Source organism: Rhyacophila brunnea, unplaced genomic scaffold (assembly GCF_057557595.1).
Source record: "Rhyacophila brunnea isolate RB1 unplaced genomic scaffold, BYU_Rbru_1.0 scaffold_13, whole genome shotgun sequence".
Classification (NCBI taxonomy): Eukaryota; Metazoa; Arthropoda; class Insecta; order Trichoptera; family Rhyacophilidae; genus Rhyacophila; species Rhyacophila brunnea.
This window is the reverse complement of record NW_028232785.1, coordinates 38254078-38326166: the sequence shown is the minus strand read 5'-3', so window position 1 is coordinate 38326166 and position 72089 is coordinate 38254078. Positions and strand designations below refer to the sequence as shown.

Below are 72089 nucleotides of genomic sequence, written 5' to 3'. Positions count from 1 at the left end.
CACTAACAGCGTATACTGTTACACCCGTGACTATTTGGCCTCTCTTGATAGTCTAAATTGCGTCTAATTATTAGGTGTAAACATGTCACCTGACTTCTAGTCAACAATGGGCGTACGTACGTCCAAAATTACTTGATTAACTGTAAACATGTTCAACATGTAGGTACCTACTTAGCACGTAAGAATTGTATCTAATTATAATAATAGTATGTCTGGGAAGAATGTGATTGTGCCGAATAAAAGAGACGAAGACAAAGAAATTCGGGAGTATGTAAAAAGAAAAGATGGCATCGCTGCTCAATATAAAAAGAATGGAAAAAAATACATACCTAGTCACGGGAGGACTTGGTATTGAGTTCGCGAATTCCTGCGCTAACAACTTATTCATGTATTATAAAACGAATTCAGATAATAATAAATAATTAAAATATAAGCGATATAATTAACATTATTAACGTAATAATATAATATTAATTTGGATAGGTACTGTTAAACATAAGTTTCTTTTGTAAAAATAACCCTTGAAAATATTATAAAGCCACGTTTTCAACAAATAAAGACTTTTCATTTATTATTTAATTTTTGTGAAACCCGGGTCCTACCAACATCCCGAGCTAGCCACAGGACCCGAGATATCTCAATATGTACCTACACTGTGATTTTTAACCTATATATTAAATCAATTAGGTACCTAATACAACAAAGTAGAGACACTTCATTGCCTACCCATCCAATCAAGGATCAAGTAAGTAGGTATAACAAACTAGACATTGTCAACGGGCCATGTCTTTTGACTTTGCCCTGTCTATCCGTGCTTGGTGCAAATCACACCCAATGTCCGTGTGCCTGGCTCAAAATATGGGTGGCATTTGGTTTGTATTACACTGACAGATATGTTCATATGTCATTATGAATGCCGAGATGGGCTAATCTCGTTATGATTGAGGAAATGCAGACGATCATTTTCATGCCATTGTTTTGTTTAGACAAGAAAACACTTGTGGCAACACTTTTCTAACATTAGGTACCCTGAATGTATCCTGTCTGTCACGTTGTTCCTGCCATATTTACACTTAACATGGATGTAAAGCAAGAATGTGATGGAGAACACTCCGATACAGAAGGCAAGTCTTTGTTTGACATGCTGCCTAGCCGTCCAAACAACCCGGACCCTCGCTTTCATGTAACGCAAGAGAATGCGGACGTTTCAAGTTGCAATTTCGAGGTTAGTTTTTGGAAACTAAATTCCTTTACAATCACTTTAGATTGAGAATAACAATGATTGTTTTAATTAATATTATAAACTGTGGCCTCTTTACCAACTATGTAGGAACATAAGGTGATATTAAACGTTGTTTCAAAAAATTACCTGTTTATACAATTTGACAGCTATAATACATACATGTCATCTAGGTTAGGTTATCTACCAATTCATGTTAAATATAATTATTATACATCGTTGTATGGACGTTACAAGAACTGAAATTGGTTTTACAGTGTTTAGAAAATATAATAATGCTTTTTTCAGTACCTTATGGCGGACCTCTCTGATAAAACATCTGATAATCAACCAGCTGTCGTCAAGCGCGAGATCATTGAAGATATATCACACTCATTATATTATGATGATGAATGCACTCAACCAGGTTGTTCGAATTCAGATTACAGGCCAATACAACAGGTACGTTCAATTCTACGCAGGTACATGTGCCGTTTTCTTCTCTTGGTGCCGTCTTACATTGATGTTTTAAATTTGTAATGCATCTTTGAAACTTCATAAGAAACTATTATATTATAATTCGGTCAAACTTGTTTCATTTATTGATTGCTTAGTAGATTCGAGTTATCGGCGATAGCTAAAACAGATATTTTGAGACAGTATTGAGTAGGTACCTATATAAATCTTTTGTTAAATCAAGTACCTAAGTATATTTATATAGGTACTTACCTATGGTGATTTATACATCACAATCATTCGAATGTTAAGCAATAATTAATGCGATTATCTAAAAAAATTTGGTGAATAAAATTAGTCGCCCGTGAGTCCTTGTTATGTAGGTAATACAAGGTAAACCTATTGTCTATAAGAAAGCTACTTGCAGCCATAAAATACCTACCATTAACGGAAGCAATATCTACGTGAAATGGGGTGAGAATAGACCAATAATTCTATTTTCAAAACTTTTTGTAACAATTTTGTAAGCCTCAAATTTTACTAAATTATCAAACATGCTGCATGACAACATAAATTTAGGCGTTCCAGTTAACGGTTTGACAGGTCAAAACTGGCGCATTGCGATTGCGATTGCATACCAGTAAACTTCAAATCATTTTCTGACCGTCACAAGTGGTTTGGTCTGAAACGTCAAACCTTTTCTCACGATCTGTCAAAGTAATAACTGTCCAGGCAGGACCTAACCTAAAAATGATAGTCGTTTATTATATTCCATACCTATGTCATTTTCTCAACACAATATCGCGTTACCGATGAACATTATAATATTTTTAGGATTAAGGAAAATTGAGATTCTTCTGCATTTATATATCGTGAGATGTTCATATTAATCTTTAGACATGTACACAGTAGGAGTTCAGTAGAATTAGGTAGGTATATTTTAGGGTAGTAACCGTTACCTATTATTAATTAGTAACCATATGCCAACAATAAACCGATTTCGGTCGTATTGTTCCATGATTCCACCCAAATTTTCTATGCATAGAGTTCGATTCGATATCATCACCTGTTTGGTTTTTAGTGAGGTGGTGGGGGTCGCTACTCGACCGAGAAATTACACTGACTCGAGTAAATGATTTTACTAACGTACTCGACTCAATTTGTCTGTTCGTACACGTTTAGTTACTAAATTATTCGCCACTCGACTAAACTACTCGCCTCATCCGAACCGGGCTTAAAGGGAGTGGGACGACTGGACTCCGGAAAATTGGACGCCGCACTGTAGTAGACACGTCTACAGAACGTAGACGTGGTATTCTTATCAGTTTCTATCTACTACTTAGTTAAAATAAAAAACTCTTTTTTCGTTGCAACTTAAGCATATGCACAATTAAATCATTATTTAAGTCTGCATATTTACATTCTCACCAACTTTTAAATCATAATAATATAATCATTTAAATACAAATAATAATATTATATATTTTTAAGTACCTAACGTCTATTTATTTTCGAATTCCGTGGCGTCCAGTTGTCCCGGCGCCAAATCGTCCTAGATCCGGCTTAAGGGTGTCTCCATGAGCGCAGCGACAAAATCAAACCTCATTGAAGTGCCTATTCAATCTTGAATACGCAACACCTGACGGGAAATTTTTGAACGAAGCGGTACGCAAACAAGAAGCAAAACGCAACAGTATCTTCAAAGGAGGCATAGTGCTTCGAACGGTGTCCAATAATGCAACAAAAATACTGAATGGACATTTATGGTCGCGTAAGGTTTTGCATTATATTTTTGTTTATGCTCACATGCCAGCTAGTTGGGGTTGACATTAGATTTTCCAACCTGGAAATGAATATATCTGCAATTTGATGGTTTCGATAACCGGAATCGTTTCACAAGCGCCTTGTCTGTCATTTTGAATGGATCCGTCCGGTTACAAATCTTAACAACAAAATTTCAGCGTGAATCACTTCCATTTTGGGTACCTACATGTAAAATAACCTAAAATGTGGTAATGTCATTATCATATTATTTAATCAGTACTTATTAGTTATCGCTGAATTCTTAAAACGATTGATTGTTGTACGTAGATAATTAATTCTTAAAGAAGCTACTTACTTCAATATTTACCTCATAATAGTGTAATTACAATATTCAGTAGGTACCTACGAGAATTTGAACGGAAATTCCGATGTATTTTACAAACCTAATATTAATAAAATATGTATGTTTCTGTATAACAACACACGATAAATACTTAATTGAGAATTTAAATACAAAACAACACTTCCAACGGTAATATGTAAAACACAAAAAACAATAAATAAAGAGCCGTTCAACGTTACCTACGTTTAATCTGTCAAAATTAGCGCCTCAACCGTCGAAGCTTATAACGCTCAAAAGCCTCCGCCACTTTCAGACGCGTTTGTCAAAATCTAATTAGAAATTAAATTTCTTATACATTCTAATCACTTTCTCATACAATGACTTCGATACAGCTTTGTCCAAAAATTGCCTTTCTAGGTGGTCATAGTCCAGAAACTTTGCAATCTTTATGTTGGTTGGTTTTCTATATTGTTAGTATAAATGTTTTGATTGATTTATGTTTGTATTTTATTTCTTGACAGATTCCGCTCGTAAACCGCGACATGGATTGTATGATTGCACCTAATATCTTTGAGAGACAATCTGCACAGTCGTTTGGTGAAATTGAAGTGCAAGAAATGGTCATCAAAAAGGAAATAGCAATTGCTTCTGCGAAAGAAGTCCGTCTGAGGTTGAACAGATCTTCATTTTTCGTTAGAAATTTTGTTTGCAACGTGTGTTGTAATTTTTTTTCATCAGCGCACATTTTAAAGTGCCATAAACGTATGCACGATGCGTCGCTGACTTTCGATGAAGTGGCTTTTCCATGCGACCAAAGCAGTCACTTGTATGAAAAGTTTGATGCGTCGACGTTTGCAAGTGATTCACAGGTAACTCATATGATATACATGCTCATTTGATTATTGTTGTTCGGTATATAATGTATTATATATGCTTATATGCAACATAATAGTACACACAAAACTTTGTCAGTCATACATATTTGTTTTCATTAGATTAAGGTTACCATAATTTACTGATGTGTTGGTTAGTTTTTAAAATTCAACAAAACCCCGCGAAGCCAAGCCATAACAAATAATAGTCCAAAATTTTTCGTCTATCTAGATAATATCTTAAATCATGTTATTAAATCATACAGATCTTTGGATATTTTATAGATCGAAGAATATTTTTTATTAGTTATGGTTTGGTATAAGCAAGGCTTAATGAATTTTAAAGCCATCTGTGAAATGTACTCCTAATTCAACTAAAACAAATAAGTATAATCGAAAGAGTGTGCACTATTTTGTCGAATTGCCCATAACATTGGAATGTCGTTCGGTGATTATACATTCACCTGCCAAATTAAGTCAAATATTGGCGACCAATTATTGAATAAAGAGCTCTAGGAGACCTTCACTGGCTTATCGTAATGATGATACTGTTACTTAATATTTATAATGTTATTTTCAGAAGCGCGAAAACGGTCTGAATAATATTAAGTATGAGAATAATGATGAGGCAGCCATCATCAAAGAAGAATTAGTTGAGAATACAATTCAGCAAATCAATGATAAATTAACTGAACCTGGCTGCTCTAATCTTCAATACAAGCCATTAGACCAGGTATGTTTAAAAACAAATGCGGCTTTGTCCGATAGGCTGACGTCAAATTCAGGGCGCCCAGTTTGGACTACTTTTGTTAAAGCACTGCTGGTCTTATTGTACGGGAAATGTTAGGTTCTTAGGCATTAAATGCTGCTGACTTCACGAATCCATTTCTCAAAATCAATTTATATGCAAATCTTGATTCAAATAAAGCGATAGTAGCAGTAGCTATATGGCACTTCCTGTTGAAATCACTGTTCTTTCGAATGATTCCATATTTAAAACAAAATAATAATCATGGCTCGACAAGGATATCCATTAACCTACGTGAGCTTTGGCCCCACTTTTGAAGAATTGTGCGGCGATGCCACCAGCATGTTACCCGCACCAAATGATGCATTTTTGTGGATGTAATGAATTATAGGAAGTCTTCTGGATTGGTATTTTTCCGTGTAGGAAATTTTCCTTATTAACACACCCGTTAAGCAAAAATGAGCGTCATCGCTAAATGCAAATTTTTATTAATAATCATGTCCTTTCTTTTTCGTACAAGGTTGTTGTTATTGCATGCTTGCATGCAGCGTATATTTTTAGTGTGGATAAGTGATTGTACCCCTTACCCTAATCTCTTGCAGACTAGACAAATAAAAGGTAATGGAAATTTGTGTTAAAATAACTCTTTATCGTTAAACATCCAATAATTTTAGACAAAAGCAAAGTGTGCCGCAAAAGTGGTCAAGCCAAACGTTATTAATTTATTTGCACATTAATAATAGTGATAATATTTTAAATAATCATGTTCCAAATTTACGATATATTGAAACCAACAGTAAAGGTTTCTACTGGGAATTATTGGCCACATTTTCTCCCATACGGAATAGTACCTGTCGTTAATAATCTATTTAGTCTGATTTATGTAATATTAAAATACTGTCAATGATCGAGGTTGCTTGATGAAATTTGAATATAATTTTCTAGCTTTGCCTTTCATCATGGCAGGCACTGTGCACACTCTCCAACGACACTAAAATAAACAAGATATAATTATTGTTATCGAAGATGATGTATACATACATATAAGTGCATTGTTTTGACCCACTAATGGATCTTTCCATAACAATATTTCTCTCTCACTTCGCTCTTTAATAATGTCTGAAAGTGCTGAAAAACAAAAGCGTCAAAAAAACAAATTGAACATTATAACTCATAATGATAATATTGATATCGATTATTACGATTTTTCTAGGTTTCTACGAAGGGATTTTTCACGAGGCATCACGATACAGATGAGAGTCAACAATCCTTAGACGATAGCATCCAGGATACAACGATACAGTATTCAGAAGTGACGATAGATGAGAATAGCATTAAACGAGAAATCTTAGAACAAGCTGCTCCGAAGGAAATTCGACTTATTCTTAGAAGAGTAAACCATTTTTCACGTAATTTAATTTGCTGCATTTGTAACGCAGTTTTCGGATGCGAAAATGCTCTAAAAACTCACAAAATGGTGCACATGGACGTGATTCCTGATCAAAATCAGAGCGTATTAGTCTCGCAGCATAGTAATGTCAAAGTACATTCAAAGACAATTACTGGTGAAAAACCTCATAAATGCAATGTATGCTCATATAGATGCTCGACATCTTGTCATCTTAAAAGACATAAAATGACACATACAGGTGAAAAACCTTATAAATGCAAACTATGTTTATATAGATCCTCGACATCTTCTCATCTTAAAAAACATAAAGTGACCCATACTGGTGAAAAACCTTATAAATGCAATGAATGTTCATATAGATCCACAACATCTGGTAGTCTTAAAAGACATAAAATGAAACATACCGGTGAAAAACCTTATAAATGCAATATATGTTCATATAGATCCTCAGCATCTGCTCATCTTAAAAAACATAAAATGACACATACCGGTGAAAAACCTTATAAATGCAATGTATGTTCGTATAGTTGCTCGACATCTAGTTATCTTAAAACACATAAAATGACACATACTAATGAAAAACCTTATAAATGCAAACTATGTTCATTTATATGTACGACATCTAGTATTCTTAAAAACCATATAATGACCCATACGGGTGAAAAACCTTATAAATGCAATGAATGTCCATATAGATCCTCAACATCTGGTAGTCTTAAAAGACATATAATGACCCATACTGGTGAAAACCTTATAAATGCAATGAATGTCCATATAGATCCTCGACATCTGGTCATCTTAAAATTCATAAAATGGCACATACCGGTGAAAAACCTTATAAATGCAATGTATGTCCATATAGATCCTCAAGATCTCATGCTCTTAAAACACATAAAATGACACATACTGGTTAATAACCTTATAAATGCAATGTATGTTCATATAGATGCTTGCAACTTTGTAATCTTACAATAGATGAAATGTGACATGTTGGTGAATAACCTTCTTAAAACAATATTATTCATCTCCTGAATAGTATCTTCAAGTGAACTTCCTCAAATTGTGTCTGCGTTAAGTGTTCAACACATGCGTGCTACCAACGCTCACGTAAGTGTCTGAAACATGAACTCTTAATGTAAGATAAAATTTAAAAAATGGATAGCTTGCGCAACTTGACATGAAAAGGTGCTTCTTGGGCACAACGGTAAAGATTGCAAAAAAAACTAATGGACAAGGAAGCTTACAAAAAAACGCGATGTGATCGAGCTCGCTAAACAGATGAAATGGAAATAGACTAGAGATGTCTTGTCAGTGAGTGGACAACCGCTGGACAAATGGCGTCCTACAGTGGTACCCAAAGAGCGGAGCACTAAATGCCCACAGGTACACCCTTAAGCCCGCTCGATTCATAGTGTTTGGAGAATGCACGTGGCAGCAAAAAAACTGGGTAACGAGAAGGCTGGAGGTAGCTTTACTTGGTTTCGAGAAAAAACTTCAACCTTCCTTCCTTTCTGCTTCCAGCAAAATAGATTCTGGCTTCCTGGAAGGTAGTTAAATACCATCTATCTATAAAGTGCACACTGGAGACCTACGACATGTTGTTATGGCTCGGAATTATTATGCTAAGAGATTTCAAAGCGACATGTATTCTTGAAGGCGCAGTGTCGTGTCTAGCTGACAAGGGAAAACAATTTAAAAATAATGAATTATGTCAATTACATATTGGAATTTCTTTTAATGTGTTAACTGTCAATAATTGGTGGAACTGCATTGTATTATTGATTTAATAAATCTGAAAATTATAAGTACTTATTTTACTTTTACTTTTTAATAAATCTGGACCGGTTTCGTCTGCTTCAGAAAGACATTATCAACTTTAGAATTGTCTCTCTGAGGCGGAAGTTTTATTAAATTAACCAATAATATATATCATCATCATCAGCCGGGGTCAATTCACTGCTGGATGAAGGCCTCCCTAAGCTTTCTCCAACTTTCTCGGTTCTGTGTCGTTCGCTGCCACGTATTTCCGCCGAACTTTACCAGTTCGTCAATCCAGCGGCTTTTAGGGCGATCCTGTGGCCGTTTCGTGCCCCTTGGGTACCACTGGATGACGGCATTTGTCCAGCGGCCGTCCTTTCGGCGATAATAAGTAATAAAATAAGAAAATAAATAAAATAAGTGACAAAATAAAAGTAGATGGAAGCACACAGAGTGAACTTTGATAGACCCTATCTTAAAAACTTATAAAACAACGTCCACCTAAATTCACCCTCACGTAAGTGGAATATATCAATATCCGAAGCTATTTCATTAAACATGGTTACTGCCCTCCCAATTGGCATTACTAATGGCAGGTTAGTTCTGCACCGTGGTAGAACAAACAACGTATGCCATCGATTCCTAAGGTAATTATCAAAGACACACAAGCCAACACCACCAAGAATGGCAGAGTTCACATTTACGCCGCGTATAAGTCTGAAAAAATAATATAAAAATATCAAATAAAAATAAAAGATCCCTTCTAAATTTTAAGCTACAGTATGTAAGCATCCCAAAGAGAAAATCAGTCGGATAGAGCCAGGGATAATATCCATACAGCCGAAAGTAAAGAAGTCTTAAAAGTTTCTTTAGGATTCCCTCCACCATAGTAATTCGACTGATGCGGGGCCCAAATTCACAACCCTGACCAAAGTTTATCAATAAAAAGCGAATGAAAACGAAGGTAAATCAGAACCACAACTTCGCCTATTACAAAATACCTACACATCTTGCTATATTGAACCGTATAAACACAATAATGAATTGGTTTCTATTGTTTTGACAATGATATTAAATATTGTTTTATCGGTTTTTGTCTATTATTTAGTGGAAGCCAGCGGCAAATAAATTGAAAATAGCCGAGACGATTACTGGATTATTTGTTGGATTATCTTAGGATAGGTTTAGGTTTTCATTCTTGAATAATAATACAGCATTTTGAAGTAGGTACTAATACCGGGAAGAATGGAGGGACTCACATGAATGCTGGCAGCATTCTTCAAAGGCATCACTTAATTTGAGGGTGGTGTGACATCACGAGGTTTAATTTATATAAAACACATCTTTGATTCGACGGTTCCACGTGGAACTAAATTTATTAACGCTAGGGCATAGGTAAACATTGATAATATTACATCATTTACATCTAAGGAGGTCTTAAATTAGTCACCGCACTGTCTTTATATTAGGGGTCGGTTTATCATTATTATCCCGCGCACTAAGCACTGATTCACTTCTTCTCTCACTAGGGAATTGATTAACTTTCATTGGATTTTTGCGCGAGTCACCGATTGGTATTACAGCGATTCCGGGTTATAAACGATTGATTTAAAAATGGGCCGGGGCGCCATCGATACACTTTATCGGATACTTGTTATTTACCGCAATATTTATTAATAATTAAAAGTTCATTTAGTAATTGGCTAGAAGCGCGGTTGATTTTTGCGATTTACGTGGGCGACGCCACCCGCCGGCGTAACACTTATTTTTGTTATCACTCCATTGTAGGGTAGATCTGGACTGACTTTATTTTTCGAAAGCATCTTTTAATTTTGTAGGGTCTATCCTACGGAGGGGAAGAGAAAGGGGAAGGTCACTGACTAACGGGAAAACCATTTCGGGACGGGCCGCTTCTGTCCTTGGGCCAGGTAATCAAATGCATCTTTTCTGAATGACCGTTTACGAAATGTTATTTGTAATATTTTCGTATAAGTCAGAGGTTCTAAACATTCTACAGGGGAGCTGGATATTTTTGTTGTTAAATTGTTGATCTGGAATTTGAAACTGTCGGGCATCAGGGCCTTTTTTATGTCTGGTGACAGTACTCAGTAATGTAAATTGCTGGTGTTCCCGCCTGGCTTCCAGTAAACTGATGTACGCTTTTTCTGTTATAGGTACACGTCAAGATGAAGTTATGTTAAGTTTACTAAACGTCGCTCCGGTTTCAGACGGGACACCGGTGTCGCGCTCGTATATTATAAGGAGGCTTTTGTATACGAATAAAGGGGATTTTGTATTATGTTTATAAACGCCCAGAGGCCGGAACCATTTCCGAGCTGATTCATAGTAATGGTCGATAACGAGAAAGAAATTATCCGGCAACGTCGTTTGTCAGAACGCAAAAAAAGCAACGCTGCATTTGTGTCCACCGCTTTTGTGATAGGAGTTCGCTTGTAGCGCTAAAGCGCTTCTCGGTGATAGCGAGATCGAAAGCGAAAAAATTTAGGCTTCCAGAGATTGCAATAAAATTGTACATACTTAAACATAATATACATCTCGTGTTCCGAAAAATTGATAATAATGTAATAGTAAAAATAAAAATCGCCGTTCTAGACCATTCCGAGGTACCTATTTATTTGTTCACTCCCAAGTCTTAAATAACAGACGTTAACCAGCATACCGAGTGAAGAAAGAGAATGCATCTTCGATCTGACGGGAGATGGCAATAACTATATGGGTTTCAATGATGAACCTCATATTAATGTAGTTTCTTTGTGCGAGCCGGTGCTACTTATTATGAATGGGATAGTGTGAATAAAAGCGATTAAAATCAAATAAGTTTCCCGTTTCTTTATTTATATATAAAATATAATACTTAATGTTACTAAATACAGTTATTAACCAAGCTATCGTCATACTCAGCAGGTTGGTATCTTCCACTTGTCAAACGGCTAAAAATGTTGGGTTCATTATTTATTCAAAACAAAAACTTCCGTCGGCAGACATTTTACTTAGACAGAACCAAGTCCAATCTTTTTGGACATAACTATTATTACCATAACAAGGAAAACTCTTCATAATTAAGAGAAGCATGCATAGAACATTAAATAACACCAATAATTTACAGCCATAAACGAAAATACGATGACAGTTGTACATTTTTTTGTACACACACACATCTATTCTATACACAAGACTACTATCGGCCGCTATCGATAACTATCGAGGGTAGTTTTTCATTTTTTTTTGTATCGAGGTATTAGCACTTATTGTAACAATTACAAGAAATTGGTTGTAATTGTTACAATGCGTGCTTTGTTTTAACATCACCTCTCTTTTTTTTTTAAATTTTATAGCGGAATAGCCAGTATTGACTGTTTATACGGCTAACTTATTGTAATTGTTACAAAACGTTCTAATACTTCGATATAAAAATGAAAAACTACCCCCGATAGCAATCTTGTGTACAGAATATATGTGTAAAGGCACCTAACGCAAAAATACGAATCTTGCACACATTTAAATTGTTATAAAAATCGATGTTTTTTATCAAATAAATATAAAAAGAATTAAAACTATGCATTTGCCAAAAAGTGACACATAGAAAACTTAATAAACTAAATTTTAATAATACCTAAATTTTACCAACCTAATAATAAGATGGGGTCCTTTGACAAATTTACATTTTTGTACAATTGTAAGTTTACTTTAGACTTAAAATATTTATTTTTCAATGTTTTCAGATACATATTTATTAAGTAATACAGTTAAAATATTGTAAATTATAGAAAAAATGTATATCGCCTTAAACCCTGCGAATCCAAACCAAAACAGAATATACTTTGTCAAACAATACTCATATAATATAAATTTTCTAAAATTATGCCATATTCATACGTAAAATAAGATATTTTATAGATAGAATAATATTTGTTACTATTATAGTTTTGTTTGAGCAGAGCATAACAATTTAAAAAAAAATAACAAACAACGTGACACGAGTGGTATGTATTTATAATTCAACTAAAATAAATAAATATGAATGAAAGAGTGTCCAACATATTGCCGGATCGCCCAAACAAAGCTATGAACTAGCTAACACCCACGATGGACGCGCAGCTTAAGCGTCGGCAGTCCCAAGTTCAAATCCTTAGTCTGGCATGTACACATATTATTTTTCAATTTTTGTAGGGTCAGAGTATGGACTTAATAGGTTGAGCAAGTGGCTGACACCCATTTCTCGTAAAAACAAAATCTGTTGGAGGCCCATGTCTTAACAAAAAAAAAAACTAGCTTACGGTAGTGGATTTGGGTACACTTCAATTTAACGTCCACTTACACAAACCCAAAATACACCAAACAACCAACGAGATTTCTTAGAGCAAGTGGGTTTGAAGTCTATAGAATAGAATAATTAATATTGTATGGTTTAAAATATTATTACATACGGTTACATAATAATATTATGTCGCTATAGAATGGGCTACAAAAATATTAATTGTTTACGTTATCGGTTGATGATAAAAATGACGTACGCACGTTCGGTCCCTTCTCGACTGACCATTATTTCAAAGTCTTTACTACAGATACTTTATCCTAGCTAAGTAGTGAACGGGTAGCCAATGCCTTTATTGGTATAATATATTATATTGAAATAATGTATAAATAAATACGTTGTTGTGAAATATGCTACCAGAAGTTATGCATGAGTAATTATATCATACTCAAATGGCCTTGTCTGAATACGCCAATTAGGATGGCCCTAATACAACGGATAAATTTCTACCCACCTGACAATTTGACCCTTGCCTGGCGCAACAAATAACGGTCAGTCATTCATCAACTGTGCGCATATAAACACTTACCTAAACTAAAACGTCAAGTTCACGCACCGGATGACCCAATGAACAATACCGAACGAGACTGATATTACGACCTGGATTGACAACCAGGCCATGGAGCAAACCTCAATAGCATAAAAGGTCAGTGCCTGGCATCCTAGACATATCCTCCCCTCCCTACATTCAAATCATTCCTTCACAGTATACAGTTCACTGAAAAGCAAAGCCAGTGTCTTTAATTTTAGAGTTTTTACAGACAATTTGCATGCGTATAAGAATTTACACGAATTGGCTTTTTACGGGAATGGGTCCATCATTTAATTTCATCTTATTAAAATATATGCATGGGTAATTGCATTTATCATAAAAATTATGTGAATGACTTTTCACTAGAATTAGTTCTTTTATGCAATTTCATGCTACCAAACGTTGTGGATGCGTAACAACACTCATCTCATTAAAATGACCTTTCAACAGAATGAGTCAATTTGTGCGGTATTATGACACTGGACGTTGTGCATCAGTAATTACATAAATTTAAGATTTAAATGGCTTCTCACCAAAATGTGTCCTTTTATGCCATTTCATGCTACCAGATCTAATGCATGAGTAAATATTAGATAAATCACATTTAAATAGCTTATCACCAAAATGAGTCTTTGTGTGTATTTTAATGCTACTGGACGTTATGCACGAGTAATAACATTTATCACTTTGACTTTTCACCAGTATGAGTAAGTTTGTGTCTTTTCATGTTACCAGATGTCGTGCATGAGTAAGTGCATGTGTCACATTTAAATGGCTTTTCACCAGAATGAGTCATTTCGTGTTTTCTCATATTACCTGACTCTATGCATGAGTAATTGCACTTATCACAGTTAAATGGCTTTTCACCAGAATGAGTCATTTTGTGTGTTTTCAAGCCAATAGACTGTCTGCATGAGTATTTACACTTATCACATTTAACGGGCTTTTCACCAGAATGTGTCATTTTGTGTGTTTTCAAGTTACATGCTTGTTTGCATGAGTAATTGCATTTATCACAGTTAAATGGCTTTTCAACAGAATGAGTCATTTTATGTCTTTTCATGCTACCAGAAGTGGTGCACGAGTAATTGCATGTATCACAGTTAAATGGCTTTTCACCAGAATGAGTCATTTTGTGTCTTTTCATGTCAACTAATCGTTTGCATGAATAATTACATATATAACAGTTAAATGGCTTTTCACCAGAATGAGTCATTTTATGTGTTTTCATCCTACTAGACTGTCTGCATGAGTAATTGCATAGATCGCACTTAAATGGCTTTTCACCAGAATGAGTCATTTTGTGTCTTGTCATGTTACTTGGATATCTGGATGAGAATTTGCACTTATCACATTTAAATGGTTTTTCACCAGAATGGGACATTTTATGTGTTTTCATGTTAACTGATTGTTTGCATGAGTACTTGCATATACTACATTTAAATTGATTTTCACCAGAATGAGTCATTTGGTGTGTTTTCATGCTACCAGACTGTCTGCATGAGTAATTGCATAGATCGCACATAAATGGCTTTTCACCAGAATGAGTCATTTTGTGTGTTTTCATGTTACTTGAATTTCTGCATGAGTAATTGCATAAACTACATTTAAATGGCTTTTCACCAGAATGAGTCATTTTATGTGTTTTCATGCTACCATAAGTCGTGCACGAGTAATTGCATTTATCACATTTAAATGTTTTTTCACCAGAATAAGTCATTTTGAGTGACTTCATGACGTGACCAGGACGAAATCTTGAAAAATGACCATCGTCACATTTAACCAGCCTTGCAACGGATTCGGACGTTTTCGCAATTGTGGTTTTGTGTATCGCTTTGTGAAGCAACATTAGGTCGAACGATGAAAAAAAATCATAACAGATACTGCATACAAAATTTTCTTTGTGAAACTTTTTTTTTCCAGTTGTATAACAGCCACTAATAATTCTGTGTTTACCATATTCGATTGACAAATATCACGTTTAGTATTGCGACAGGCGACATCTTTGAACCTTTCTATATATTTCTTCAGTTCTAGCTTAATGTCTTGTTCCTCAATGTGTAGGTCTTCGCTAGACGCTTGTGCTTCAGTCACATCCCAGGTGGATATGAGGCTCGCATCATTGGCCGGTACAGTGCTTCTAGCGATAATCTAAAAAATACATTTAAAAGTATTAATAAATTATGAGATTTTTAAATAACAGTTCATTATAAGGAAGAGATCGAGGTAGAAATATTATAACTAGACACGGTGTTGGTGAACCTTTTTACATAGGCACGCGTGCCAAAATTTTCCAAATATAATCTTTCGACTGTCTGACGTGCCGAGCAGTTTCTTTATACGGAAAAAATGAAAAGGTAGTTTTTAAGAAATCTATAAAAAAAAGTTTAAATATTACAATGATAGATTCTATCTTTACCGTGTTTCTAGACGAATGCATATCTTTTATTCTTTGAATATTATGTTATTTTTGCTTGTTTCAAATTTTTCAAAAAGGTCGTGGGAGCATTTTAACTACGCTTTTTTTTATAGAATTCACATATCGGAACGGTTTTCCATTTTCACTGTTTGTCAGAATTACTACTACTAGCTCCACCAAGCTTTTGTGGAGTTGAGGTGAGTAAGACACGATTGTCATTTATTTTCTTTCGCGAACCGATTATAAACGATTGCTTTAGTTGATTTTGAATAATAGACCTGACAATTATTGGCCTCCTCCAAGGTGGTGCGATTTGATATATCTGGATTATTTCAACTTCAAACAACTGCGGTGACCATATAAAGCTTAATGCCAAAAAATGTTTAAAAGTTGTGTTATTAGTGAACCTATTAATGGACGTACCTGGTCTACTGGGCTGTGTTGTCGATCGGAGGAGCCGGGTTGAGGATTCTCATTATTGTTTTGGCGAATTGCATCGACAACAAATTCTTGTTTGATGATGACATCCTCATTATCATTCTCTGACTTTATATTGATCAGGCTGTCTTTACACTCCTGAAAATAACAACATGATTAATAATATTATGTAACAGTCAATCCATTCCAGGATAAGACCTGCCACAGCTGCATCCTCTGTTTTCAGTGGCCACCAATGTAAGACTGCATTCGGCAAGTGAATGAATACTCACCGAAAGACATTCCAGCTAACTGCAGCACATTGCGTACTTTAATCTGCCTTTTTTTAAACATATCGCACATTGATATCTATAGGGTCGTAACTGCAATCATTATGATCTTGAGTCATTTGAGTTTGAATGTAAAATAATTAACTACAATTTAATTAATTGCAGTGGACTGCAGAACATTGTACCATGTTAGAATAATTTTGGGTACTCTATCCTACTGTAGTTTGTAAATATATAAATATATTTTTTTAAATTATATTGTGGATTTTTGCAATCGCGGCCATATAGTTTGAGAATTGACGAACAAACTCTCAGATGCGGCTTCATAGTTTTAATGGAAAAAAAACAATATGCACCCTTTTCATATAAAATTTTATTAAAATTAGTGTTTTATATAAAAATTCTTTTAACCCTTAGAATGCTACGCAACGATATATCGTTGTTTTTGATAATGGCCAGAAATGCTAACAACGATCGTCGTTTTGTCTTTGATGCCTGAAATGTTAAGTTAATTTAGGAACATACTACTGCACCAGTGGTACGAAACATTGTTTTATCTATTTAGTTTTATTGTTGTATAATATAACCCGATTCATATATGTTTTGTGACTGGGTAGGCTTAAAACTTATAACTATTGTATTTTTTTTCATGGCATCACCCTTTTTACAATAAAAACAATTCCAAACACAAATTTCAGTTTACCATATAAAAAATTGTTTACAGTCAAATTCTTGGTAGAAGGACAATGTTTTATTGTATTTTATGCATTTGAAATAATGGGAAAGACTTTTACTTAACTCAGTGTTTGAAGTAGAGTGGATTTGTGCTAAATAAAAGCCGTTTCATTTATAAAAAAATAATGAAATAAAATCATTTGCAATACATATTTTAAATGTTTTAATAAACAAACACCATGAAGACCTTTTTCACAAATCACGCATATTGTACGCGATCTTTTAACGGGGCCACCATGCAAATTTTTTTTTTCAGCCGGGTAGTTTCCTAATTCCACTACTTTGTATTATCCCTAATGTGGAATAACCGAATGTTTCCAATAACTGAAAAAAATCAAAACTCTGTGCGCGGATCGTGCATTTCGCTCGCTCTCGCGATCGCCCGTATGATAGAGCGAGAAAGAGATATGTCAATTACTTGCCTCGTTATCTATTAAAAACGATAAATTAATTACGAAACGTGTTTTCATAATATTCCGATTTCGCAGAATCAATTAGAGTGGTAAGGTATCAAAGGTGTAAAATAATACAATACTTTAAATTATCGACAACTATTGGTAGAAATAATCGGCCGGATTTTGCACAACATCGTAGCAGCCAAAGGGTTAATATAGAAATAAAAAAATATATATAAAACATAGAGAAATAAAAGAGAACAATAAAAATAACTTAATCATCAGAAGGATCCGAAATATAATTCATTTCAATGTCTGAAAATTAAAAAAAAATTGGTGTGTGTACTTATGTACACACGTTAGAAGTTATACTTCTTTGGCGTAACAAAATAAAAAGATAACTTGTGATAACCTAGATTCTTCGACTAGCACTTATTTTTTCTTTTAAATTACACACGTAAGAAAACGGGCCGCTTATTGAAGCGCCGTTGGTTTATTTCTATAAATGTTAACTTGCATTACTAAATTATATATCGTTGTTTTATTTTCAAAGTACCAACTGTCACTGTGACGTTTAATAGTTTGTTTATGTAAGGAATTGCTAATGGCCGACAATAATAGATTCGCTGCCTAGGCAACGGAACATTTCTAAACCATAATATTATACTGTATAATCGATCACGATTGCAGTATCGTACTGTGGAGTGAAGGTAGTACTTTCGGCTGATAACCGAACAATCGGTGGTTCGAATCCAATCGAGTGCGTCTTTTTTCGTGTGAACAAATAAATTATGTGGTACATATCACACGCCAAAAATACACTCTGATCTGATTTTTTATACGCGATAAAAGATGTATAACTTTAAAAATATATGTGCGAATGTACTTACTCGATCAATGCAAATCATCTGCAAATACGGCTATATAGTACAATAAATATTGTACCAAAGATTAAATATTTTTAGGCAAAGGGACGCCATGTAAGATAATGCCATATAGCTCAGAATGTATTTTTTTATATAAAATAACCATATGGACACAATGGTGTAGGAGGCCACTGCTTCCAAGTAGCAGTAAATGCCATATAGCATTAAAAATAGATTTTAATTTAATTAAAATAAAAGAAAATCTTTTTCGAAAAAAAGTAAGAATCGAACCTGCGTGTCTTGGGTTCGCGCACTGTGCATTACCTCTACCCTATGACTGCCATGCTTAATTACGACAAATTTTAACTATTGGCCTTTTTAATACCTGTTTATAAGAGCTCTCCAAACAGAAAAAATCCATAAACACAAAATTGTATCAGCTGATATGTTTGTTGAGATACGTTTTAGATTATGTCTTTACTCATAATACGGAGATACGCTTTTGTGTTACAGATAGAACCGATTATAGTGTTCTAATTGAATAAACATCAATTATTTAGACATGACGCCCACGGTGGCCGCGCGGCTTAAGCGTTGGTTAAGAATCAAAACTGCGTCTTGGGTATCGCGCACTGTGCATTACCACTATCCTACGACTGCCATGCTTAATTACGACAAATTTTAACTATTGGCCTTTGTAATACTTGCTCATAAGCGTTATCCAAAGCTGAAAAAATTCTTAAACACAAAAATGTCGATCTTCAGCCATGAGTGTACGACCAAGAAGCAGAGCAAAGCATAGTCTTTGCCGCGTTAAACCGGCTCTCACGTCAAAATTCGTCCGCCTGCAATGTGTCGAATACGTCATTGTTATTCACAAAACACACGTTGCTAAATGGAGCTCCGCATATTGGTAGAATGCGACTTTTTAATTTGAAAAAAAATCTATTGTTGCAACGAATTGGTCAGTCCTTTGCAAACGAGCAGGCCACATACGGCTGTCTATGTGAGAAGCATAGATTTTCTGAATTCGGTATAGGAACGCATACGAATAGAAGAAGATAGAATAGAAGAAGAGGAAGATGGTTGTACTTATTCAGAAACTTTCGCGGGTGTGCGCACAACAACAGACAAAAGTTTCATCGCTATCGGATGAATGGTATAGGAACGCATACGAATATAAGAAGAAAAAGAAGCATGTTCGTACTAATTCAGAAACCTTCGCGGCTGTGCGCACAAAAAATCACCAAAGTTTCATCGCAATCGGACAAATGGTATAGGAAAGCATACGGGACAGACAGACAAATAAACAAACATTCATTTTTATATATTATATATAGATATTACATTCTAATAAAGCCAGTTTAAATGTAAAAGGTGTTTATATAAAGTTGATCCCGACGTTCTATAACAGTACCTACACAATACATAATAACAACGTGAACTCTATTTGCATTGTAATAAGGGTGAAATTTATATCTCTGTCAAATAGTAAACGCCATTACGGTTTTATCTGCCCTGCGCTTCTGCCGATAGGCACAAAAATCTGCCACAGGACCGCGCTCCTGCGAAAGAAGAAAACTGAGCTGATCTAGCACACTCTCGCGCTCGTTCCTCTTCGGGTTTATTCGGGATATTGTAGAGCAATATAGTAAGGCCTTCCTCTCACGTGGATACTCAAAAAAGAAGAGACTGAAACTCCAGTATCCAGCTAATGTATTTCAATGGCGGCAACACTGGAATCTCTCAGTTTCAAAATCTCCGCAATTCAAACCGAGGAGATGCGACATGTAGTCTCCCAGTAGCCAGTCACCATTGCCGACATTCAAAAGATGGCGGTGCAGTTACCCATAAATCAGTGGTACCAACATCAGTAGATTCTATGAAAAATCATATTTTCTTACCAAAATTGGTACCTCTGAACTGAAATACACAAGCATTAACAAGTCAAAATGTAAAGACGAGATTTAGGAGAAAGAGTTTAGAGATGGGCTAACCGATTTTTAATTTAAAATATGTGGCAGATGTTGAGAAATACTCCTGCCTGTATAATTGCAAGCTGCCAGAATATTCCCGTAAAGATATTACGGAAAAAGCTTAGGATGGAGTAGGGAAGACAATGAATGGGTTTGACAGTTTGGCATTTTGTGCGAAGCATGTCACTGGGCAGTTTATGAATTCCATCAGCAACTAGTTTGTCGGATTTTTGTTTTTGCGTGAGAGGATTGCCTTAGTCTAGCGTGAACAATTATTACCAAAATAAAATAATACTTGCTATCGAATTGAATGTAGGAGGGTAATTGACTAAACAAAGTTTGAAAACCTTTCTAAATAATTTGTAAAATATAGAAACATATTACTATACTCCATACTGGTGTTTTGCAGTAGTATTTGACAGATTCTTAAAAAAACTAACCTCAAACTTGTAAACTGAATCATCAGCATTCTCTTGCTTTATGGTGGAGGCGTCCGGGACGTTTGGATTCGTAATTATTGGTACTTTAAACCAAGGCTGCACTTCCTCATCAGGATCGCGCTTGATAATAGTATCCATGCTTCAATATTTGGGCTTCTGTCTGCGTATATTAATCTATGGCCAGGCTCAGTACCGGGAAAGAAAATGAAAAATGAAGCGTCCTCGTTGGTGTTGCCATAATCGAGAAAATAATATTTTGTGAAACGAAGTAGGTATACATGAGTTACCTAAAATTAGATAATTTTAAAGAGTTAGGTAGGTACAATCATTGATATACATAAAAAAATCAATTTAACTGTTGTTCAAATCAATTGAATGATTCATCATATTAAATAATTCAAAAATAAGTACCTACTTACCTACATAGTCTAAAGCTGGTAATTAATGGTAGGTACTTACCTAATTCTATTATCATAAAATAGAGGTTAACACAGTCAGGCAAACACTATTAACAATATTAATAATTATTGAGTGGATTAACCTGGAACGCAAAGTTCGAGCCCCCGTCCCCCTATCGACCCATCCTTAAATAATAATAAAAATTATTCTAGGTATATTATTATATTGGTTTTATTCACGACTCTGACCAAAGTTTATCAATAAAAATCGAATGAAAACGAAGGTAAATCAGAACCACAACTTCGCCTATTACAAAATACCTACACATCTTGCTATATTCAACCGTATAAACACAATAATGACTTTGGTTTCTATTGAACATATATAATTTAGAAAAATACTTTCTGAGAAAGTATATAGGTATTATAAGCAATAGAAAAAAATCTTTTTTGAAAAAAGTAAGCCACCCCGGCCGGGAATCGAACCCTGCACCTCCCGGGTATACGCCCCTCCGTCGCATTCAACCAATATGCTACGGCGTGACATACTAATTGCGTCAATTTTAATACCTACTCATCAGCGCTCTTCCAAATCAAGCTACTTTGGCAATCGATTTTTGTTTCTTAAATCAAAGTAGGTAACTATTTACTATTACTTCGATTACTAACCGACGTCGTGGAATTTGTTTCTATTATTTTGAACACAATGATAATATTGACTTTAACGGTTTTTGTCAATTATTTAGTGGAAGCCAGCGGCGAATAAATTGAAAATAGCCGAGCCGATTACTGGATTATTTGTTGGATTATCTTAGGATAGCTTTAGGTTATCATTCTTGAATAATTATACAGCATTTTGAAGTAGGTACTCAGTAATGTAAATTGCCGGTGTTCCCGCCTGCCTTCCAGTAAACTGACATGTACGTTTTTTTCTGTTATAGGTACACGTCAAGGTACCTAAGTTATGTTAAGTTCACCAAACGTCGCTTACCCCGGTTTCAGACGGGACACCGGTGTCGCGCTCGTATATAATAATGAGGTCTTTGTATTCGAATAAAGGGGACATTGTATTATGTTTATGAACGCCCAGAGCTAATGAGTCAACGCATAATTTCGCGATATAAATTAAAACATTAAACTGGCTGCGATCATAAAAACATGTGTATCGGCGGTTTGAGAATGAAGCGGCCGACGGAAAAGTGTACCGTACACGCTTTGACTCATTAACTCGGGGCGTAATAACATAATACAAATACCCTTTTATTCGAATACAATGACCTCCTTATTATACGCGAGCGCGACATCGGTGTCCCGTCTGAAACAGGGATTAGTGTCTTTGAATGATCAAAAATTAATAAGTAATTTCTTTGCTATAGTATTATACCTACCTATATAATGTGTAATTTTTTACGTCACTCGTATGAAATTAATAACGCAATGATTCATTGAATAATTAGCTACTAAATGCAAAAACGAGCTAATTTTTATAATATTACGCAGAAGCATAATATAAAACCTAGGTCAGGGATGGCGAACCTTTTTACGTACGCGTGCCAAAATTTCCCACATAATATTTTTCGACCGTCTGACGTGCCAAGCATTTTTTTGGTGATTTTTTTTTTAGTTTTCTAAAGAAATAGTATTTAAGAGTTCTATTAAAAAGGTTTCAAAATTACAATTGAGCTATAAATATTTTGTCTTTCAGCGTATCTCTAGCCGAAGGCATATTTTTGATGCTTTGTATATTTTTTCCCTTGTTTAAAATTACTCAAAGAGATCGGTGGAAGCATTTAAACCACTCTTCTTTCATATTATATTCTCTATCATTGAGTGGTTTTCCATTTTTAGAGATTATGTTGGAAGTAAAAATAACAAGCAGTTATTATATTATTTGAGTGACTGCCGATAATTAATTTCATAAGGTTTGTTGATTGTATAGTTTTATTTTTAATTCCCTGATCCTAACGACCAACTACACAATCGTATATTTACATTAAAAGTAATGTATATCCTTTTAAATGATTTGCCTGCAATTTTTTATACAATGCGATTTGTCATTATTTATGGATGAAATGCGTCGTTTCCGTTTCCTCATGGGTACCTAAACATAATATGAAAAACCGAAGAAAATACGCATGGCTATATCGTTATTATTTTGTAGTAAGTTTTATATTATATAAGTAAGTACTTAAGTATAATTATATTTATTTGTAAAACTTTTTTATAAAAAAAACATTTTTAAATATATAAAATAGTAATATTTCGTTTCTCTCCAAAGTGAAACATTCGCGTGCCATAGGTTTGCCATCCCTGATCTAGGCGAATTTCAGGATCACGATCAGCAAATCCAGACGTTTGATTTTTGTGGGACTTCCCGAAAAGCAAAAATTGATTGTCCCGTGCGGAATAGCTAAATTATTCACGATTATTCAACAAAAATACAAATAATACGTTTAGGTTAAGACATAGGTTCCTATTCAATTTATTCCCGGAAAAAGACACTAAAAATATTTTCAAGCAAATTTTATTTATTTTAAGCACAAGTAGGTACCAACCATAGATTAAATAATAAGAATAGCTTGATATCAAAGTGGGACAAGCACCACGTCCCACTAAATTAATGTTTTGATTGATTATGGTAGTTCAAGTGGTGCTCTTTTCAAAAAATCCCCCAAAAGTATCAAAAACGCTAGTTTTCATTATAGATTGAGTTTAATGTTTGTAGTTTATATGAAAAACGGACACTTTATGCCCATGTTTGTGAGTCTCCTGTATTTTTTTGTAAATGGCTTATGTGCCACTAAATTCGTGTTTTGATTGATTATGTTAGTGCAAGTGGTGCTCTTTTAAAAAAATCCATCAAAAATATCAAAAAGGGAAGTTTTCATTATAGATTATTGAGTTTAATATTGGTAGTTTATATGAAAAACTGACACTTAACACCCATGTTTGTGTCTACTGTAAATTTTTGAAAATGGCTTATATCCCACTTTGATACCAAGCTTTTCAAAGTTCCCAACATTTATTGCTATACCGAACGTGTATTGTCTTAGACGAACTAAATTTAAAATGGTGAGATGCAAGAAGCAGAATGATTATGAGGTGTCTGGAAACAAAAACGGCAGTTTTTAAAAATTAATAAAAACAAAAATGGAATTTTTGAGAGTGGGTAATGGTGAAAGAAAAATAGGATCGCCCATCGGGTTAGTTTCGCTCTTTGGTCTTTCGCTTGTTGGAGCCAAGTAAGCCTCTTATTGTCGGTTACCAGGGTGAACTCTCATCATTCTAGGCAGACCCTGTGACGTTTATTATCCCAGATGATCTCGAGGGCCTCCTGTTCATTGCTGTGGTACCGTAAAACCCCCTAATTTCGCCAAGTGTCCCTAACTTCACCTAAATCAATTAAACACTAAAAACTCATGTTTTTACTATCGTACCACTTTCAGCCACTAAGGCGATTTTAAAGATAATATTTGTCCTGTCACCTACCAGACAATTTTCAAACCGCCATTATTTTCACCGTGTTTGTGTTAGTGCCGTTTTTTGGAGTCCGGTTTGAAGAGATTTTTTCGGAATACCTCTGAACTTTTGCTGATTTCCACGAATCTTGTAGAGGTAGGTTCTTTATATTTTTAACATAATATAGTGATATAGCCTGCTTGCCAAATGTAACGTGCGATTTCCGATATTTATAATAAAACATCAATTCTTTGAGTATGCAATGTCAGGCTATGTTTTGTGAACTACTTGTTCCTACACTTCCTCTGGCTTTAGGGTTGTCACAAAGTTTTTTTATTTTTATGCTTTTTAGACTAAAAACTATTCATCACTTTGAATCACCAGTTAACAATTTTTCTCATATTTCCATTATTAAAAAAATACTATGTAAATCAATACATAAAAATGATACTATAATGCTTTGGGTTTTGACAGCCCTAGCGTAAATTGGTAGGTTGTATGAAACTGTCATTGAAGTGATTCCTATCTTCGCCAACGTAGATATTTCTTTAAAATATGTCAAATTGTCTAGCATAAGACCTGAATTTGCTTAAGGTCAATTATTAATAAATTTCTCGAGTATCCAAAGACAATATATTTTTAGTGGACCTACTAAAACACATTGGGCGAAGTTAGGGAATCGTGCCGTAACTTCTTCTATATAAAAAAATAGTGATTTATTGTATTATTTAGTATGAAAAGGGTATTATTTCAATAAAAATTAAAATTAACACTATCATTGTGCACTACATAAATCTATACGACTACATATTGGTGGATATTTTGGTGGTAAAACGACTTTCTGTTAAAAAAAAGGGCGAAGTTAGGTTGCGTTTTACTGCCGATAGGCAACCGCTGGCGTATAAAATGTTGTGTCGATCGCCGTCGTCCCTATCTTGGAAGAGAACAGCCCCCATTCCGTATTCGCTGGCGTCCGTCTGTAGGGAGAATCGTCGGCCTAAGTCGAGGCGGGCTAGATGTAGGGGTTTCCGCAGATCTCCTTTTATGCTTTGCATAGAGGCTGTCGCGGCTTCCGTTTACCGGAACTTCTGTGATGTTGTGATGTGATTTGCAGCATTCGGAACGCTGTTTTGGATGCAGAAAGGCTCTAAAGTAACAAACTGATTCACACGGACGTGATTGCTGATCAGCAACTTATTAACCATCAATTACTTGAAATTTGAACTACGTATAACATCATCGGTAGCAGTTATAATTACGTAGTTTCAGCCTGTAGGTAGTACATCTTATCCGCATCAATGGATACATGCAACAGCAACAAATATCATTGATCAATGTCCAGTGCCTAATGATCTACATTGACCGTAACGCGAGTGCCGGCTTAATTTTTTATTAAATAAAGTTTGATGATTTCACCAGCATGTGAACCGCAAAAAGCAGTGCATTTATTTTGATGTAATAGGGTCTGTAGGGTCTCACCTAGATTGGACTCCATATACGCCAATTTTGTCTATTAACCAATCCGTTTAATCAAAGATTATTTTGAGAATTTGGAATCGGTTCTCGATCGTTACTCTATTCATGGTTGCCTGTCTAAATACTGTTCATAAATGTCAAAAAGTATGCGCAGTATCACAGCTCGGTCTGACAGTTAACCCTTTCGTAAGTTCTATCTAAGCAAAAAAAATAGTTGTCAAATCACAACAAACAGAAAGGTAAATGACATTTAATGCAAATCGCACCAAGTAGTCATGAAACTAGCAATATTTCTCCTGACATAAAATTTGAAGTCTCCCATGTGCTTTGTTATAAATTATTAATATTATAAAAACAAATACCATCTTTAATGAGTGTAGTCTTGTGCTGTGGTTAAAGATTCATCTCTAAAGTAAGATAGTCTCGGTCAAAGAGATTAGAGATCTCTTTGGTCTCGGTTCACTTCTCCTTGAATGCAGCGTATATTTTTAGTGTGGATAAGTGATTGGACTCCTTACCCTAATCTGTTGCAGACTAGACAATTAATAAAAGTTAATGGAATTTTGTGTTCAAATAACTCTTTATCGTTAAACAACCAATACTTTATAGACAAAAGCGAAGTGTACCGCAAAAGTAGGCAAGCCAAACGTTATAATTTATTAAATTTGCACATTAATAATAGTGATAATATTTTTAATAATCATGTTCCATATTCACGATATATTGAAACCAACCGTAAAGGTTTCTACTGGGAATTATTTTCTCCCATCCGGAATAGTACCTGTCGTTAATAATTTATTAAATCATGTGGAATTCTGATGTATGGAATATTAAAATACTGTCAATGATCGAGGTTGCTTGATGAATTTTGAATATAATTTTCTAGCTTTGCCTTTCAGCATGGCAGGCACTGTGCACACTCTCCAACGACACACTAGAACAGAACATGATACAATTATTGTTCTTTAAGATGATGTATATATACATATAAGTGCATTGTTTTGACCCACTTCTTCTTTCCGTAACAATATTTCACTCTTACTTCGCTTTTTAATAATGTCTGAAAGTGCTGAAAAACAAAAGCGTCAAACAAATAAATTGAATATTATAACTCATAATTATTGATAATATTGATATCGATTATTACGATTTTTCTAGATTTCTACCAAGGGATTTTTCACGAGGCATCACGATACAGATGAGAGTCAAATATTCTCAGACGATGGCATCCAGGAGAGAACGATACAGTATTCATAAGTGACGATAGATGAGAATAGCATTAAACAAGAAATCTTAGAACGAGGTGCTCCGAAGGAAATTCGACTTATTCTTAGAAGAGTAAACCATTTCTCACGTAATTTGATTTGCTGCATTTGTAACGCAGTTTTCGGATGCGGAAATGCTCTAAAAACTCACAAAATGGTGCACATGGACTTGATTCCTGATCAAAATCAAAGCATAGTAGTCTCGCAACAAAGTAATGTTAAAGTACATAAACAGACAATTAATGGTAAAAAACCTTATAGATGCAAACTATGTTCATATAGATGTACGATATCTAGTAATCTTAAAAGACATAAAATGACACATACTGATGAAAAACCTTATAAATGTAATGTATGTTCATATACTAGATGCTCGCGAATTAGTAGTCTCAAAGAACATATATGTTCAATATTCGACGCACTCAGAAAACAAGGAATCCCTGGGTGCTATATAAATATTTTCAATAATATATACAGTAGCGCAACAGCATCTGTCAATCTCCATAAACCACCACGCAGATTTCCTATCAGCAAAGGAGTCCGACAAGGTGATATAATCTCACCTAAATTATTTACAGCTACCCTTGAAGACTTATTTAGGCAACATGACTGGAATGACAAAGGGATCCCATAAATGGAAAATACCTGAGTCATCTGCGCTTTGCCGATGACATAGTAAATTTCTTGCAAGACTCAGAAGACCTCCAAAGCAGAATGCAGGAACTCGCTGAAGTAAGCAACAAAGTAGGATTGAAAATAAATGTAACAAAGACGAAAGTCATGTTCAACTGCTTTGCAGGCCAAAAAGAGATCCTCATCAATGGCACTCAGCTCGAGCAGGTGAAAAGCTACATCTATCTGGGACAACAAGATGTTGTCATTGCCATTTCGCGTCAGAGCGAAGAATACGCATTCCCTTTATTTGCTCGGTATGCTGGTTGCTGGTCAACGTCTGTTATTTAAGACTTGGGAGTGAACAAATAAATACCTCGGAATGGTCTAAAACGGCGATTTTTATTTGACTTATACTTTTACTATTTATTACATTTTTTATCAATTTCTCGGAACGCGCGATGTATATTATGTTTACAATTGCAATCTCTGGAAGCCTAAACATTTTCGCTTTTGATCTCGTTATTAGCGAGAAGCACTACAAGCGATCTCCCATCACAAATACAGCTTTGCATTTTTTTGCTGTTCTGACATACAACGTTACCGGATATTTTTTTTCTCGTTATCGACCATTACTATGAGTCATCTCGGAAATGGTTCCGGCCTCTCCAGGCCTCCTGAGAAGTGTGACATTATATCTTTTTTTTAAATCAGAGACTCTCTTTTTGAATAAATTATTAACGTAGAAGTATCTTTCCAGCAGGTATATTCTTAACGGTCATCACTTTAGTACGTTTCCATTATTTTCATCGTCCAAATTAATACGGAAGGCATTCCATACATTAAACTGTTATCGGCGGCTATCTCCAATTCGTAATACGGCGAAAATTTAGGTTTGTCGACATGCCGGTCAAGTTCGGATATGTTCGTGCTTCTTGTGAAGAGCGAACCTAAGCTGATGAAGCCGAATCAGCTGTGTTTAGTCGGTAACTCGGTAATGAGTCAGAATTGACGTTTTTACACCTTTTGATTGTAATAGGTACCTATTTGTATTGTTTATAATAATTATAATGATCTATTCAACTACCTATTCATTCTACTTAAACTATTCATAATTTTTTTGTAATATTTTGTTATTGTGACCCTTGACTTTATAGGTAGTGAAACCTACCTGTCATCAACAGGATTTTCTTGGTGTTTTTAAATATTAAATAAACCATTACCCTGATCTCTATCACCGATTAAATAAAACACTTGATCTGATTCCCTGCTCAACTACGTAAATGTTTTATCCTTAGGTAAAGTCCTTCGCCCGGTGTGTAAAAGTAACACGCCGGGCTACGATGAACAAAGATCTAAAAAAATGTAAGAATACGCGAAATGACGAATGCAAATCAATAATCTCAAAACGTATCGGGTTTATTTTATATAAAATAGGTATATAAGTAAATATAAGAAATAAAATATTTAGTCATATTAGTTTTAAAAAAGCAATTCATTACTTAATATGAACGTAGTAACTAATAAAGTATGTAAGGGATAGACCGATCGTGCTGCGTGGTTGAGATGTATGCCTTGAGGAAATTAGCATTAAGAAAATACTGTAATTTATAAGTATAATACGCCATGTTTAGCATAATTACCGAAGAAAATAATTGTAATAAATAATAACTTCATTTTATAAATTCAGTGTTCAGATGGCAAAACCTGATATATGCACTTTTGTTAATTGTGCAGGAGAGCTTTTTTAAATTTTGAGATTGTTTGAAACTTTCTGGTGAATTTGTCTTTTGAAAATAATATAATGTAATGATCTATTCAAAATGAGTTTAAGATATATAATAAGTATTTCAAAGTTTTGATTCTCCACGTTTGGTATAAAAAAGATTTTCCAAGTTATCATGTTTTGCCATCTTATGTTCCAATATGTTGTAATTATATGGTAAGATAATCTAACATGATATGTGAGGTAATTAGATAATAAAACTTCAAAAAATAGCTTATAAATATATATGTATAATGCTTGACACTAATTAATAAAAACATTACATAGGTTCGTATTGATACAGACATTGGCATCAAATATTTTCAGAGGGTTGCAAAAATAATTTGTGTGTGTCATTTTATGGTTTTTAAGATTACTTAGTAACGAACAGCAATATGGGCACACCTTGCATTTATCTTGTTTTTCACCGGTGTGTGTCATTTCATGGTTTTTAAGATTGTCCAGTTTCGAGCATCTATATGGGCATACCTTGCATTTATGACGTTTTTCACCGGTGTGTGTCATTTCATGGTTTTTAAGATTGTCCAGTTTCGAGCATCTATATGGGCATACCTTGCATTTATGAGGTTATTCACCTGTGTGTGTCATTTCATGGATTTTAAGATAACTCAGTTGCGTACATCTATATGAGCATACTGTCACATATAAAGACTGAAGGTTCTCCTACAGAATGTTAATAAGATAAATACTTACCTACATACAAGACTGACACTCATATGTAAAGAATGTAGTTAAATGAGGGTTAATGACTTTACCTAGTGTCGGACTTATAATTCTGGTGCTGCCCGTGCCGAACTCGCTCTCACGTCCACCTGCCTTTGCCACCTTCCGGTGTAGAGCATGAGATTCTCTTTATCAAAGGGAGTGGATCCTGCCGCTATTCAGAGCAGCTAAACCCACGCCGGGAAGCATCTCCCATGGCGTGGATTCCCAGACTCACATAGAGTTAGGAGTTAGGCTTGCATGTTTCATCCAACCTTTAAGGTCCCTTCGTCCAACAGGGTGGACGCCAGCAAGCTTTTCTTTGGGAGGGAAACAGCTGCAAAAGACCATGTGTTTGGTAGGAATCTAGGTTGATAATTGAAAGAAGAATATAGTTAGATCGCTGTGACGCGGAAACATTTAATGCAAGAGATTGGTCCAGCGATGATATGCATAAGTTTATAAAGAAGATAAATGGACGGAGACCCTCACATGAGTATCTCCGTTACCAGCAATGAATCCTACCCTACACAACACATGATGATAATGATGACAATGATGAATACATATTTACATGGTTCCGCCATGCGGTGGCATGACGGAGATGACAGAGTTCTCCTCGTAAGTCCTCCCTTTACCACGTCCTTGGGTACACTTTCTGGGTAATCATACCACAGGCGCTTCTCACTAAAGGGCACGGGTATGCGAATATCTCCACCATCTTCATGCGCGGCGGGCAGCCGAGCCCGTCCAAGACGATGCCTCCGCAACCGTACATTAGTCTATGGTCAGATGACACGGTTACACCTAATAATTACGTAGGTAATTAAGACTATCGGGAGAGTCCCAATAGTCATAGGTGTGACAGTATACCTACCTACGCTGTTAGTGTTTATTTGCCATTGGTGAATACGTGTAGTGCTTGAAAATATCGAAAGGCAAAACACGAGTGGTAAAAAACTACCTACTCAAAAAGAATAGTACAAAACTTAAATCTAATAAAACACAGTGTATTGTTTAATCGCTTCCACGGTATAGACTATTCAGTATTTCGGCCATACATAATACATGATTACGTATTGCGGCAACACTTAAATTAATGTAGGTACCTTGAATGGATCCTATCTGTCACGTTCTTCCTGACATATTTACCCATTTTTACCATAAAATGGACGTAAAGCGAGAATGTGATGGAGAACAATCTGATACAGAAGGCAAGCTTTTGTTTGATACGCAGACTAGCCACCCAATCAGCCCGGAAGTTCGCACTCACGTAAAGCAGGAGAATGCCGACGTTTCAAGTTGCAATTTTGAGGTTAGTTTTGGGGAACTGATTTCTTTTACAATTACTCTGTATTGTGACTAACAACGATTAATATATTATTATAATATGCTGCTTTTTTATAAACTCCGTAGAGACACAATGATATTAAACGTTGATTTAAAAAATAACTCGATTAAGTATACATTTTGACAGCTACGATATATTTGTGATTTAGGTTAGGGCAGGTTATCTTCTAATTCATTTTGACTATAATTACTCATTCAAGTGAAAGTGGTTTTATTGTGTTAACCATAAGGTTTCTTTCAGTATCTTTTAGCGGACCTCTCTAATATAAAACCTGAGACGGATGATCAACTATCCGTCATCAAGCGCGAGACTATTGAAGATGTAATAGACCCATTATGTGATGTTGAAGATCCTAAACCGGGTTGTTCTTATTCAGAATACAGGCCAATACATCAGGTTCGTTCAATTGTATAATGTGTTATTTTTCTTCCCTCGGTGCAGTCTTATATTGAAGGTTGGAATTAGCAATACATGTTTTAATCTTAGAGCCGTTTCACACGCGACACCATTGTCTCGAGACGCTGCATGAATGGTCGCGTTTAGACGGAGTAGCAAGTATGTCGCGTTCATATATATGTAGAGAAAACGATCATGCGGTGCCCAATCCGTTGACATCTTGTCAATTGATGAGGGTGACGTGTTTAGATTTTATTAAAAAAATGAAGAATACTGAGAATAAGAGACCGCAAAATATGTTCCAACATTTATTTTAAAGAGCTGTATTGACTTTGTCAAGGGCCCAATTTCATATATATTTTATCTGACAATGGAGACGGGTATCTTTCCAGAAGCATGGAAGATGTCGAAGGATACTCCTATTCATAAGAGTGGCACGGAGTGGAAAACATACGGCCTCTATCAGTCACAGACATTTAAAACATTTTCTGGTGTGCCTCAGGGCTCAAACTTAGGGCCATTGCTGTTTACGTTTTTTATAAATGACATAGAATTGGTAATTAAAAATGCTATGTTTGTGTTTATGTTGTTTGCTGATGACTTGAAACTCTTCATGAAAGTTGTCGCCTTGGACGATTGTCGTCAACTCTAACTTGATATAGATAATATATTATATTGGAGATGGTTTACTAATGCCTCGCGAGTATTGTTCCAGTTTTCGATGCATGGATGGATATTATCCGACTGTCTTTCTCTTAGGAATGCTTTCATACTGTAACTTAAAATTAAGAAAGGATCTTTATTTAGCTACATAGTTTTCCCGACTTATACGAAGCGTAAATGAAAACTCTGACATTCTGGGTGGTGCTGGCTTGTGTGTCTCTGATCGGAGTCGAGGGCATCCGTTGTTTGTTCTCCCAAGGTTCAAAACTAACCTGCCATTAGTAATGCCAATTGAGAGGGCAATGACCATGTTTAATGAAATCGCTTCGAATATTGATGTATTTTACTTACGTGGGAGTGAATTTAGGTGGACGTTATTATATAAATTTTTAAGATAGTGTCTATCGATAGTTCACTCTGTGTGCTTCCATATACTTTTATATTTTTGTTATTTTATTTCTTATTTTATTACTCATTATATTTTTAATTCACATTGTTCTGTATTTTCATTTGTAACACTTATTTTATGTCAATCATGAACGTTTTAAATTAAAAAATTGTTATGTTCTTTGTAAAATAAATTTGAATTTTTATTAAATGTGCAGTGCCCAGATACTAGTATCTCGTCTGAAACGGCTCTTACTTAATGAAGTAATTTAAAATACGTGCGAGAACTTGTTTTATTTATGGGCTGTGGAGTAGTAATACATGTTATTAGAATAGGTTCGTTCAATTTTTTATAAAGGTTGTTTTGTTAGCCCGATAGAACTTTAAATAAATAAATTGTAAAAATAGAACACTAGTTAATTTTGGTAGTTTTTTTAATTCGAAAGACACGTGCATGGCATTAACATTTTTAAATGGTTTAGGGCATATTGCCACCGTATCTATTCTCAACGAAGCATATACTGGTCACCTAATTTAGAACACTTTATTCGTGCACTGCCAGTTGTATAACACGAATAATGTTGGCTTTCAATGCACCAATTGTTGGTTAACTATCGGCATCGGCCAGTGAATTCACAAACCCCCACAGAACATATCGCATGACTTTAGAGATCAATTAACAGGTCCATTTATGGAACAAACTTACCCCTAAATTTTATATTCGATGAGTGCTGTTGTGGTATGGCATATTTCGTCCGGATACTTGTCATTATATTTTCAAAAATATTATTGGTCAATGTTCCATAACGCAATCTTCAGTCTAATTTTGAAAAAATATTGTCCGGTAATGCAATCAAGGGATTTTTAAGGATCGGTCTCAACCCATATGCAGCATATTTCCATACTAACAAAAACCGTTAAGCTACAATGAGCTAAATCACTAAAGAGCAATTTCTCGAGAAAATGCAATTATAGGTTGCGCGAATCGACAACATTATTTATAGGTAGATTTGGTAAATTTGTCAACGTGATTCTATTCGTGTTGCTTTGCCAGACTAATCCAATCATTAATGTCATAAAGTCAACGGGTGTCACACACCACACAACGATTTGACAGTTAACTCTTTTGTAAGTTATATCTAAGCAAAAAAAAGACCTAGCATTTACAACTGTTAAAACAAAAATTATTTTTATTTGCTTTAATATTGTTGAATTAAATATACCAACCCTATTCTTTTTGTAGATTTCTTCCCTGCAATTTTTCACATATAATCCATTGGACGTCGTTAAAAAAGATACAATTGACAATAACCTGACCAATAACAACATAACAGATTCAACCAATAAAATGGAAAATATGATACAGCATTCAGAGATAACTATAGATGTACTAATCGTGAAACAGGAAGTTTCGAAATTATACTTGCCAAAGGTGGTTCGAATTGTGTTGAGCAGAGTTGCATATTTTCCATGTAACTTTATTTGCAATAATTGTTATGGAGTGTTTGAATCTGTAAATCATCTAAATAGTCACTACATTTCATGCACGTCTCAGCAACCTAAGTTATATAAAACACATATTGGTAAAAAACCACATCAGTGCGATGTGTGTTTTAAAAATTTTCTGCAAATTGGTAACCTTAAACAACATAAAATGACACACACCGGTGAAAAACCATATCAATGTAATGTGTGTTTTAAAAAGTTCAACGCAAATAGTAAACTGAAAAGACATAAAATTATGCACACTGGTGAAAAACCACATCAATGCGATGTATGTTTAAAGAATTTCCAGGACATTGGTTATCTCAAAATAAATAAAATGACACACACTGGTGAAAAACCACATCAATGCGATGTTTGTTTAAAGAATTTAAGGCAAATTGGTGATTTCAAAAAACATAAAATGACACATACTGGTGAAAGACCACATCAATGTGATGTATGTTTTAAAAAATTCTCTCGAATTGCCCACCTTAAAAATCATAAATTTACACATACTGGTAATAAACCTCATCAATGCGATGTGTGTTTTAAAAAAATTGTCTCAAATAGTGATCTCAAAAAACATAAAATGACACACACTAATGAAAAACCACATCAATGTCATGTATGTTCTAAACAATTCTCTCAAATTTCTCGTCTTGAAGGTCACATAATGACTCATACTGGTGAAAAACCATATCATTGCGATGTGTGTTTCAAAAAATTTGTCTCAATTAGAGATCTCAAAATACATAAAATGATACATACTGGTGAAAAACCACATCAATGTCATGTATGTTCTCAACAATTCTCTCGAATTTCTCATCTTAATGGTCATATAATGACTCATACTGTTGAAAAACCACATCAATGCGATGTATGTTTTAAACAATTTACTTTCATCGGATATCTCACAAAACATAAAATGACACACACTGATGAAAAACCACATCAATGCGATGTGTGTTTTAAAAAATTTCTGCGTATTGATCGCTTAAAAACACATAAAATGACCCATACTGGTGAAAAACCACATAAATGCGATGTTTGTTTTAAAAAGTTCACCTCAAATGAAGATCTCAAAAAACATAAAATGATTCACACTGGTGAAAAGCCAAATCAATGCGATGTGTGTTTTAAAAAATTTCTGCGATATAATCATTTAAAAACACATAAAATGACACATACTGGTGAAAAACCACATCAATGCGATGTGTGTTTAAAAAAGTTTATTTCAAATAGTAAACTTAAAAGACATAAAATGACGCATAACTGGTAAAAACTATTTAAATGCGATGTGTGTTTTAAAAAAATTCAATTAAATTGTAATTTAGAGATACATCAAATGACACATACGCGTAAAAAAATACTTTAATGCGATGTGTGTTTTAAAAAGTTCATCACAAATGGTAAACTCAAAAGACATAAAATGACAGACACGGGTGAAAAACCACATCAATGCGATGTGTGACATTTTGTGAGCGTTAGTCAGTCAGTCATCTAAAAAGACATAAAATGACACATACTTACTGGTGAAATACAACTTCAATGCCTTATATATTCATATAAATGCACGTATTGTCATGCTTAAGAATCTCAAAAAATGATATACACTAGAAAAGCTGTTAGAAGGCGACGCTTGCCTATAAAATGTTCTTAAATGAGTCATCTAACAATACATTAAACGAACATTCTGCTTGAAGTCACACCAATGTGACGGATGCTTATATAAATGTAGACAGATCAGTAATCTGAAAAAGCATAAAATTTCATCATTCGAGTTCATTCATTCAATGAAATATTCTGGATATTTCTTGGTTAGTACATAAATGGATTCTGCCTTGAACATTATAGATACGTAGACGAAATGACGTGATTATTGGGTGCCTCCTGAATAGGGTCATCCTAGGGAACATTTTCCGCATAATTTCGAATGTGTGTATCAAGCCTTGATTATTTGTTATAATTGGGTCTCACATTACTTATTGATACAGCCCTGGAGTGTTGTTGCAATTGTTCCATTAGCGTTCATAATGGAACAATTTAAAGGTCTAAACTTTACACCTCATCCAATAGTCACTTGGGTAAACGAAACGTATGCCCAAATTCCTTGTTGATTTAAAATGATTATTTTTTGTAAATCAATAAATATGTATTTAGGTAATAAAATGTTAGTCATAATTTTGATAGTGTGTGTGATTAATTGTGCTGTGTAAACGATGGAGGGGAATGTTAATACAGAATACTATAATATACCCCTAGTAAAACAAGAATTTAGATATAATCGTTATAAAACCTATTTTTTAATGAAATGGCATATATGTGTAACGCCATGCATTGTATTTTAGATGAGAGTATTAAGGATAATATTAGTCAATCATCTTAAGTCCTCCGTCGTGGGCAGTCAGAAGTGGTCAAGAGGCCCGAAGCCACGTCGGTTAGCGGTCCGAAACGTCACACTTGTTGGCAATTTCTCACATTAATTTTGGCATCAACGAAAGTATCTTTTCGGTTGCAATGCAGTATCGTTCGCTACGCGATTATTAATTTTATTATGTTCGATAACACAATTAAATCTTTAAATGTTTTATATTGTATTTATTGTCAACATAATATGTTATTTTTTATTTTAATTGAACTTGTATTTGTTATCTCTTCATAAATAAATAAAACTGTCTTACTTTCACATTATTATTTATATTACAATATTATAAGACTGAACGTACACATTAACAATAAATATTTTTGCTTGATTTTATCAATGTTATTTTTGTACATAAAATTTTTGTAATAACTGTTGAAAAAATGCGAATCCCGAGATCACAATTTTGGCTCGAGATTGAATTCCCTACCCCTGAATACCAGGCAGAATTTTGCAACCGAGAGAATTTCGAAGATATAAAAGATTCCAGGTTGAGAGCACATCGTTGCAACCTCGTAGAGTCTATGATGATTACTCGGCCGGCGAACTTCCGATCCGGCAATTCAATGACACACCTTTACAGTCCCTTAGAGCAGCGACACCTCGTCTTTTATTGCTGAGCGTGAATCGGGAAGGTTACGATATGATTTTGGAGAAATTATAATTATAATTAATTAGCAGTGGTGAATATGGCAACATCACTGGCAACTACAGCATCGACAATCGGATAATCATCAAGTGGCACGGCATTACTGGCCATTTTGTCGGGCATTGAGAAGTCACTGGCAATCCTGGCGCAGAGATTCACACATCAACAAATGATCCGTCAATACAAAAAGAAAAGGGAGAATGACAAAGATGACCGAGGTACTAGAACTTAAGCAGTGACTGATCACTATACCTGCGGATCAGTGGCGCACCCAGGATTTATTATTGGGGGGGGGCCCAAGGAGGAGAATGTAAATTAGTCCCATAGGCTCTTTTTCTTCTTCACAGCTTAATATCTCGTTTATCTGTCTTTTGTCTATTGCACTCGGTGTACCTATACCATGGTCCCTACATCCTGAAACGGGCCCTCAGGCTAGGATATTTGGTGGGCCCCCTACCTACCGCTAACTGCTACTGAAACACTACATTAACGTTTTTCAAATTGTGTTTTAGTTCAAATTAAGGGTACTTATACAGTGAATTATTGGCGATTTTTAATACATCTACTTTAATAATGGAGCTGTCGAGTATGGATACGTAATAATCAAAAAATATATTGCACAATTATATAAGTACTTAATTGAAAATGTTATTAAAAGCTAATTTATGATATGTGTTTATCTCACTTATCTGGTCAACCCGAAACGTCCCGGGCTCCAGGCTAGAGCCCTGTCAGCCCTCCCCAGCCATGACCTACACCAGTCCGGAATTCGGGTGGACTTTGACAGTTCCCTTAGGTATTGGGTTTCTAAAAAAACCTGACATAAGTGTTTCGAAATTTTTGTGTTAGAAATTAAAATCTAAGAAATTTTTCTAAAAAAAGTGCTGGAGAATTATTACAAATCATTTTTTTGCCGTGTTTTTATTTGTCTAAGCTCAAAGGTATAGTTTATTGGCTTTCAATGTCAATGTTTAAAATCATTCTGATAATTTTCATGTTTAGGGGTGCCAGGGCTCCTTGCCCCCTCACCCCCTGGCTGCGCCACTGGTGTACACCACTCCGGAATTCGGGTGAACACCGAGAATTTTTTGATATTTCCATTAGATATTGAGTTTCAAAAAAAACCCGACATTAGTTTTTCGAAATGTTTGTGTTGAAAGAGGGTGCTGGAGAATTTCAAATCATTTTTTTCCGTGTTGTTATTTGTCTAATATATTGGCTTTCAATTTCAATGTTTTGGGGGGGGCCAAGGCCCCTTGCCCCCCTGCCCCTGGGTGCGCCACTGCTGCGGATTGCCTATGGTGCCACGGTAGAATGTTTCTAAAGAACGCAATCTATTAAATATTTACATTTGAATATTATATTTCTGACTCGAAGTTGTAAATGTTAGGAATCGGAAGCATTCTTTGTTTGTTCTCCCAAGGTGCAGAACTTATTTGCCATTAGTAATGCCAATTGAAAGGGCAATAACTATGTTCAATTAAATCGCACATCGTCAGCTTGCTATGCATGCTTCTGTGTTTGTTTTGTGTGGATATTCAGGAGAGAGTTAAAATGGTTTTTCTACGATATTAAAGTTCATTCTTTTTTGATATATTATCATAATTTTAATACTTTTTTTATTTATAAAAGAAATGTAATAATACGTTTTAGCTCTCTCCTGAGCATTTGCATGAGACGGGCGTGGATGGTTTGCATAATGAGCCGACGATATGATATTGATATATTCCGCTTACATGATGTTAGTTAGGTGGGCGTATTTTGTGTGTTTTTAAGATATGGTCTATCAATCTAGTTCACTCGGTTGTGCTTCCATGTACTCTTATTATTCACTTATATAAGATACCTCGTCACAGGACAGATGTTATGTTTCATGATGCTGTGTATCGTGCGGTTAGCTTATTTGATGGCACCATCAAGGTTGATTTGTTTTTTATTAACTATAATATATTATAATATTTGTGGACGTATTAAATAGGTTAAATTTATAATTGTATAAATTATCATATTTCATTATTATTTACTCTTGCTGTCTTTTTATTTTTATTGTTATTTGTAATTAAGATATTTTTATACATTTGTATTTATTATGTATTATGGCGCATTGGCCAATAGCTGTAATGCCGTAATACTCTTTTTTTATAAATAAATAAAATAAATAAATGTCACCCTGTATTTTTATTTCAATATTGTTTACACTTACTGTTTATGTCATGTGAACGTATTGAATTTATAATTTGTCATGTTCATTACTTGCTAAATTTAAATAACCAATGTAATAATTTAAATATCAAATATTTTAATAATTTAAATCATACTATTCGACCCCGCTAGTTCACAGCCTCTGTCCCACAAATAAATATTATCTTAAAAGTTAATACGTCCCTTAGATTTAAAACAAAACCTACCTGCTGGCAAGATTATCTCCCTTAAAAGGAGTCACCCCGGCCCAAGCAACGACAAATTTACCGTCAGATTGCCTAGAAATCTTTACCACCCCTGCCCCTGGCGTCATGCCTCCCTTCAGACATTTACGCATTTGAATAATATGTTGATTCAAGTGCGCCTCAAAAGCAGGGCTTTGAACCGGCACTACACCGGAAATCCCGATATTATTGTCGGAACGAAAACCGGAAAAAATGTTGTTTTCTCTTCAATTCTGCTAAACGCAGACAGTTCTGTTGGTGTTAGTACCTACCTATCTAAATGCCTTTGGAAACTTCTCTACCGACTATTACTTGGTTGTAGGTCATACACAAACGAGGTTGATTCTATGCATTCCTCAATAAACTGAGCAACAGAAAAAAAGAGTAGCAGTTAAATATCTACTTCTCATTGGGGTAAATAATATGGTCAAAATATACAGATTTTCTGTGGCATGATGGTTTTAGTTACCTATAAGTTATTTTGTCTTATTTGCTGCTGTTAAAAACTTCACATTAGTAATGTGATCAGCCCAGGATATCTTCATGGTCCTCGTTACAGCCACACACAGATAGCCTTACCCTCTTCTAATTTAACGTATCGGCTTTGACTCAATAGACCATAACGTAACGTATCTACTGATGTACCTACCCTCAAGTTCGAAGCTAGCTAAGGGTGTTGGTGTGCACTAACTTGGGGTGTGAAATAAATTGTTTGTTTCAACTTTGTAATTTAGTGCTATAAAGGAGCACGGGTCAAGAAATAAAAAAAACACCAGGATGAGCTTTACTTCGTATATTGTTTTCACCATTTATTTTTATAATATTTCTTTACACTTACATCCTAATATCAATTCATGACTTTATAAAAATACTCCCTTTATATGTAACAAGGTTCTATATATTTCTTATTTTTTAGGTACTTACACCAAAAGCCGAATCTATACGCTTTGAGATTAAAAAGTACCTACTATTTCTTTCATGTTCTATCGACAAACTAGCTGGCATTTCTTTTTAACTGTATTTCAATTGAGCACTAAATTAATTACATTACTTTGCCAAATGTAGCAGTATCTTAACCAGTCTTTGTGTTGCCAAGTGCTCTGATATTCTCATATTTAATTTCATCGTACTTTTATCAGTATTATCGTATTAGATCCAAAAAACAGTCCAGTCGCCTCTCTTCACCGTGAAGTGATCGATCTGTCATAATATTATGAACTCTCAAGCTTCAAAATGTTATAGATACCTATCAATACCGATTAAATACCTTGCCAACCTTACAAATCGATAAGGGCAAATCAGGAAACGCAGAATTAAAGAGAACTGAAATACCTAACGGGTGTGTAGTATCAATCTAACAGGTACCTAATCGAACGAGAGTGTCGAAGAATATGGAATAAACCTATTTAATTTTATTCAATGAATAAAAAATAAGATTTGAGAATGTAACATTCTATATTATATTATATTAAACATACCTACATTATGTTTGAAAACATTTGCAAAATATTTTTTCTGAGAATTTAAGAGAAAAAAATCAAAGATTCACTTTGTATTACACAATAGATAATTAAGTATCTAAAAACATTGTAAAGAATAACATTAAATAATTAGGTACTTGTGAATTTGTTAAATGATACCATTTATTATTACATACATTTTATTTTATCGTTATGTTTCTTACAGCTAACTCAAATAATGGGAACTGAAACACCTTCCTGGTGTGGAGTAACAGGCAACCGATCTCGGGTGTAGAAGAATACGGGAAAAACTTAAGCACTTGTCGAGAATACGCTTGTTCTTTGTTCTGACAACCACTGCTCCCGGTTTATTCACTGATACTCATTCAATATTAGTGTATTTTAAGGTTGGAACATACACTATATCGCATCAATCATGTGCGATTCATTTTCGTATGTGACTCACACATTCATATCTCTGCATAATATTGCGCTTCGAAATTCTATTTCTCAATCTCTTTTGTGGTTTTTAATTAAACCATAATTATTATTTTTTCTCTATGCAGCGCAATCCTTTTTATTTATTTAAAATCAAACTACAATGTTATAAACATAGGTACTGAAATGACATTCGATATAAATAAAAAACATTTCAAGTTATACACGTATTTATTTTTGAGTGATGTACTTACCTACAATGAATGCAAGTAAAGAGCGAGGTATTATGTTTATATTATGTTGGTTATAATTATATTAGAAATTTTCATATCAGTATTCAATATTGCATACATAGTAAATAGGTAATTTAAATCACAATATAATAAAAACGCATACAAAAATATCTCATAGAAACTGTACCATACGGCATTTTAGTTTCTTCGTGTTTGCGTTTTACATTAATACTTATATAAGAGAATTAAAATTTTGCGAATTCAGTGGTATATAATATATAACAGCAATAATTATAATTACTTCTTCTTTCACCCTGAAATACCCCAGCATTAGAGAGTAGAGAAATCACAAAATCGCGCCACTTCCCTCAGTCCATCGCATATGCTCATAATGAAATATTATTATAAATAAAAATGTTGAACATACATAATTTTGAAAAACACTTCTGAGAAAATATATTATAACTAAGAGAAAAAATCTTTTTTTAAAAAAATAAACCACCCCGGCAGGGATCGAACTCACCATCTCTTGGGTTTACGCCCCGTCCGCGCATTTATCTTTTATGCTACAAGGCGACGTACTAATTGCGACAAATTTTAATCATTGGCCTTTTTAATACCTGCTCATCAGTGCTCCACGAAATAAAGCTACTTTGGCAATCGGTTTTTGTTTATTAAATTAATATCGAACTTACGAACTCAAAATCGGCCACTTAAAGTTAGGCGCGTATCTCTTAGTTTGCTTGGAATGGTACAGCATCTTCAGTCGTTTTCTGTGAGATTTTTTACGATGAAAACATTGCAAATAGTCACATTTGCACGTGTCAGATTTTTTTTTGTATGGAATATTACGACTTCATTTTTCTTGCGGCACTTTCTGAGTCGTTTGTGGAATCATTAGTCAGGTTGAAGATTATCCTTAATAGCAATGGTTAGGTCGTCTTTTTATCGAGAAGAGTCGCATTTTTTGGGACGTGATACTTGAAGTGGTATCACTATTATGATATTTCAATGACCACAAATATTTATTTTCTTATTAGGTTTCATTTCGTGTGTCGTATGACATTCTAATTTTTGAAGCCACGTATCCTGTTAGTTTTAGTTAAGCAATTTTTATCTCAATGATTTGGTAGTAAGGTATTATTTTGTATAGTAACAAGATTTGAAACAGGACTCACGATACGGTTTTTCATCAGTATGTGTGTCTTTTTATGTTTTTTAAGAACACTATTTGTAATAAACTTCTTAAAACACACATCGCATTGATGTGGTTTTTCACCAGTATGTGTCATTTTATGTGTTTTGAGAGTACTGATTTGAGTAAAGTTTTTTAAGCACACATCGCATTGATGCGGTTTTTCACCAGTATGTGTCATTTTATGTCTTTTAAGATCATTATTTGCTATGAACTTTTTAAAACACACACTGCATTGATGTGGTTTTTCCCCAGAATGTGTCATTTTATGGATTTTGAGATAACTAAATTGCAGAAATTTTTTAAAACACACATCGCACTGATGTGGTTTTTCACCAATATGTGTCAATTTATGTCGTTTTAGACCTTTATTTGCAATGAACTTTTTAAAACACACATCGCAATGTAGTGGTTTTTCACCAGTGTGTATCATTTTATGTGTTTTGAGAGTACTGATTTGAGCAAACTTTTTTAAACACACATCGCATTGATGTGGTTTTTTACAAGTATGTGTCATTTTATGATTTTTAAGATGACTACTTCGAGAGAATGTTTTAAAACATAAATCACATTGATGTGATTTTTTACCAATATGTGTTTTGTATTTCTCAGGATGCTGAGACTTCGTGCATGAAATATAATGACTATTTAGATGATTTGCAGATTCAAACACTCCATAACAATCATTGCAAATAAAGTTACGTGGAAAATGTGTAACTCTTCTCAAGACAATTCGAACCTCCTTTGGCAAGTACGATTTCAGAACTTGAACGTTTTGTTCATCTATAGTTATCTCTGAATGCTGTATTATATTTTCCATTTTATTGGATGCAGGTGTTATGTTGTTTGTGGCCAGGTTATTGATAACTGTATATTTTCTTACGATGTTCAGTGGTTTATGTGTGAAACATTGCCGAATAGAAATCTAGAAAAAATAGGATTTGTTTATTCAATTCAATAGTAATAAAATCTCCCATATAGCATTGATGCAATGAGTTTTATCAAGTACCTAAATATTATAAGGACTGGTTGTTTTTTTTTTAAATAGAACTTACGAAACGGTTTACTGTCAAATTAATCTGACACTGCCCTGACTTGACATTTATGATTACTAATCACTCATATTATTAATCATACTAATCAATGATTAGTATAGACTGGCAAAACAACATGAATAGAGTCACGATTGAAAAACGCTAGCAAAACTTCCATTTTGACTTGAATGGGCTTAAAAAGACTATCTTTATAATTTAACATACCTGATCTAATGGCCTGTATTGTGGATCAGAAGAACATTGGGGATTCTGATTATCGGTTTGGCGGATTGCGTTGTCAATAAATTCTACTTTGATGTTGACTGCCTCTTCATAATTCTCAGACTTTATATTAGTCAGAGCGGTTTCACGATTCTGAAAATAACAACATTATTAAAATTATGTAACGGTAAAACAGCTCTTTCTACTGCTATCAGTGGCCGCCAATATATGAGTGCATTTGGCAAATGAATGTAAACTCAACGAGCGATAGTCCGGCCCAATTCCATCTCACCAGTTTAGCTGGACCACATGGCGTAGGTACGTTTGTCTGTCTCAGGAATAATACGTTTTAAAGTCGTGAAGCATCATGTCCAACATGCACCTTAATGTTATGTTGAAGTTACTCGTAATGTTTGAGTTTTTTATAACACTAACGCACACGTCATTAGTGTTGATAATAAAATTATACTTTATGGATAATGGGAGGTAATTTGTCAAAATGAAACAAACAAATTGAGTAATTTACGCCGAATGGCCGACATGCAGTGATTACATTATACAATTTTATATAACTCTATAAGTATATAAAAAAATGCAATATGTTCAAAATAACGGTATTGTAAAAAAAAATTAAAGTATATATTGTGCCTTGATAATTTCACTTAAAAATTTTTTTTTTGTTATGAAATATTTATAAATATAAGTAAGTATATTATATATTTCGTTTAAAATTTAATTAATAAATAGATTCCATAAAAAATTATGTTTCTTTTTTCCCCTGGCTGTTCAGTTTTGTCACTGTTCTGTTTTTTCATGATCTGTTTTGTCCGGTCACCGTTTGGCAGAATGTCCATGGGAACGCTTTTTTGACGACTAATTAGTGTTTCCAGTACTTATAAATTAATAAATTAAAACACAGTTTGTAGTTTAGAATCTCCGTTACAAAATATACCTAAATAAAATGAAAATAAATTCTTGGTCTGACATGATAATAATTAAATCGAACTCTTTGCATAGAAAATATGGCTGGAATTTGGGATAATAAGACGAAAAACGGCTTCTTGTTCGCGTATGGTTAGTTATGAATAATAGGTATTGATTATTAATCTATTATATACAAAATTCAAGTGAACTCCTATGGTGTAAATGTCTATAGTATTAATATGAATATCTAACGATATATAAATGTGAATAATGCCTATCATCACTTTGACATATCATCATTAGTCTATGGATCGTCCGAATTGGTTTGACGTTTCATGTCAAACCTTTTCTGATGGTCCGAGAACGGTTTGATTGTTAATGATACACTGAACCAAACGTCAAATCTCAAACCATGTCCGGTCTACTTTCTACTCATACAATTTATACATATATTGTCTATGGTTTAGTTAGATTTGTTTCGTTCAGGTTGAAAGATACGAACTGTAGGCCTCCGAATCCTCGGCTAGCTCCGGGCCTGGAGTGGAGGTACATTCAGATGTAGGAAGAACAGGTAGGCACTTGTTATAGTCCAGTAAAAGAAATTTCACGATATTAAAACAATTTATTAAGTCCCACAATCACATAAAAATAAACAAAAGTTCAAATTACGAAAGTTCAGAACCACAAATTATTATAAGAGAAACTAAGTTATTATGTAGTACTAATTATAGAAATTAATTATTTATTTATTTAAGAATTATTTATTATAAGTTGCGAGCGAGATTGCGCGAGCGCGGGTCACTGTCCGGAAAAGGTTGAGGGCCGGGTCCGGTAATGAGAAAGGAAAATTATGCGCAAAAACGACTAAGTCGCTGACTGACACTTCGCGTAGGTACCGACGTACGAGTATCGACCAATAGGTATTTGTACCCTGGCGAATACTTCTTCCCAAGTCTCAGCGACTTGTATGTAAAAATTCGGATAAAATTACGCCGCTGACCTTCGCAGGTTCAGGGTCGTAAACGAGCGCGAAGACTGATAATGAAATTAAAAATAGTGGGTTTATATGCAAATCTGGCCGATTTCATCCCTTAGCTCAACGTTTTTCGGGTGACAAAATTAATTAACGGTTTCCTTACGAGAGTGGCGGAAATTGTACAATGACTAATTACCCGCGACATCTACGTAAGGGCCGACTAAGTAAAATTATGGGCGCGAGTCGACGCTCGCCGGTGGGCGGCGTCGCTCACTCGTCACATACGTCCTTCGAGTACCTAGGAGTACCGAGAGCGTGTAATTGATGTAGCAGTACCGCAGTGTTTCTGGGCCAGCCCCACGAAAAACGCACCTACGAAGGCGTGCGAGGCATCGACGGATTTCGGCGGCGTGGTGGCGCTCTTCATGGCTGAGGGAGGGGCGTTTCTGCGGCGGCCGGCTTTACGGGCCCTAGCGGCGCGAAGGTACCTCTCACCCAGAAACAAGAGTACTACAAAGTTAGCCTGGATGATAAGGCGTCATATGCCAGTGGTTAACTTGGCATATTTGTGGCACCAGGCCTTCGACAGCGCATACCAATCCTTCGGCCAACTACCGTTGGGGGGCTCAACTTTGAGGCGCCCCGACGGCCTGAATACCTACTTGACGTTGGTCTAAGAATATGAACTCGGTAGATTGGTAATTTAACTACAAAATAAAAGCTTAATATAAAACAATATCAAGCGGGGAAGTTACTTGATTCTAATATATAAACGTATTGGTCGCGCAATCTTTCTCACATTAACAACTAATATAGCTCGGTGTCGCCACGGGCACATACTTACGACTAGTTGACGGATGTCATTCCGTCAACCAAACATATAGGCAGTAATAATTGCTTAGTGCATACTCATACCTAGCCGATCAAAGATTTCCCGCACTTTATTCCAGTACGTGGTCTCCTTGATCGACCAAAATCATTGATCCGATTCTCCCGTCGCGCGTGAGCGTGATGCCGTCATACACGCGAGCGAGAGGGGCTCTGTCACTGCAAAGCGAGCAAATTTGTATCGCGAAATCGATTTCTACACATACGACAGAGACGCCGTCGTATGTGAGAGCAGGAAAGCTGCCAGAATACCGATTCGGAAACGCCGCGCGCGGAATGACCGCGGATATTAATGATCGGAATTGATATGCAAATTAATTACGCGGGATCGTGATTATAATCGGATCGATGATTGCCTAAGTGTTGCTATGCTTTGTGATTGCACATACGTGCAAATGGGAGCCTTCGCAACAGGCCTATGAGCATATGTTAACAATTACTGTGCCGTGTACGTGCGACGCGTAGCGACATCGATCTATATGCCCTTATCATTACGTACATCTTAACTATCTTATTTTACATACCATCAACGCCCATCTATAAGTCCCCCTTTATTACCGTTTAATCCTTTGCATTATATATGAATATTATATTACAATTTACACTATACATTATCATTACAAACAAATCATATTTAATTTAATTACCCTTTACCATATTATATTCGACAATAAAAAAAATTCAATCTTATACTATATTACCTATTACCTATTTTTACATGGTCAGTGGCGACCGACTTAACCATCCACAGTTCACTCTGAGAAGCCGTGGGGCCTGTCAGAGCAAACTGCGGGACTTAACATATGAAATATTTTGTTCAGCTTTGCCAAGGGTCATCATCATTTCATCGGTGGCGCATTGACTACCAGGGTCAGACCGAGCGGCTGGGTGGCACTACTCCTTATGGGAGCGCCCCCCACAGGGGCGGAAAAACCTGTCGGTGACAGAACCTTAAATTAAGTCATGTACAGAATCAACGAAAGTAACGGAAAGTATGTCGAATTAAATGTCACGGACATTTAATAGTTGTTCAACAGTTTTAATTTGCAATAGGTAATTAAAATATCGTATACCTACCAACGTACCTAGGCACCTAATCTTTTTCAATTAGGTACTCTTTTGTCGACATGTTATGAAATTGTACATACTCGTAACATTATAATAATATATACTACCTACCTAATACTGTGGACGATTATTCACACTATAATATTATTGTAAGAATTGTGTTTCAATCGAAAACAAAAGATCTCTGTTCTCTATTTTCGAGATTGTCCATTATCGGCATTTTGCGCGTATTCTACCATGCGTACATCATTGTTCGCAATAACTGCAAACTGTGCATATGCATATTCTACATGTAGGTACATGGCAAGCGAATTAACACTATCAATAGGTATCCATATTGAGATCAATCAATTGTTAAACGAATTTGAGTGTATGGACTGTTTTATAGATACGAGAATTTATTTTGACAGCAGCTGTCAGTGGTAAATGATAATACAGAAGGGGGCGCGATCATAACCAAAGTAGTCTATGGTTAAGGATTTCTTAACTCTATAGTCTATAGTTACCAGATGGTTTTCGGTTACTTACCAATTTTACCTTAAGTACGAATTCTGCATTAGGCTCATAGCTGATCCAGAATTGAGATAGAATGCAATCGATTGCCGACCTTCGACAGAATACGTCACCGAGGAGATGAAGTCTTTACATGTAAAATCGGACATACCTGTTGAACTAGACTGTAATCTGAATACGAGCATCCTGTTTGAGGATCTTCATCATAAAAGGGGTGTACTATATCTTCGACGAGCTGGCGCTTGACGTCAACGGACCTGTAGTCAGTCTCAGGTTTTGCAGGATACTGAAAGGAACATAATACTATACGATCACGTCATTATAATATAAATAGTATAGGTAGCCCATGAATCGTAATATTTCTGATATCTGTAGGAGAATTGGAGTATAATATTATGTTATTATAGACAAGTTAGCGTGCATTTCCTTAACAGAGTTAAAAAATAATTATCTACCTATGCAATGTTTATTATTTTAACACAAAAATTTGAGTAGTTATAATATGCTATGAAATAATAAAAAAAGTCAAAAAAAATCACGAAATGTGTTTGACAGTTAGCTATATTCGTTTAAAAACACAGTATCTTTTAGTAAGATACATATATCTAGCAGTATATGTAGATTAATAGCACCTGTGCACGTGCATGAATTTATTTGCAGCAATCGTTAGCATTTTAAACTGTCGTGACAAAGTGCTGTCTCTCTCCAAACTCATTCATCAAGGGTAAGCGAGACGCGATGTTATCATTTCACGGTAAAAAAAAATCGGTACACCTCAAAATGAGCGCTGACGTTTGTTTTTTGCCGGCAGGTTCGCCACTATCGTTCTTCTGCGCTGGCGCAGATTTGTCGCATAAAAATTCAGAAGCTTCCGAATTTTTTTTGATTGATGCACGCAATATTGCAACTTGCATGACAATACGTGCATTTTCTTGTTATGGCCGCGATAATACGTACTGTCAGCAGTAAATCCATGCACGTGCACATGTACTTACATAATGATGAACAATTATAACTAAAATAAAATAATACTTGCTGCTGAATTGAATGTTAGAGTGTCATTGATTAAACAAAAAGGGAAAACATTTTTAAATAGTTTGTAAAATATAAAAACATACTATAGGTACCTACTCCATACTGGTGTTTTGCAGTAGTTAAGTATTTGACCGATTCTTAAAAAAACTAACCTCAAACTTGTAACCTGAATCATCAGCATTCTCTTGTTTTATGGTGGAGGCGTCCGGGACGTTTGGGTTCGTAATTATTGGTACTTCAAACCAAGGCTGCACTTCCTCATCAGGATCGCGCTTGATAATAGTACCATCCATGCTTTAATATTTGGGCTTTGGTCTGCGTATATTAATCTACGGCCCTGCTCAGTGCCAGAAAGGAAAATAAAGCGTCCTCGTTCGTGTTGCCATAATCAAGAAAAAAATATTTTGTGAAACGAAGTATACCTACATGAGATACCTACATAAAATCAGATAATATTATTTCAATAGAGTTAGGTACAATCATTGATATAATATTATATCAAAAAAATCAATGTAAGTGGCTGTTGTTAAAATCATTTGAATAATTTTATTATTCATGTTAAATAATTAAATAATAAGTACCAACTGAGATTTCCAGGGTTCTACTGGCTTCTTCTCAAGATTTTGGCTGAACCCAGGAATCACAAAATTAAATAAAAAATGAAAAGTCTTTCTCTGTTGAACACGTGGCTTTATATTTTCAACGGTTATTTTTATAAAATAAAATTATGCTTAGCAGTACACAAATTTATTCTTATTGTTTAATAATTGTAAGATTCCTAAGGTTAATTATTATATCCTATATGTATACTATAATAATTATATTAATGCCCCGGGGCGGCATTTTCTCCAGGGACGTCACTTTTGGCGGCAAAATTACTATAGTATACATATAGGATATAATAATTAACCTTTCTTAGGAATCTAACAATAAAATTAATAAACAATATGAATAAATTTTTGAATAAATGATAAAGAAATGAATAAAAAAATAAATAACTCTATTAAAATAATATTATCTGATTTTATGTAGGTATTTCATGTAGGTATACTTCGTTTCACAAAATATTATTTTCATGATTATGGCAACACGAACGAGGACCCTTCATTTTCCTTTCTGGCACTGAGCAGGGCCGTAGAGTAATATACGCAGACCAAAGCCCAAATATTGAAGCATGGATACTATTATCAAGCGCGATCCTGATGAGGAAGTGCAGCCTTGGTTTGAAGTACCAATAATTACGAACCCAAACGTCCCGGACGCCCCCACAATAAAGCAAGAGAATGCTGATGATTCAGGTTACAAGTTTGAGGTTAGTTAATTTTAAGAATCTGTCAAATTCTACTGCAAAACACCAGTATGGAGTACCTATAGTATGTTTTTATATTTTACAAACTATTTAAAAATGTTTTCTAATTTTGTTTAATCAAAGACACCCTAACATTCAATTCAGTAGCATTTATTATTTTATTTTAGTAATAATTGTTCATCATTATGTAAGTACATGCTAGGTGTATAACTCGTTTACACGTGCATGGATTTACTGCTGACAGTACGTATTATAGCAGCCATAACAAGAAAATGCACGTATTGTCATGCAAGTTGCAATATTGCATGCATCAATCAAAAAAGTTCGAAAGCTTCTGAATTTTTATGCGACAAATCTACGCCAGCACAGTAGAACGATAGTGGCGAACCTGGCGACAAAAAAACGAACTTCACCGCTCATTTTGAGGTGAACCGATTTCTTTACCTTGAAATGATAACATCGCGTCTCGCTTACTCTTGATGAATGAGATTGGAGAGAGACAGCACTTTAACGTTTAAAAAACTATTGTCACGATAGTTTGAAACAATCACGATTGCTGCAAATAAATCCGTACACGTGCACGTATGCTTCTAGATATGTGTATCTTACTAAAAGATACTGCGTTTTTAAACGAATATAGCTAATTGTCAAACACATTTCGTGATTGTATTTAGCTTACTTATCATATCATAGCATATAAACCTACTCTAATTGTTGTATTAAAATAATAAGCATTGCATGGGTAGGTGATTATTTTTTAACTCTGTGAAGGAAACGTACGCTAACTTCTCTTTAATAAGTAATAACATAATATAGGTACTCCAATTCTCCTACAAATAACATATATATATATAACGATACATGGGCTATTCTATACTATTTTTATTATATTGTGATCTTATAGTATTATGTTCCTTTCAGTACCCCGCAAAATCTGAGAAAGTCTGTGGGTTTGTTGACGTCAAGCGCGATCTTATCGAAGATACAGTAAACCCATTTTATGATGAAGATCCTCAACCAGGATGCTCGTATTCAGATTACAGACCAGTACAACAGGTATGTCCGATTTTACATGTAAAGATTTCATCTCCTCGGTGACGTCTTCTGCCGAAGGTCGGCAACCGAATTGCATTCTATCTCAATTCTGGATCAGCTATAACTATAACTCTATGTCACTTCTACATTGAAGTCAGGTCAGTGCTCGAAATGGACCGGAACGCACCGTGTAATTATTTAGTAAAATCATATAGTCGAGTCAAGCAATTTTGTTCTAATTTTTCGGTCAAGTAGCGACCCCCACCACCTCTCACTAAATACCAAACAAGCCTCGAGACAAGTCTGAACACGTTATCTTTAGCTAGGTTCATTAGTTGTCGTAGAATTTCTTCCTCTAATTCTTCTAATATATGTAGCCATTGCAAATGAATTTATTAACTTAAACGGTGGCTTAAACGTTGGAATATCACGCCGTGGGTCCCAGGTTCGAATCCTGGGTCTGGCAAGTACAAATATTGTTTTTCAATTTGTGTGTGAGTCAGGGTATGGACCTAATAGGTTGAGGAAGTGGCTGACATCCATTTCTCGTAAAAAACAAAACCTGTTAATACAACTTTTGGTCTGTGAAGGCCCCAATGATCCTATTAGGATCGTGACATGACCCGGCTCGCGGCTAGCTCTTAAATGTGGCCGGGCTGTCACTAAGGATGCAGAGGATGAACTGGGGAGGTGTGGTTCTCCCTTGTAATAATACAACTTTTGATTCCCCAAATAAAACTCTCAGTTGGTGTGGTACCGAATTTATTCAGGTTCTAGTTCACGGCTTCACAATAAAGTTATCTGTCATTGTTCTCGCAATTAAATCCCATTAAAGTGTCAGTAAACTATTTATTTGTTCGCTATAGGATCTCTGTGAAATCTTTCACAAGTTTCCAAAAAGTCACACCTAACTCAGGGAATGTATACGCAGATATTCTTTGAATATTTTTATTTCACGAAATATTTTCTCGTAAGAAAAATTATAATTTATTCTTAAGACACATAGTATTGGATTTATAAAAAAAATAGAATTTATTTTATTGTTGTTTACAAATTTTATTTATATTTACAGCATGTTTACAAATATTTATTTGTGTTTACAAACTTGTTTACAAAAGGTTTGTTTATGTTTACAAACTTGTTCACAGTTGTTTATTTATATTGACAAATTTATTTACTAAAATTTGATTTTATAATTATTGTTTACTTAATAAAGTTTCAAAAATTTATTTTATAATCCCGAAATAATTTCTAAAATTTATTATTACAAACTGAATTTATTAATTTGTTTTTATCAAACAAATTCGATCGCGTAATTTATTCCGATTACGTCACCTCGTACGATGCGTAATGAAAAAGAAAATTACTCCGCGACACACGTCACTACCGACAGATACGTGGTATTCGCGTTACGTTTCGCCCGCCGAAGGGGACTTACTTTACGTATATATCGCGAATGCTACTGAGAACCATGTCTCGCAAACTTGCAGAGAGGACTGCTGCTCTGCTGAAGATCGCTGGTGAATAGTGTAGAAAACTAACGAATATACGGAAAAAAGTGTCACCTTTTATACCCTCAGGATAGAGGTTTAATAGGAAACAGTCCGTAAAGGATGGAAGATCTATCCCTTTCTCTCATGAGATAAATTTACGTATATCTCCCGTTCCTGACAACTTTCTAATAGAGATAACTTCCACTTTAGTCGGGTTGAATTTACTCTACTTTATTTTTGCAAAATTAGGTTTCAATAGGGGTGTTTTTAACACCTTCTAAAACATGTTTCTTAAATGCGCAGTTACGATGACGTAACCAAAACAGTTGATTTTATATAATTTTTCGTGTTCAAACGAAGGGGAAAGTTTTTAGCTTTCCAACAAGGTATCGGAATAGGTATTCGTGTACTAGATAAGGGGATGGCAGTCTTTAAATTTAAAACGTCAGAACGAAAGGGTTACACCCACGTCCTGGTCCTTTCCACCACTCTCGGCCATTTTAGGCCAATAGAATTTTACTAAGTTTTAATAAAACTGTTTGGTCCCTCTGAGACTTCTTTATTCGATAATTACCTTTCGGGCAAATATTATTACGAAAAAATACTATAATTTCATACTTAACACTTACACGTAAGTATATAAATGTTCGATTTTAACAAGATGTTAATTATGAGTAATTACCAATTTATTTAATCTTTCACAGTAGCTTTTTCATAGTAATTTAAATGCAATCTTTAATCTATTTTTGTCTCGCGACGTGAATCAGCTGGGCGGCGAATTCGACCGAAATAGAATTTCCTAAAAGTTCAAGGTCGCGCGTTAATTTGTGTTTTTAGTTGCGATATTTGATTCTTTTATTTACCTAGGATGCGATTAAGATTTATTATTGTTTATAGGTAGAAACCCATCTATACCATAATCTCAAGTTTTTCTAATAGTTACTTTTATAATATTTATTATAGTTAGCGAGTTATAGTATGACTAAAGTCTATAATTAATAATTACGCGTCTATAAACATAGGTACGCGTTTGTAACATTTTTATAACGATAGTTTGCTTCTATCTTGTTTAATAAAATTAGTGTTAAAATTCTTTACTCATAATTACACAGTACATAAATTTATAAATGTTAAATTTTCTTTTTCAATTTCCATACATTTCTATTACTTATATAAAAATTATTCAAGCATGTACTTGTCAAATTTTACGTAAACCATCTCTCCCATAACTTATTTTCTAAGTTTAATGGAGATTACGTCGAAATTCACGACGTGACATTTCGAGGCCTGTGATCACAGTGTTACATTTACACTCGATCAGTCTCGATTTTCTGAAGCGAAACTGTTACGTAAAATTTTTATTACATTTACAAAAGAAAAGGTTAACAACATACATTTTACTTTCAACTACTAAACGATTATGCTACTTGTTACCTGTTCATGGTCTTTTTCGACCATTTCACCCCTGCTCCTTCCATAGTTTAGAACCATGGGACTTATATATCCTGTTTGTACTTTGTCGTGAGGTCGTCGCACGGCTATTGAGAAGTAGAATTGACTATTAGGCTAGATTTTTATAGTTATGTCGTTAAACCATACTCTGCCATAAACACTAACTGAAGGTCGGCGTTTTTGTTCGTGTCACTAACCTAACCCGCTCCTGAGTGTGTGATAATGCTGCATCGAAATGTATGGAAATATCAAACTCTAAAAAATTACAAAAATTATTCGATCTGGAAGCATCTCCGCCGACAGAAAAGGGTATTTAACGTTATTGTCTACGTGGGATAAACTGTTTCCAAACAAAATAATAAATGGTCATGCGGTCATCTGCGGCACTATAACCGAAATACATTTATTATGTACCTACTTACCAATCCATTGTGATTATAACTATTGAACACTTAATGAAGTTACGTTAGCTGAAACTGGTTTTACTGTGTATACAATGTGTAATAATGCCTCTTTCAGTCCCTTGAAGCGGACCTGTCTGATATAAACTCTAAGACAAATGATCAACCAACCGTCATCAAGCGCGAGATTATCGAAAATATAATTGACCCATTATATTGTGATGGTGACGATCCTCAACCGGGTTGTTCATATTCAGATGTCATCCCAATACGTGAAGTTGGTTCAATTATTGTATAATGTGTTATTTTTCTTACCATGGTGCAGCCTTATATCGAAGGTTGGAATTTGCAATATATATTATGTTTTAAACTTAGAGCCGTTTCACACACGACACCATTGCCTAGAGACGCTACATGAATAGGCGCTTTCAGCCGGAGACACGAATGTATGAATAAAAAACAGGTAAATAGTTATGTCAAAGCCATCGCTGTGGACAAATATTCTAAAGCAAGTTATTTTATGGCGGGCAGGCCGTAAAACCCAAGATTTACAAAGCGTTCTGACGTCCTGCAATATTGGATGCACGTTATAGTTGCGTAACAGACAATGCATATTATTAACATACAGACGTAACTATTGAAAAATAACACATTTCTTAGTTTATCCCATAATTTTCCATAATAAACATCTATCTGTAGCCTGTCATACCATACCAAGTAGGTTAAGCCAGTTCCCTGGTGCGAATATTGTAAAAAAAATAATCAAAACAATATTTTAATTGTTTGAAATATCGCTCGGTGAGTATATTATATTCGCATGCCAAATAAAGTTAAACATTAGCGGTCACTGATAGCAGAAGATAGACTTGTAGGCGGCCTACTTTGGCTGAACTGTGATACTGTTGCATAATATTAATAATGTTGTTTTCAGAATCGCGAAAACGTTCTGATAAATATAAAGTCAGAAAATGTAGGAGTGGTCATCAAAAAAGAATTTGTTGTCAATGCAATCCGCCCAATCGATAATGGTAATACTCAACGTGACTGCTCGAATCCATTAGAACAGGTACGTTCCAATTATTATAAATGTGTTTTAAGCCCGATAGAACTTTAAACTGTAAAAAATAACACAAGATAAATTTTGATAGTTTTTTTAATTTAAAAGACAGACGTGCATGGCATTTACATTTTTAATGGTTTATGACATATTGCCACTGCAGCTGTTCTCAACGAAGCAAATCCTGGTCGCCCAATTTAGTCCAATTTTTTCGTGCAATGCCAGTTGTATAACACGAATAATGTTGGCTTTCAATGCGCCAATTTGCTTAACTATCAGCATCAGCCAGTGAATTCGCAAACCTCCACAGAAAATATCGCCTGACTTTAGAGATCAATTGACAGGTCCATCTATGGAACTAACTTATCCCCAAAATTTGATACCGATGAGTGCTGTCGTGGTATGGCACATTTCGTCCGGATGATTTTCATTATATTCTCAAAAATATTATTAATCAATGTTCCACAACGCAATCTTCAGCCTCATTTTGAAGAAATATTGTCCGGTAATGCAATCAAGGGACATTTATGGATCGATCTCAATCCATGTGCGGCATATTTCCATACTAACAAAGCTGTTAAGCTACAATGAGCTAAATCACTAAACGCAATTTTGCGAGAAAATGCAATTATAGGTCGTGCGAATCGACAACATATTATTTTATAGGTAGATTTAGTAAATTTGTCAACGTGACTCTATTCGTGTTTTTTTGCTAGACTTAACCAATCAGTAATGTCATGAAGTCAACGGGTGTCACACATCACACAACGATTTGACAGTTATAGACTATTTTCGACAGTTTTAGACCATTAGACTATCTTAGCAAAAAAAAACACAGAGTCTGATACAGAAACATTTGTCTTAACGCAGATTTCCTCAGGACAAAACACTATGCACAAACATCGTCCTTAGCTAAGATCATGTTGTCTATGGTTCACCTCGTCTTAAAGCTTCGGTCGTTTTTTCTATTGAAAATAACACCATGTTGAAAAATTCTCTTTCCTATAGGTAATTATTATTTTATAATTGTTAAACGATGACAAAAATATGACGACTGCACTTTATAAATGCAATAACTATTAATACATATTAATATTTAATTATAATACTCTTATGTTTCCGTTGTAAGTCATTATACGTGATTCTACAGGCACAGCAAGATATTTTATTAACATGGTAACTCTTGTTTCTTGCGCGGTATTCGACGAACATAAGTTGAGAGGGGGAGAAAAAAAAAGAATAGGCCTGTCTATCCATTGAAAAAGTGTCGATACATGGAATGGGTATCGTATCGAAAGAAAGTATCGTCCTTTAAGGAAAGGATGGCCCACACAACCTGAACCGGGCCCCCACTCCCCAGGCCAGGATTTTTAAGTTTACTTAGGATTTAAAGCAATGTGACGCTCAATATTAGCGTTTTCAAAATGAATGCTGTATTTTGAAAACGTTACAAGTCACTATTGTGTTTTAGTCAAAATATTGAAAACAATCCTATAGGTATAAAAAATAAATAGGTAGGTAGATGTAAAATATATTATTTTATAGCAAATGTTAACCGTTGTCTTTAAAAAAAACTACTAACATTTGTGTATTTAGGTAATATGAAGATTTTTGCAACTTATGTCACTATTTTTTAAAATGTATCGAGCAACGTTATCGAAATACAGCATTCAAACGGTGTTCGAGGTAAAATGAAGGATATTCACTGTATTTTTTTTGTCATTTTGTGTATTTTTTAATATATGTCTATATTAAAAGGTCCGCAGTCCCCATTCACTGAGGACCATTTCATTAATATTTAATTATCACATTTAAATAACATGCTAATTATATCTAATGTCCATCTGATGGGCAACGCACCAGTTGCGTTGGACGCAGTGAATGGGTCATTTTTATACGACCCAAGTCGGTGTGTCAATTGTATTAACTATTGGTGAGTGTGCACAGTGCCCGAAGATGCCGAAAGGAGATACCCATGTCGCAAAAAACGATTCAAATGGAATAGTACAAAACTTAAAACCATTAGAATTTATATCTATTTGAATTGCGGAGTTGTCAAGTATCGCGACATACGATAATAAAAAAATGCATCGTACTACTATTGTTAAAATCGTTGAAATAAATAGTGCGCAGGCGACTTTTTTAGTATTAGAGCAAATTTGTGATGTGTGTTTATTTCACTTATCTGATTGACCCCCAGGCTAGAGCCCTGTTAGTTCCCCACCTTGGGGGGGACATGTTTGTAACAATCGTTGTTAAATTATGGTTGTTTGCGAAGGATTATTTATAATTTTATTATATATCCATCGTTATCGAAAGAAATTATCAATAGCAAAATATCGATGTATCTTTCATAAAGTATTGATACTTCAAAATATCGATATTTTTGTTACGGTCCTGCACTCATGCGTAATACGGAAGGGGGCGTGTTTATAACAAAAGTAGTCTATGGTTAAGGATTCCTTAACTCTATACTCACGATTGTCTATAGTTAAGTCATCCTTTTCGGCGACTTATTCTTAGGAACGATTTCTTAGATTCTGCATGCGGCCCATATCATTTACAACTGTTAAAACAAAAATTATTTTTATTTGCTTGTAATACTGTTGAATTAAAATATACAACCCTAATGTTTTTGTAGATTTCTTCCCAGCAATGTTTCACATATAATCCATTGGACGTAGATAGAAAAGATGCGCTTGACAATAACCTGACCAATAACAACATAACAGATTCAACCAATACAATGGAAAATATGATAAAATATTCAGAGATAACTACAGATGAACTAAACGTAAAACAGGAAGTTTCTAAATTATACTTTCCAAAGGAGGTTCGAATTGTGTTGAGAAGACTTATATATTTTCCACGTAACTTTATTTGCAATAATTGCGATGGAGTGTATGAATTTGTAAATCATCTAAATAGTCACAACATTTCATGCACGTCTCATAATCCTAAGTTATATAAAACACATATTGGTAAAAAATCACATCAGTGTGATGTGTGTTTTAAATTTTTTCTGCAAATTGGTAACCTTAAAAAACATAAAATGACACACACCAGTGAAAAACTATATCAATGCGATGTGTGTTTTAAAAAGTTCAACGCAAATAGTAAACTGAAAAGACATAAAATTATGCACACTGATGAAAAACCACATCAATGCGATGTATGTTTAAAGAATTTTCTGCAAATTGGTGATCTCAAAAAACATAAAATGACACATACTGGTGAAAAACCACATCAATGTGATGTATGTTTTAAAAAATTCTCTCGAATTGCTCACCTTAAAAATCATAAATTTACCCATACTGGTAATAAACCACATCAATGCGATGTGTGTTTTAAAAAGTTCATCGCAAATAATGAACTAAAAATACATAAAATGACACATACTGGTGAAAAACCATATCAATGCGATTTGTGTTTTATAAAATGTGTCTCAAATAGTGATCTCAAAATACATAAAATGACACACACTGGTGAAAAACCACATCAATGTCATGTATGTTCTAAGCAATTCTCTCGAATTGATCGTCTTAAAGGTCACATAATGACTCATACTGGTAAAAAACCACATCAATGCGATGTGTGTTTCAAAAATTTTGTCTCAATTAGAGATTTCAAAATACATAAAATGACACATAGTGGTGAAAAACCTCATCAATGTCATGTATGTTCTAGACAATTCTCTCGAATTTCTCATCTTAAAGGTCATATAATGACTCATTCTGGTGAAAAACCACATCAATGTCATGTATGTTCTAAACAATTCTCTCGAATTGATCGTCTTAAAAGTCACATAATGACTCATACTAGTAAAAAACCACATCAATGCGATGTGTGTTTCAAAAATTTTGTCTCATTTAGAGATTTCAAAATACATAAAATGACACATAGTGGTGAAAAACCACATCAATGTGATGTATGTTCTAGACAATTCTCTCGAATTTCTCATCTTAATGGTCATATAATGACTCATACTGGTGAAAAACCATATCAATGCGATGTGTGCCTTAAAAAATTCTCTCGAATCTCTCATCTTAAAGGTCATATAATGACACATACTGGTGAAAAACCACACCAGTGCGATGTGTGCTCTACAAAATTCTCTCAAATTGCTAGTCTCAAAAACCATAAACTGCGATGTGTTTTAAAAAATATTGCAAATTGATTTTCATCATAAATATCGTAATATACTTAAATACTTACTAGTTCTGGAACATGATTAGATTTTTATTATGTTCTTACTGCAACTTATTGCAATACTGAAGCGTTAGACTTGTATGTGGCAATATTTTAATTAGCATTCCTGATATATTATTAGTCACTAAATATTGTAATGATTATTGTTCTTCACCATTTTTTTTGTTTTTCATTATTACTGAAAAAATTAAGCGTTTGTCCTAAACTTAACTGACCATCTTACATGTAAAAAATGCTACAACCCAATTAATAATCTGCAACTAATTATCAAAATGTATGGAAGTGTGAAAGAGTGGTGGAAGATTTGGTATTGGGTAGTTAAAATAAAATTTGAGACTAGTATTATGACATAACGTGCTATGTTATAAGCAAGCGGGCTTCTTTCCATTATTTACAAATTTAGATTTACGTATAAAGATATTTATACAATTTTGTTTGAGGGTTTTTGGTATCTTGATTATAACTTATTATTGCATTAATGGAGTAGAGAATGTTCGGTGAATGTAGGTAGCGCTAGGGGAGGTCTTTTTCCAGCAATAGATCGACCCAGGTTATTGATTACGATGATATTAATAGAGTGTACTAAGCTAGTTTTACGATTGTTTAAATTAAAAATAATAAAATTATCAAAAAGGAAAAAAGCCGTTCTGTTTTTAACCCACTTATTTAAAAATACTTGGCAATGTGTATGTACAAAATGTTTGGCAAGTGACGTTACCCCGGTACTGGTATTACCACAGAGGCGTCATACCCTCAACCGGCCCTGCCCTCAGACCAGGTTGAGAACCATTACTTAAGCTAGCTCAGCCTCTTAAGTCGGAGGGGGTAATCAGCTAAAAGTTCTTATTGACACATTCGAACACACCACAACAATATTGTTATATTAATCGTTCCACACCCGCGTGCGCGAAACGTCAGGAAACAGCTGATGGCTTGTCATTCGGTTCATATGCCGAATTGTACTTGCGAAAATAATATCGCGGATTTATTTAATTAATAAAATCTTCACGAGTATTGTTTTAATTATTTAATAAAATATTTCTTCGTAAATAAATTTATTATAATTATATTTTATCAAATATCTTAGCACTATATTTTATTTACTAACAAATCAACGATATTTATTTATACTTATAACCTATTTTAGTTACTTTATTCTATTGTTTATAACTATTCGTATGTATTTTAATATTTATTTATTTAATTACACACGTCACACAAATTCATGAGGTGAGAGTTAACGTCCTCTAGGTTGAGGGTTATTGATTTTAGTACTTAAATCCTCGTAAGGGTACTGTAAACCGGTTGCCATTCGCGGCTGATGAAAAATTATGTTATCTTAAGATGCAATTATTTGCATCGAACGCGGATAATTGACAATTACGATATCTTTATAAGTACTTAAAATGCCTCTCGAACTCAATTCGTGAGAAGGGCTTTCTCACGGAAAACTAATAAATGCATCGAATGCGCCACTATTTACGCAATTTAATCTCGGCTTTTCTCCCGAGTGGATATTTTCACCTTTTTCCCTGCAGACGAACCGACACAACCTTCCTTTGCGGATTATACTTCCCCACTACTTTATTCAAAATTATAACTCAATATCCTGGACGCTATCGGAAAAATGACAATATTTCTGGCGAATCATAGTCCAGTTAAATGATGACATTTATGTTTAATTTTATACTGTCGCCCATTGGTCGAGAATGTCTTCAAATTTGATCAATCGAATGCTATGAAAATGTCATCATTCTACTTAAGATTCTGCATTGTCTAAAATGGATCGAACATGTCGACTACCTCAAGGAATAACACACCAATTCAAAATAGTGTGTTTTATGTTTTTTGAGCTATTGTTCCAAAGAAAAAAATACCACACCAGCCAATTTTTTTCTCGAAAAACAGCCAAAATACTGTTTAAAATAATAGTCATAAGTAGATAATTATATAACATTTTTTGTAATATCTTAAATAACATGGAATAATAACCCACCTTTAGTTGGTATCACAAGTTATTGTTATTAATTTTTATGTGACACTGAATATGACACTATGCCGAGTTGGTGTGATATTACTCGGAAAAAATATACATGCTCCCTAGACAAATCATTTTAGTGTATCATTTAACTATGATTTCACCGTGGAATATGACACTAATTCAACTTTCACCTTCAAATCTCGCCTTTATCAACATAGAAAAACACTGTATTGAAAGATCATTATCCTTTGTAATGAATCGCACCTAATTTTAATATTAGTACTATCGACCGATGGTAGGCACTTGATGGAATTTGAATTTAAATTCTAATGGATTTAAGTTATGTAAGTATAGTATAATATGTATATATAGAATATCAAAATTAGCTCAAGAGACGAATGAAATAAAGGATGGAAATAATAAATAATATGTAGCTTTAATAATCTCCTAGTTCAGACAACACATTTATGGGTTATAATTATAAATGATTCAACCGTTAATATTTTGTCGGTACTATTGCTCCCACAGGATTTTCAATATTCATAATATTCTGTGTTTCGTAATATAAACTATAACGTCTTCCTATCATCAGTAAGCATCGTATAAATGCATATTTGCAACATTAGTTTCTAATTTACAACCTATATTAATTATTCTTCTTGTATCGATTCCATGACGACTTGTGATAAGTAAGTAAGATAATACTTGCCTTTTTTGCATGTGTATTGACAATACTTTTTACTAGGCTTTTATTATAAATATGGTAGTCAAAAAAGTCAAAAAGAATCATTGCATGTCTGGATGAAAATTGCATAGTCCACGATGATAACCAGGTTGATTTTACCCCATCAGAAGACTCCCAATACATATAAAATTCCAATAATACTCTTAGTGATCCTGAATAATTGTTGGGTTTTAGTTGGTTTTCCAGTGTGCCAGATATGACACAAACATTTGGAGAAGATTTGGAAATTATTGATGATTTGATCGAAGAAATTACAAAATCTCCAGCAGATCTTACACAGAATAAAATATACGGCTCTTTCAGAGCATAATAACATTATACTTCTATCTGAGTACTTCGCCACCTTTAGACACAAATTCACTTGTAGACATCACATCACCAGACACGACGTTGTCCTTACCTAGTGCATCTGTACAAATTATTTCGACCATTGACATACCAGAATCAAGAAAACGAAGAGAGCTGTAATTTAAAACTTATGGAAAAGGAAGAAAGCCAAAAAAATATTCAATTCAGGTGAAGAATATTAGAATATTTGAATACCATGAAAGCATCGTGTAAAAATTTTGCCGATTCAAATATGTGCCCCAAAAACGAATGAATCCGAGCGTCAAGTTAGTTTTGATTAATTTTGGATGATTTGCAATCATGAGAGATATTGGGATTTTATCTTACGATACCTATGTCAAGTAAGTGCAAAAGAAAACCTATAAACTTAAAGCTTTTTCAAGACGTTCAAAAGCATTTATTTATAATAAGAAATAATAACAGTGTGTAAAACTATGTTTTTACAAACGCTTTCAATTTCAAATATGTGGGTGGTGAGTGCTTATTTAAAAAATGAAGAGTCAGAATTGCTATTGGATAGTCGAGGCAGGCACAACAACCATCCTCATACACTCAATGAAGCAACAAAAAATAGTGTAATTGAACATATTAATAATATATTTCCTAAGGAAAGAATCCCACAATGTTAGAAAAAAAAGCCAAAAAGAATATCTAGACGAGAATTTGAATATGGTGAAAATGTTTCGCCAATATAGCATATGGCTTGGATCAAAAAATTATCAGTTTACTGAACGCCAATATAAAGACATATTTTCCACGTATGTCAAACCTTTCCTTTTTTGCCCTAAAAAGGACCTGTGTGAAAAGTGTTTTATTTCCATTCGTCTGAACAGGAACGGAAACAATATCTGGAAAGTGATTATCAGCAACATTTATTATTTACAGATCGTTCGAGAGAGATGAAACAGGGTGATATAAATCGTGCAAAAAAATCGCATTACAACTGTTACAGCATGCTTTGATTAACAAAAAGCTTTAACTGTGTCACAAAGTGAAGTATGAGTCTATCATTATAAGAGAAAATAATATGCCATCTATAATCTCACTGTTTATGATATTGTTAGCAAGGATAGCTATTGTTATATTTGGCATCTACAATCATCTAAGCGAGGTGCGATAGAAATAAGTAGCTGCATATAAGTACCTATAAATAAGTCTTATAAGTAATATTTTTATATATTTTAAATCTAATTTTAAGAATACAGTTGTATGTTAGTTGATAGTTTTCCCACACTATAAAAAAATATTTATTTACATAACGTTTATAATTATCCATGTGGGTACCTATTTACTTGACAATCCTGCAATGCAACCGTTATTTACGTAATTATTTTTCTAAATTTATAATATCAATCATTATTTTGCTGAGTGAAATATTCATTTAATACCTTTTGCAATTATCATACTATAATATTATGTTCTTTAAAACAATTATCTTAAACTGACTGAATGATTAAAATAAAGTTTATTGCAATAAAATATTGTTTAATTAAAAAATTTTCTCATATCCCATATCCCCTTCTCCATCAGAATATCTAAAAATATGTTTAGTTTAATCAAATATCACCGAGAAAAAAAACACTAAGAGCACATAGTATGTCATTCCTCGTAAAATTCAAAACAAAAATCACTATAAGTCGAGATATTTAAGATTATCGTTCAGAATTAGCATGGAAAAAAACACCATCTCAAGTTACGTGGTACTTTTTTTATAAAAAATAAAAATAATAACGTGGAAAAATAAACCAAATATAGATCGTCAGTGTTTTGTAAAAAGGGCGAATTAGCGATTTTGGCGAAATTGAGATTTTAACAAAAACACAATATGTACCTTACTAGCCTTGTTATGTAAAAACGGCGAACTTGTATCTTCTCGGGAAAGCACTTAAAAACGATAATCGTAAGGCGAATATTCACTTTGTGTTTTGAATAAAAGGCGAAAGTGACATATTAGGCCTTTTAAAATAAAATCTGTCCTAAAGTAGTGGTAAGTGATATGATGTACGGGCGAATATAGAATATTCGCCCTTTCTGCATATCTACCTACATATCAATGTGACTACCTATTGTTAAATCAAAATTGTCAAGTTCGCCCAACGTCACTATCATTCGTGTCATTTTATTATTGACAAAGCTTATTGGCGGGATTGTTTTTAGAAGTTTCCTCAGAGTAATTTATGGCTCGATGACATTGAGCTACTTTACAAGCTGCTTGTCGGCGAATTTAAAAGCGGGCGAGTCAGCTTATGCGATTGTGATGATGACACACAAAACATTTCACTCGCTCAGAAGCCAACAAGCTAGTGATTAGAAACCATCATTTTTGGTACTATTTTGACAGGATGTATTGAATAGTTTTTTTTTACCGGCTGGTGAACCACTATTGCTCTACTGCGCAGACGCAGATCGGCCCACACGCCAGCGTGTAGCGTGTAAAGTGGCCCGGCATTCAACTTTTTTCGATAGACTGCTTACAATCTGCTTGTTAGCTTGTTCGATGATAACACTTGGCGAGTTTACAAGCAGATTGTAAATTCGCCAACAAGCTGCTTGTAAAGTAGCTCAATGTCATCGAGCCATCAGTGATAAAAGAATGTTTAAGTTGATAACTTGTCAAACATTAGTTTGAAATATAGTTATTTGCTTTTTCTACTAATTGAACAGCATTTGTATTCAATATTAAGTATTCATCGAGTGATACAACATACTTTACCTCAAAATGGGCGAGATTTAAGTTTTCTTGATTAATTTTTCGTGTTGTACAGTTGTTAAGCAATTTTGGTTTCGTAATGTAATATTGTAATTTTACATTGACATATTAATATTGTTTGCATTATGTATACATAACATTATTCTTCTTCTTCTTTCACCCTGTCACGTCCCAACATTGGGGCATAGGGCAAGCACAAGTTGGCGCCACTTCCCTCAGTCCATCGCCAACTCCTGTGCCTCTCGCCATGTCAGACCTGCAGCACGTAGGTCGCTTTTGTAGCATCGCTGTAGGGTGAGGGAGGGCCGGCCACGGCGACGGAACCCTTGAGGCTGTGCCACAAGGGTACGAAGTGCCGCACTCTTTGGCGGCATCCGGAATACATGTCCCAGCCACGTGAATCGTCTCTTCGTATTAACTTCAGTCACCGAAGGCTGTTGTGTCTGCTCACGAACTCGGGTGTTTGTAACGCGGTCGTACCAATGCACCCCTAAGATTCTGCGGAGACATCGATTCTCAAAGCTCAAAAGCCGAGACTCTTGAAGCTTAGTAAGATGCCATGTCTCACAGCCATACAGGAGCAAGGGTAGCACGCACGCGTTAAACAAACGACATTTGGTCCTCACAGAATACAGCCTTGACCTCCATGCGACTCCAAGTTGGTTGAATGCAGAGCCCGCCACACCCATGCGGATTCCAAGCTCACTAGAAATACCACCATCATCGGCAACCGTGGCACCCAAGTATTTGAATCTGGACACCAGCTCGACGGGCAGACCAGAAACCCGAAAAGGAGTGTCGGCGTCGATGCAAGCAGCACTGCACATGGATTTGGTCTTAGCGGCATTCAGATGAAGACCCACACGCATCGAGTTCGTGGCTAGCCTGTTCACGGTCACCTCCAACCTTTCGATCGTCGAGTCAAACACGACTGCGTCGTCTGCATACTCTAAGCCGCACAGTCTTTCTTCGCATAGATCGCTTGTGTCATCATGATGTAGGCGTATCCCACTGTCGGGGCAAACCGTCTTACGCATTATGAAATCCATCATGATGATAAAAAAAGGGCGCATGTACACATCCTTGCTTGACACCTGAAGTGATTTCAAAGAGGTCAGAGGATGTTCCGGCTGCTCTCACGCGACACTCTGTATTGGTGTAGAGAGCACTTATCACGGCGACCAGTTTCCGTGGGACACCATAGCCTAGCAGGATTTGCCACAGAGATTCACGATGAGGACTGTCAAATGCCTTTTCATAGTCCACGAAGCAGCAGGCGACAGGTATATTCATCTCTTGGTACTGTTGCAGGAGGCATCGGAGAGTTGAAATATGCTCTGAGCAGGACTTCCCCGGGACAAATCCACTCTGCTGCGCACGCAAAACGTCCAGCATGGGACTTCTAATCCTTTACAGGAGAATCTGCGCCAACACCTTCCCGGGAACGCTGAGGAGAGTGATTCCTTTGTGATTATTACAGTCTTGTGGGTTACCCTTTTTGTGCAGAGTAACAACGGTACCATCCCTCCAGGCTTTGGGGCACTGCTCCCTTTCCCACACCTCGTACAGAAGGTCACACAAGGACGGCAATACAGCGCTCAGTCCGCAGAGCAGAAATTCTGCATGGATGCCATCATCTCCAGGAGCTTTCCTGCGCTTCAGTCTTTTGACAGCCTCTTTAACTTCAGCAGTTGTCGGAGGATCTTCGCAGAATCCCGATGCAGTAGTGATTCCGAGGGCGGTGATCTCCGACGGAATATCGAAGGGATGCAATGGAGGTGGGCGATTCAGGACATCACTGAAATGTTGGCGCCATAGCTCCTGGACCTTTGCAGGTTCAGTGACTGTCACTCCGTCAGAGTTGCGTAATGCGGTGACCACTGGACGTTTCCTACCACAAATTGCTCTGGTGATGCGGAAGAGAGCACTTGGATTATTCTTGCAGGCAGCAGATTCCGCATCCCGAATGAGGTCATCCAGGCGTCGGCGCTTATCGCGGCGGGCAGAACGCTTTACCACGCGGTCCATTGTCTGGTATTCCGCGCTGCGCTGTGGGTCGTATGTACCATTGTCTCGCAATTCTTTCAGGAGCTTCCTCTTCTCAATCATCTCCCATGTACATACCTACTTATTAATAGTCTATTTATTATTTTTAACACTTCCTTATTTCGACTTTCTTTCTTTCTGACACGCTTAAAATTACGAAAAAGTGATACCTACTTGTTATTTTATTGTATTTCAGATTGTCTCGAGGACAACAGTGGTTAAATTAGTTTAGTTCAAATTAGGTGTAATTACTGCAGAAAGATTGAGTTACGCTACCGTTTTTTATACTAATTCGCTGGCGATTTTACCTGAGAAATCTTTAGAAATCCAATCCAACCAAGTAATTGCTGTCTCAAGTAGAGTTGGGTATTTCCCAAAAAATCTCAATTTCGAGATTCGAGATTTCCCGAAATGATAAAATTTTTAATTCTCGAGATTCGGGACTTCCAGAACAGAATTCTCGGGAATTCTCGAGATATCGGGAAATTTTAAAAAAACCTGTAAAATCCTATAATCAGTGTAAAAACAGACGAATTCCAAAAAAATATGATTTATTTTATTTATGTAAGACAAACAAAATTAAAATACGAAAAAAAAATAATAAAAAACATTACCTACTTATTAAAATGGAATTTCAAAACACAGACTGGCAATCGCATACGATTTGGAGATACAAAATACCCTGATGTTGCAAAAATTGCGCTCATTTGGAGTCGACGTTGGCTTATTCGTCTTAAATGCCCCGACCAGTCTTTGAACGTTTTGTGTTTTCTATCCACTTTTTCATATATATAGAAAATCGTTTTTTCAAATATTTGATAATAAAGAAATCCCGAATCCCGAGAAAAGATTGTCGAGATCCGGGATTTCCCGAGATGTTAAAAATTTCTATTCTCGAGATTCGGGATTGAAAATTTCTCGAGAATTCCCGTCGGGAAATTCCTGGAACCCAACTCTAGTCTCAAGTGATTACTTTTGTCGAAGTGCTGAAAACTATTTGATTTTGGATAAGAAAACAGGGAGCTTTGTGTCCGCATTTATTTTTAACGAACGTGGGCAAAATAATCGTTATAAAAGTAAATTAAAAAATCATTTGATTAATAGGCTTTTGTAAATACACATTAAGGGGGTACATGCTCGTCGTAGGTCAAAATTGAGTTTGTATTGTATTTTAAAATCATGATCCTGGACACTCCTTAAACGTTGGAGATAATCTATTTATATAAATTTGAAGCCTTATTATCCTTTATAGTTATTTTAAACATTTGATGACTGCATAAAGTATTTTTGTTACATAAAATAGTATTCTTTTAAACCTCTCGCTCTTATGTTTTAGAATATAGTCATAATTCGGTACATAACTGTGCAGTGGTGTTAAGATTTTTTACATTTATTAATTTTTAACGCATTTATAAAACCATTAGTATAATTTATGACGAGATAATTTTTGTAAAATATTCACGATAAAAAATTATATTGATAATCTCTGTGATCCCAAATTTGACAAGAATTAGGCATTTTATTATTCAAAAAATTGGCAAGATTAACACATTTGAAGATGATTCTAAACATACTTATTATAAGCTATGTCTTTGACCATTCAAGTGTGATAAACATCTTATGAATAATGATTGCTATTCATTCAATAAAATAAATGTTTATTTATTACTTCCAAATAATATGTTGTCATCACATTATAGGGAACTTATTATATAGCTTGTATTCTGAATAGTCCACCACTTCATTTGTATCAATCTTATTTCTCATTTAGCAATATTAAAATGAATAAATATTATTGTAGAAAATTATGTCGATGTTCACGATGGCAGCGCGGCTTAAGCGTTGGTCTATAGCATGGGTTCTTAACCTCTTTGCGGTAGCGGGCGCATTTGAAATTTGGGATAATAGAGGCGGACGCACATTGGATTTAAAAAAAAAAAAAATTATGTATTATATTGTGTTAAGTAGGTAGGTACATTTATTATATCGGGAGGTAGATAATACATTTATTGACATTTTATCGCCTGTGAAGGAATTTACAAAAGAAGCATAAAACACCCATACAGTTTCATAATATAGAAAATAAAAAGAGATAAAATACAATAAAGATTGAAAACAATATTCAAAATAACACGGGCTATTAGTGAAATTTTCTACATTGCATTTCACTTACTGACTTTTCGAAATAGTGTAAGATGTCAGTCAGGATCATGAAAGATCAAATTATCAAGGTAGGTAAGTAAGTCGAGTTCCTGTTTTTGATTTCATTTTGTTAAAGGTTGAAAATAAAGATTCGCACAAATATTATGTGGAACCAAAACTGGATTTAATTTTGTAAGCTCCTTTTTTCAAAGTTTCTTAAACTACTTTGCAGGGAAAGCATGACAGTGACTCGGGCACGCGGTTAAGAGCCCCTAGGCTATAGCGTCGTGGATTCCAGCATTGAATTCTGGGTGTGGCAAGTAGCTAAATATTTTTTTTTGATTTGTGTATGAGTTAGAGTAGGTATGGACCTAATAGGTTAAGCAAGTGGCTGTCATCCATTTCTCGTAAAATCAAAATCAGTTAATACAAACTCCACTCTGTGGAGACCCATATTACGATCCAATTAGGATCGGACAAAAAAATGTTCTATTTTAGTTTGCTATGTAATTCAAATTGACATATTGACACCAGTTAAAGTGCAGCTGACCGAATCATTGGTTTTCCCAAAGAAAAAACACAGCCTGCCGCAGCCTACTGCCACATAATCCATGGGAACCACCACAGCCTACGACCCTACTCTTCGCTGCTCTCGCAACCCTCAGATAAGCCAAGCCTACCTCCACACTAATCACAGCCTACTTCAGCCTTGCTATAATAA

At 34.8% G+C, this 72089-nt stretch overlaps 3 protein-coding genes across 4 annotated transcripts; 1 reads left to right on the top strand and 2 right to left on the bottom strand.

Moving 5' to 3' along the window:
• Positions 1–43228: 43228 nt before the first annotated feature.
• LOC147077466 (uncharacterized) lies at positions 43229–50806 on the bottom strand. 2 transcript variants are annotated; one of them, XR_015069464.1, is made up of 4 exons: positions 50593–50806; positions 49557–49691; positions 45040–45189; positions 43229–44705 (listed from the first exon to the last, which is right to left on the bottom strand). XR_015069464.1 is itself a non-coding variant. In XM_085940837.1 (3 exons), the coding sequence occupies exons 1-3, from the start codon at positions 50731–50733 to the stop codon at positions 48726–48728; spliced, it is 309 nt and encodes a 102-aa protein (XP_085796963.1). In that variant the 5' UTR covers positions 50734–50754; the 3' UTR covers positions 46992–48725. The 2 variants fall into 2 exon arrangements, 1 of the variants encoding a protein (XP_085796963.1); XM_085940837.1 differs by lacking the exons at positions 43229–44705; positions 45040–45189 and adding an exon at positions 46992–48758 and having other exon boundaries at positions 50593–50754.
• Positions 50807–56378: 5572 nt separating this feature from the next.
• On the top strand, positions 56379–62000 carry LOC147077465 (uncharacterized). The gene is made up of 3 exons (XM_085940835.1): positions 56379–56407; positions 57062–57196; positions 59829–62000. Exon 3 carries the CDS (start codon positions 59934–59936, stop codon positions 61362–61364), a length of 1431 nt encoding a protein of 476 aa, XP_085796961.1. The 5' UTR covers positions 56379–56407; positions 57062–57196; positions 59829–59933; the 3' UTR covers positions 61365–62000.
• Positions 62001–64445: 2445 nt separating this feature from the next.
• On the bottom strand, positions 64446–69289 carry LOC147077464 (uncharacterized). Its single transcript, XM_085941100.1, has 2 exons — positions 68701–69289; positions 64446–64465 (listed from the first exon to the last, which is right to left on the bottom strand). Exons 1-2 carry the CDS (start codon positions 69287–69289, stop codon positions 64446–64448), a joined length of 609 nt encoding a protein of 202 aa, XP_085797226.1.
• Positions 69290–72089: the final 2800 nt, after the last annotated feature.

Coding starts and splice junctions, on each gene's coding strand:
- LOC147077466 (XM_085940837.1), bottom strand. CDS start 50,733: ATGGATGGTACTATTATCAAGCGCGATCCTGATGAGGAAGTGCAGCCT. Junction 49,692..50,592: donor ATTCAGGTTACAAGTTTGAG/GTTAGTTTTTTT, acceptor TGTTCCTTTCAG/TATCCTGCAAAACCTGAGAC. Junction 48,759..49,556: donor ATTACAGTCTAGTTCAACAG/GTATGTCCGATT, acceptor TGTCACCGACAG/GTTTTTCCGCCCCTGTGGGG.
- LOC147077465 (XM_085940835.1), top strand. CDS start 59,934: ATGGAAAATATGATAAAATATTCAGAGATAACTACAGATGAACTAAAC.
- LOC147077464 (XM_085941100.1), bottom strand. CDS start 69,289: ATGATTGAGAAGAGGAAGCTCCTGAAAGAATTGCGAGACAATGGTACA. Junction 64,466..68,700: donor CCCCAAAGCCTGGAGGGATG/GTACCGTTGTTA, acceptor TTGTGTCTAAAG/GTGGCGAAGTACTCAGATAG.